The sequence below is a fragment of the Helianthus annuus genome, chromosome 8, assembly GCF_002127325.2.
Source record: "Helianthus annuus cultivar XRQ/B chromosome 8, HanXRQr2.0-SUNRISE, whole genome shotgun sequence".
Taxonomy (NCBI): Eukaryota; Viridiplantae; Streptophyta; class Magnoliopsida; order Asterales; family Asteraceae; genus Helianthus; species Helianthus annuus.
Genome location: NC_035440.2, coordinates 26154612 through 26219620, shown reverse-complemented (window position 1 = coordinate 26219620; position 65009 = coordinate 26154612). Strand labels below are relative to the sequence as shown.

Sequence of the window (65009 nt, the reverse complement as noted above, 5' to 3'; positions counted from 1 at the left end):
ATCATCAGTTGACAAAGCCATGGTTAAGGCAGCGTGTGCACGATGGTCGCGTTGGATTAGGGCTTTGTCTTCATCAGTGAAGGTTATGGGGCCGTTGTTATTGATTATCACATCTCCTTGAACCACCGTTGGAACGTGGGGTCCAGCGATGACAGAAAGCCATAGATTGTAGTCAGTGAATTCGAAGAATGACTTGATTCGATTCTTCCAAGTACCGAAATCTTCTGCTCCTTTCAACTTTGGTGGTCTTGTGGTGGTTCCGGTCTCAAGTTCAGCTTGAGCAATTGGACTTAGTTGATTCAACAACATTTTGACTTGTTTTTGACTTGAGAAAGCTGATCAGAGGCTAAATTCGCTGACGGACAGATGATGAACGAATTCACCGGTGAAGTATCTAAATTCGCCGGAAATCTGACTGAAATTTATGGACCGAGGCAATTTCGCCGACAAGCTTCGCTGAACAAATGTCTTCGCCGGTACGGGGAGAAGTCCTGCACGAGCGAAGAAAGCTAATTCCGCTGATAAAATAAACAAACACATTAGTTTAGCTTATTTCTACGGACACCGTGATAAAAACGTTGTGGTTCTTTATCACTATTCTCGAAGTCGCCTTCGACAAATTCGCTACAGGGACAATGACACTATTTCGCCAGAAATTAGCAATTTCGCTCGAGTTTTAATCGGCGAAATTGATAATTATGCGATATTCAAATATTGTTCGCTGTGTTCAAAAATAACTTCGCTGTATTCAAACTAAGTTCGGTACCTTAAAAATTATCTACGCTGACCAGAGGGTTTATCACGAACGAAAACCCTCTAATCACCCAAAAACGACTCAAAAACCATGTTTCTTTGCATCAAAATGTCCAAAATGACTCCCTAATCACTGATTAACAACAACCTATCGGTTAAACACATCAAATTAATCCATTTTAAGTCCAAAAATTTGAAAAACCTTGAAAATTTTGAAAAACCTTCAAAACTTTGAAAATTTTTAATAAAAACACATCAACCAAGAGCACTGTAGGTCCCTCGGAGGTTGAGGTTAAACCTTATCCTTGTTATGTTTAACACACTAGCAAGTGCGGAATCCAAGCTAGAATGCAAACCGGTAGTTTATATGAGAACACAAGCTACAAAGAGAAAGGTAGACACACGAGATATCAAAGTTTTCTCTTGTATTTCAGTGGACACGGTTACAGCCCTTGACCAAACTGAAAATACGCTCTCTACAAGACTAAGTTCACTCACATACTAAAGTGAACACCTTACATGAGTATATATACCCATCACAGATCGTCTGGTCGAAGGATCAAATAGACTGATCGAAAGATCATCCATCGATCTGAAACCTATCGAAGGATCCACATATACCTCGAAGGATGATATCCTTCGAGGTCCATCTACATCCATCGAAGGCTTATCTTTCGAGCTCATCGAAGGATCTAAACAATCCTTCGATGACTCATCCTTCGACACAAACATGTTACAACTATGAGCTAACTGTTTGGCCAAGTCAAACCAGGAGGATGGTTGACTTGGTCAAACTTACATCAAACACATATATTAACAAACCTAAGACGTAATCAAGACTAACAAAAGACATCGTTTTATATCATGACAAAATACAGACAAAGTACAGACACAAGTGCACCAACAAACTCCCCCTTGGCTGTAGCTTTGTCTCGATCTTCGTGTCTTCAAGTCTCTGACGTCCTTTCAACCGTTAGTGATGCGTTGACCATGCACTTCCCGCATTCACAAGTAGGTTGAAGCAATATAAAGCCATCTTCTGAAACTTCATTACTTGTGCACGATCCCTAACCAAGTAGTTGATCTCGTTATCCTTAAGAATAATAATATCCGACCTGGACATGTTAGTAATCCACATCGGATCTATCATTCGAAAGTTCTCCTGACTGTCTTGGAATAAGATCACCGCTTCTCCAGTATCTGCATCATAAACCCAGCAACAAAAGTTACCCAGAAAATCTGTCCTCATCTTCAACAACGGTATTTTCTTCATCAACTTCGGAGGATCATAGACCAATCGATAACGAGCGGTATTTGTATCTGGATCAAGCGTAAACCTGATCTGCTCGTATCGAGGGAATTGTGGCCTATATAGCGGATCCTTCCAACCAATTCTTCGTTCCAACCTGATCTTCTTGGCGAACAGATTCACCATTTTGTCTTCGACTTGATTAATAACCCTCAGCTGAGCCAAAACTGCAACATCATAATAAGGAAGTGAAAGAATGCTGAGAAGAGACCTGAAGTACTGAAGGCCGCATTCTCGCTTCACAACCATGCAGTGAAGCTCCTTGATGAACATCCAGCTGATAATACGACCCCGAGCCTGATTCCTTTCCAGATTCATGTAGTTGGCCTGATCCAACGGAGGGAGCGGAGGAGGATTCCTAGCTAGGAAATCCGCTCGCCATTCATTCACGGTCTTTTCACGGCTTTCTTGAGCTGTAGGAGAATCTGAAGAAGGGTTAGTAAATTCTGCTGTCTTTGCCGCCACAAACTCATCATCAAGCGCATTAAACTCCGCATTATCTTGACCAACATAAACAGGACGTTCCGGATCCGAACCGATGAAGATTTCTTCAATCGTAGAGAAATCGGTTTCGTCCGGAACTAACGGAGTAGCATCGATCGTCTTCAAATCAACTTCAGCCAATTCCTTCAGAGCTAATATACGTTCATTAGACATCTCTGTAACGTGTTCTCCCTCTTCTAATAGTTCACCCGTGACTGGATGATATTGTTGAACAATTGAGGATTCAGGGAGATCGGTAAATGCTTCCGGTTCAAGACTAACATGTTCAAATCCTGCTGAAGCTTCCAACGTTTCAGTCTGCTCAGACGGACCAGTAGTAGCTGTTGGAGGAGCAGTAGGAGCAGCTTGAGACGTACCAAACCCACCTGCAGCACCGGATGCAGTTGCACCGGAACCTGAGGCATCTGGTTGATCAGGATTTGCTGCATCATCGTCTTTGTCATCGCCACGTTTTGAGGGAACGATGCCTAATGCTTTGCACCTTTCATTCCAAAGCGTAACTACTTTGTGATCCATTTTCTTGAAATTTGCTTGAACAGGCTTGAAGGCTTCTATTAATCGATCATCACGATTTTTATAGCGATCCGACAGCTCTTCATGCTTCTGCCTTAACACTTTTGCCTCATGCTCTAACACATTGCTATGCCCTTTCATTATCTCAACTTCCCTATCACGAGCCCTATTTGCTTCTTTCAGCCTTTCAATCTCTAGAGCCTGTTCTTTTATCTTAAGATTCTGAGCATCAACAATTGAGACTAGCTTGTTGTGTGCCTTCACATCCTGTGTTCGCTGTTCACGATACTCTTCAATCTTTCTAGTATGCCGACCGACTAAGTTACCCAATTCACTGACTTGTTCGACCAGGAAGTGAATTCTCTTAGCTTCAGACAAACCAGACAATGTTTCTGCTAGAGTCGGCCATGAAGGCTCAGGTCCTAAGGAGCCAGACTGACCAGATGGACCGGAAGTACCTGTTGGATCAGTAATAATAAGAGGAGGACATGCGTGTGTACCTGAGACAGGGGTTGCAGGCGGCTGTTGATCAACAGTCGCCGTGCGTGTCCCAGAAGACGTCTGCCGAGAAGATACCAGCGCCAGCATCTCTGATGTAGTTAATTGATCACTGACAGGTGGTAGCTGATGCTCTGGAGGTGTTGAATGCTGGATCGAATCAGGTATAGGGACATCACCAGCAGTTTCACCCATTGACCCTGATCCGTCCTTTGATTTCTTTGAAGTACGAGTACCCTGTTTTCCTGCTTTCCTCTTCTTTCTAACCAAACCAGGAGCAGCAGGAATATAATCATCATCTTTGTCAGATTCTGCGGCACTAACCGGTTTCTCTATACGTTCAAGACCACGAAAATTCCCGCGCTGATCATAAACCTTTCGCATCCCTGGTGGAGGAGGATTATCATCCTCAGAAGACGAATCATCATTACCAGAACCTCCTTCATCATCAGAAGACGAACTGCTTTCATCCACCAACCTCCTCGGCTCGTCCGCCTTACCTTTACCTTTGTCGGATTCGACGAACACTCCTTGAACTTCTTCCGCAACAACATTCACATCAATTTCAACATGTGTTGCAGCACTGAAACTGCCAGCAGACTTCTTGCTCGATGCTTTAACTCCGTTGTAACACCTTGAAAATTTCGTCCAATAATGCATTGACACGTGTCATAGACTTCCGATATGCGAAAACATAACTTTAGAGGGACTAAAGTTGACAAACAGTGAAAACTATGGAACATAAGGGTCCAAAGTGTCAACAATGGATAAATAGACTCTATAATAACCCTACGTGGTGTTTATAACCTTAAACGGATAGATCATGGATCATACGAAGCGGAAAATGCACGAAAGTGAGGAATTACAAACTATAGGGACTAAAAGTGTCAACATGTTGAATTTATACCTCTGAGTGATCTTTTGGCAGCCCTGAAGCTTTGTAGTGCTAGAATATACTCACTAGAATATGTGGTAAAAATTTCATGAAGTTTCGTTATCGTATGAGAAAGTTATGGCCAAAACCGTACTTGAGGGGTTAAAAGCGTCAACGTCGAATTTCATGGCTTTTCGGGTGAGCGCAAAGTTAACCGAGGACTTTACCATGTTGGTAAATGTCCCAAGGTTCCTAAAAACCAAGTTTAAGGGTTTACGAGTCAAGATAAGCAGCAAAAACCTCGCGTGCGAAGAACAGGGACCAAAACTGCAACATTTAACAAAAGTTTGGGAGCTGCAGACCCCAGGCGGCCCGCCTGGGCTGCCTTACGCGGGCCGCGACCCATGCCCAGATGCAGAAACTCGCGAACAGCCTGATTTGGGTCCGAATTTTGAGTTGTATACAGCTTGCACCACCTCCAAAATGCACCAATCGAATCCCATGCATGTATGGACACCTGTAGCACTCTCCAAACATCTGAAACACCATTTAATCTGATCAAAAGCTTCATTTTTGAGGTCTTGAGTTAGAGAACAAGAACACCACAACTTTCAAAAACTCACGAGACAACTCCAGGGGCTTTCTGATCGGCAAGGCAACTTCAAAGTGCTATCTAAGCTTCATTAGGACTCTTGTAAGCATCCATAACTTCCTCTAATTCGTTCTAGCATAGATTATTAGCCAAAAGTCAATCCATAGTAATTATAGTTTGACTTTTCGATTAAACGAAAATGGCTCAGTCATTTCTCAAATTGAAACTACCTACAAGTTGGTATCTATGTGGGAAACAAACCCTCAAAAGGGTATTCTCTGATTCCCACTCTAAGTATGCTATTTGTCGAGTCAAAGTTGTTCTTAAAAAGTCAACAGAACTTGTTTTTGCAAAATATAGCATAAATGGTAATGTAGATGACATGCAATCAGTTTGATCATCAAAAATAACTTTATAATGAATGTAAGAATATGTTTTACCATGATCAACTCGACAATCTTTAGTATAAGCCCGGATTGGAACCGAAAGTCTTACAAAACGACTTTTTCTTGACTCTCGATTCGGATCCGTGCATGCATGTTTGAGATCTGCATTAGAGCTTATTTTTGACCATTTATATTTACGTGTAACTCTCTGGAAATTTACAAATTGATTCCATGCTTAACCGATTCATATGCATGTTTCCGATTATGCTTAAAGTTGACTATTTTGCCCTTTTTGTTATAAAACGTGATTTTTGGAAAAGTGAAAGAGTAGAAATCTTTATTACTGATTTATAAACTTGCACCGAAAATTTGATATCAGTTGGAGGTCCAGATTTCGAGTTATGGCCGATATCGTAAAACTAAAGCTTTTTGTTAAATAAACGGCGCATTTAGCGAATAACCTATTTAAGGCCACGTTTTGATATAAAACTTTTTACCCACTGATGTTATATAATATTTTGGGATTTTTGAAGATTTTTATTTAATTTTTGGCTGATCGTATCATAGGTCTCTAAGTTTGATTCGGTTAATACCGGTTTTGACCTTTTAAGCCATAAAATGAGTTTTATGCATCCTTTTGACCCCAAACCTTTTTCTACTGATTTTATTTGTTAAATAAATTATTTTGAGCATTCTGGAAATATAAAAATCTCAGCTTTCTTTTGAAAACCCGGAAACGGCTCTAAATCGCCTTTCTAAGCGTTTTAACGCATAGTATGCGTTATACCCATATTAAACATATAAGGATTATACCTACTGATGTATTTAGCATATTTTTATAAAATAACAGTAAGTATAAGTTTTTGAACTCAGATTTCCGGTTTTGACATTTTTAGCCCTTGTGAAATTACCAAAATACCCCTAAGGTGCATAGTTTGATTTTAAATGATAAGTTTTGTATATGGGTCATACCCTACTGTTATAATATGTCAAATTAAGTATATTTACTGTATAAATCAGACCGGTAACTCAGATTTCCAATTTAACCCTTTTATAATCTTTTAAATGACCAAAATGCCCTTATAAGGCATAAATTGAGTTTAAATTCATTCGGGGCATAATGGAACATAACTTGCTGATATTATATCATATTTAAAGCATATTATCTCAGGGAACTTGCATTGACTCGTTTGGCTACCCGTAACGCTCTTTTAGCGCTCGGTTCGGTTTATGTAACTAGTTTGCATAAATTGACCGAAACGGGTCAAACGTTATCATTTTTGTCTCAAAATCCAGAATGTATTTAGTATACACATACTATACAAGTACTCAAACTTGTCGGGTCTAAATCACATTCTATCCGGTCTTCGCTTAATCGTGCGCTTGAACCGTATCGTACTTAAAACTAACCGGTCAAGCTTAGGCTTAAATAAAAGACCCGTTAGGAATCTAATAGGTTATTATAAACCTTTGTTCCAGAATAGGAGGCCCAGTAAAAGCTACCCTCACTTGCCAATTGTGATTCATACTTACTCAGATAAATACTTTTAACTTATTTTCCATATACGGGCTTGGGTTACGGTATATAGAATACCGCTTGATCGAGCGTACAAATCTTGCACCCTTGGGTGTTCAATTGAATAATTTGATCGGCTCGTTTAAACAGTCTTGTTTTACTTAAAGCCTTTGGGGGGTTAATGACCATGTCCCGGATATCCTTGGCATCATCTTACGAGATGGCCACGACCAGAGCACGAGGTGTAGGCGTACACCTGTCAGTGTATAACTCTTTAATGTGGTGTGTCTATTGATTTTTAAACCAGACAAGATCCGGGCTACTGAACGCACGAGTAACATGTAATTCGTTCACAAGATTATATTGCATAATTATCCCAAGTTATAAAAATATTTTATGCCATGTGCATTTAAATCAATTTTCAATCATTTTTAAAATGAGTCAGTTAATTTGTATTTACCAGTGTAAACTGACGTATTTTCCCAAAAGGTTAAGTGCAGGTACTACACGTACTAGGCTGGCTGTCTCCTAGAGCGTCCACAATAGTCTCGCAAGCTCGGACGGCATTAAAACTGTTGAACAATTATCTTATTTTATTTGATCCGCCTGTGGATCCGTTTCAACTACTCGTGATATTTAATATTACATTTTATTTAAAGTTGAAATGAATCTATTTCTGCTTCCGCTGTGCATTATTATATTGTGTTGTTTGTCTATGATGATGCCAACTACGTCACCATACCCTCCACCGGGCCCACCGGTGACACGTGGAAATTGGGGGTGTGACAGGTTGGTATCAGAGCCAACTCTGAGTGAATTAAACACTAGCCTTGTGTTTAATCTCAGTTACACAATTGCACATTCCTCGATTTTCGAGTCTAGACAAAGAACTTAGGAAATGTTCAAATTCCTTTTATTATTTTTTTTTCTCTTTTCTAACTTTGTCTTATATATATATTTTGTTGTGCCACTTGTTTGATTCTTGACAGGTTCAAGATGCCGCCACGTGTAAGAGGAAGGGGACGAGGAGCATTCGCAACCTCTCATGACCATGAAGCTGGACCGTCGCATAGGCGAACCCCTTCAGGACCCCAAAACACTAATACCCGAGATCTTTGGAGATCGTTCGCTGAACCCGCCAGGCACTCAGCATCACTGAGTACCTCACTTTCCCTACCACACTCTTTTGGGCCTCATTCTGAAAATGATCCCCACAACTCTCACCAATCCTACATTCCTCTTCACCAGTCACCTTTTGATTACCCAGCACCTGCCTATCAGGGCCTGTACAACCCTGATGATTACTTGGGAGAACCAGTGGGTCATAACCCACTTGGACCTGAAGACCACTTCCCGGGTGACAACGAGATGGAGGTCGATGAGGATACCGATCCTTCCATGCCACCGTCCGGTACACCGAACCACCCCATCGAGATATCTGATGGGTCACCGTTTTTGGGATCACCTTACAATGGTCCCGACAGTTACGAGGAGAGATTCAAGCAGCACGACTGGGTTTATACCCCTAGTTACCATAACTCTCCCATGCACCAGTCCTACCACAGCTCTCCCGTGCACTCCCAGCATCACTCCCAGCAGCAGCTTCAGCAGCAGCCTAAGCAGCAGGATCCTTCAGAGGGTTTCTGGCGCGACGTGGTCACTCCGCCGCCGCCACCACCCCCGGTTTGCCTCCTCCGCCTCAGAGGCGAAGGGGAAGGAACGCCCGGATGTCCACACGAGGAGGGATACGCATCGGCACCCCTCCGCATTCTGGTAGCAGCCGATATTCGCCTCTTCACGAGGAGCCAGAGATGGGAGAATCTTCGCATCCCGTCTCAGAAGTTACTTCTGCGCCTATTGCGCCACTGCCACCGCAGAACTTTGGAGAGCCAATCCAGGCTTATGCTAGCGCAGCACCGTTCAATCCCTTCGAGCCGACTTTTCCCCCAGGTTATGACTATACAGGGGATCCCTACTGGATAGCTTCGGGCTACAACCCTCTCAATCAGGAGGGTGCTTTTGGAGGTCCCTGGGCTACGGGACAATCGACTTTTGGATACTTATCGCATGGATACCAGCAGCCGCAGCCTCCTCAACCACCGCAGTATCAGCCACCGCCGCCGGCGCCGATGATGTCGCCACCGCAAGTTCAAGAAATCCTTCAGGGGATAAACGATGTGCGACGTGAATTGCGACATGAAATGCGGGAAGATCGCCGACATAACCGCGGAATGTTTAAGAAGATGGTTGATTTGATCAAGGGTAAAGGCAAGAAGGATTATTAAATCCTTTGTTTGTTAGCTTATGTACTCATGTCCCTACGAGGACATTTATTCTGTACTCTGCCTCTGCGTGGGCCTATTTCTCTTGTTCTACCCCTGCGTGGGTATGTTGTTTCTGTTTAACCCCTGCGTGGGTTTGTCTGTTTGTTATTTGGTTTAGCCCCTGCGTGGGCATGTTATTTGAGTAAAAGTCCTGTTTAGGGCAAAGTTGTACTAGTCTACTTTTATTTAAAAATGGTTAATTTAAGTTTTTCATTTTATCTATATGCATGAACATAATATACAAATAAATGAAAAATATCAATTATTATTTTAATTTACCATTTTAATAAGAATCTTAAGAAGGTAAAACCTAGCTTGAATGTCTTATTAAAAGGCCTGGCCAATATGGTAAAACCTGGTTAAAAGATTCAAATCTCTGTTAACATCTGTAAACATGTTAACATTCTTGGCTAGCTTGATCTGTAAAATCACACATGTCACCCTTTTTAATAAATTGTCCAAAATTATATTGTACACATGTCTGATTATGACTTGATGCCTACGGGTTATGACTAATGTCATATAAAACAAAAGGCAGCCGTGGTTTATAAACTCCCTGCCAAGCAAAGGATTATTTAATTATACAATTCTAATCCTATAAAAAAATTCTAAATTTAAAATTTAGAAGTTTGTCCAAGTGACTAGGCCTATTGTGCCAATATATATATTTCATTCTATGATAAAGTTGATAATAAAAAGTGCTGAATGAATTAAGTAAATTAACTAATATGGCTTTTATTACCATGGTTAATAAATCGTCAAGAATGATAATACTGTTAGGTTTCTAAATAGACCTTGTCCTTACTTTTATGTAGCTCCTAAAGCTACATGGCCAAGTCGGAAGAAACAAACAGTCATTCTGAGGAAAACCCGGATAATACTAAGATTCATGTAACTGGTGCGGAACTACAAGCACTGGTAGAAAATGCTGTTGCCAAGGCCATGGATAGGCAATTCAGGGAATCGAGCGGGACCCGAAGTAGGACCCGAACTGTACCACGTTCCAAATCCAAGAATCATTCAGAGGCTCATAGCAAGCCGCCCTCTAAGAATGATGTATCTAAGAAAAAGGAGCTAAAGAAGGATGATGAGGATAATCACTCCTCCAACCACAGCAGTATCCCGAAACAGGAGATCAAGCAGAAGCATGAAACGCACAGCAAGTCCTGTACGTATAAATATTTCGTCTCATGCAAACCCAGAGATTTTACTGGGGAGAAAGGAGCGGTCGACTGTATGACCTGGTTAGATGAGATGGATACGGTTGTAGATATCAGCGGGTGTGCTGATCGGGATGTGGTGAAATACGTGTCCCAATCATTCAAGGGGGATGCACTGGCGTGGTGGAAATCTCTCTTGCAAGCTGCCGGTAAGGCCACACTTTACAGTATGTCATGGGATCAGTTTGTAGCCCTGATCAAAGAAAATTTCTGCCCACAACATGAGGTGGAAAGGATCGAATCAGATTTCGTATCCTTAGTGATGAAAAACCTCGACTGCCAGGCATACCTTACCACTTTCAACACTCTATCTCGACTAGTGCCATACCTGGTAACCCCAGAGCCGAGAAGGATCGCCCGTTTTATTGGGGGTTTGGCACCAGAGATCAAGGCGAGCGTTAAGGCATCGAGGCCTACAACGTTCAGATCAGTAGCTGATCTATCTCTCTCTCTCACCCAAGATGTAGTCAGGTTGAGAGCTCTTAAGAACTCGGAGGAGAATAAGAGGAAACGTGAGGATGACACCTCACGAAGATCGGAGAAAAGACACCGAGGGAACAACGACCACAGGAAAGGGTCGGGATCTAAGAGAGATTGGCAACCATCAGGGGATAAGCCCCGATGCAAGACCTGCAAGAAACACCATTTTGGGAAGTGTCGTTTAGAATCAAAATCCCAGTCTCACGCAAAACAATGTGGAATCTGCAAATCCACGGACCATAAAGCCTTGGAATGCAAGAAGCTAAAGGATGCAACTTGTTATGGTTGCAATGAGAAAGGGCACATCCGACCTAATTGCCCAAAGAACGCTAAGAAAGCAGATGATGGAAAGAAGACCAATGCAAGAGTCTTCAAGATGGACGCTAAGGAAGCAGTCCAAAATGACAACGTCATTACAGGTACTTTTCTTGTAAATGATGTTTTTGCTAGAGTACTATTTGATTCAGGAGCCGATAAGTCATTTGTAGATGATAAGTTCTGTAAGTTGTTAAACCTACCTGTTAAAACCTTAAATGTGAAGTATGAGGTGGAATTAGCCGATGGAACCATAGAAACCGCCTCAACTGTTTTAGATGGATGTGTTATATCCATTAGGAATCATTCTTTCCCATTATCCTTGCTTCCCTTTAAGCTAGCCGGATTCGATATAGTGATAGGCATGGATTGGTTATCGCATAACCAAGCCCAGATTCTGTGCAACAGAAAGCAAGTGGTAGTTAGAACTCCGTCTGGTGAGCCACTCACTATCCAAGGAGATACCCAGCATGGATTGCCTGAGCAAGTGTCCATGCTCAAGGCATCCAGATGTCTGCAGAAAGGTTGTGTCATTTATATGGCACAAGTTACTATTGATGAGCCAAAGCCAAAGATCGAAGACATCCCTGTCATCTCAGAATACCCTGAAGTATTTCCTGAAGAACTCCCCGGTTTGCCACCGGATAGGCAAGTGGAGTTTCGAATAGACATCATTCCAGGTGCAGCGCCAGTAGCAAGAGCACCATATAGGTTGGCACCAACGGAGATGAAGGAGTTGAGGAAGCAATTGGATGATCTGTTAGCTAAGGGTTTTATTAGACCTAGCTCGTCTCCTTGGGGAGCGCCAATCTTGTTCGTTAAAAAGAAGGATGGATCGATGCGTCTGTGCATCGATTACCGAGAGCTTAATAAAGTCACTATTAAGAATAGATATCCATTACCCAGGATCGACGATCTGTTCGATCAGTTGCAAGGAGCAAGCTACTTTTCAAAGATCGACTTGAGGTCAGGCTATCATCAGTTGAAGGTCAAGGATGAAGATGTGCACAAGACAGCGTTTAGGACTCGTTATGGACATTACGAGTTCCTAGTGATGCCTTTTGGGCTCACTAACGCACCAGCCGCATTCATGGATCTCATGAATCGTGTCTGCAAGCCTTATCTAGATAAATTCGTTATCGTCTTTATCGACGACATCCTTATCTACTCGAAGAACCAAGCTGACCACGAGAAACACCTTCGTTGTATTCTCAAACTTCTACATCATGAGAAGCTCTATGCCAAATTTTCAAAGTGCGAATTTTGGCTTCGGGAAGTCCAATTCCTTGGACATGTGGTAAGCGAGCGTGGTATCCAAGTAGATCCCGCTAAGGTAGAAGCAGTTATGAATTGGCAGGAGCCAAAGACTCCTACCGAAATTCGCAGTTTCCTAGGATTAGCAGGATACTATAGGCGATTCATCGAGAACTTTTCGAGGATTGCTGCGCCCCTAACTTCGTTAACTCGTAAGAAGATTAAGTTTGATTGGGGCCCTAAGCAGCAGGAATCCTTTGACATTTTGAAGAAGAAGTTGAGCAATGCACCAGTGCTAACATTGCCTGATGGTATAGAAGAATTCGTGGTGTATTGCGATGCGTCACACACTGGTATGGGATGTGTACTCATGCAGAGAGGCAAGGTCATTGCCTACACTTCACGACAGCTAAAGGTGCACGAGAAGAACTACACCACCCACGACTTGGAATTGGGTGCCGTTGTATTTGCATTGAAACTGTGGAGACACTACTTGTACGGAACCAAGTGCGTGATTTATTCGGACCACAAGAGCCTTCAACATTTGTTCAATCAGAAGGAATTGAACATGCGACAAAGACGATGGATGGAAACCTTAAATGATTATGACTGTGAGATAAGATACCATCCAGGCAAGGCAAATGTAGTTGCCGACGCCTTAAGCAGAAAAGAAAGAATGAAACCGATCAGAATCAATGCCAAGCGCATTGAAATAAGGAATAATTTGAACGAAAGGGTGTTGGCTGCACAGAAGGAAGCTGTGTTGGAAGCTAACTATCCTGAAGAGAAGTTAGGAGTAACTGAGGAGCAGTTATCCTACGACAAAGATGGAATGCTAAGACTAAACGGACGAATATGGGTTCCAGTTTATGGAGGACTTCGGGATGTTATCCTCCAGGAAGCCCACAGCTCTAAATATTCCGTTCATCCTGGAGCTGATAAGATGTACCAGGATCTAAAGGCAAACTACTGGTGGATTGGTTTGAAAAAGTCCATAGCAGAGCATGTAGCTAAATGTTTGACTTGTGCGCAAGTCAAAGCTGAGCATCAGAAGCCGTCAGGTTTGCTTCAACAACCTGAGATTCCCGCATGGAAATGGGAAATGGTGACAATGGATTTCATCACCAAGTTACCAAAGACGAGAAAAGGAAATGATACTATATGGGTCATAGTAGATAGACTGACAAAGTCAGCTCATTTTCTACCCATCAAGGAGACGTATAGCTCCGATATGTTAGCCCAATTATACGTTGATAAGATTGTAGCGCTGCATGGAATACCTGTATCTATTATCTCCGATAGAGATACTAGATATACGTCGCATTTTTGGAAGAGTTTCCAACAATCATTGGGCACTCGTTTGAATTTTAGTACGGCTTATCATCCTCAGACAGATGGTCAGAGTGAGCGTACTATTCAAACTTTGGAAGACATGCTGCGTGCATGTGCGATCGACTTGGGTGGTAGTTGGGATAAGAACCTACCACTGATCGAATTCTCCTACAACAATAGCTACCATTCCAGCATAAAAGCTGCGCCTTTTGAGGCCTTATACGGTAGAAAGTGTAGATCGCTCATCTGTTGGGCAGAAGTTGGAGATGTCCAACTATCAGGACCAGAAATCGTCTTTGAGACGACGGAAAAGATCGTTCAGATTCACGATCGTTTGAAAGCTGCCAGGGATAGGCAGAAGAGTTATGCGGATCCTAAGCGCAAAGATTTTCACTTCGATGTAGGTGATAAAGTGTTGCTTAAAGTATCACCCTGGAAGGGGGTGATGCGATTTGGTAAGAAAGGCAAGCTAAGCCCGAGATATATAGGACCTTTCGAGATTGTCGAACGTGTTGGGTCGGTTGCTTATAAGTTAAACTTGCCTGAAGAACTTAGCGCTATACATAATGTGTTCCAAATCTGTAATCTGAAGAAGTGTTTCGCTGACGAATCACTGGTCATACCGAATACAGACATACACATTGATGAAAGCTTGAAGTTTGTGGAAAGACCGTTGTCGATTGAGGATCGACAGGTTAAGAAGCTCCGAAGAAAGTACATACCTATTGTTAAGGTCAAGTGGGATGCTCGTAGAGGTCCCGAATACACGTGGGAAGTGGAATCCACGATGAAGGAAAAATACCCTCATTTGTTTCAGTAAATCTCGAGGTCGAGATTTCTTTTAAGGGGGTGAGGATGTAACACCTCGAAAATTTCGTCCAATAATGCATTGACACGTGTCATAGACTTCCGATATGCGAAAACATAACTTTAGAGGGACTAAAGTTGACAAACAGTGAAAACTATGGAACGTAAGGGTCCAAAGTGTCAACAATGGATAAATAGACTCTATAATAACCCTACGTGGTGTTTATAACCTTAAACGGATAGATCATGGATCATACGAAGCGGAAAATGCACGAAAGTGAGGAATTACAAACTATAGGGACTAAAAGTGTCAACATGTTGAATTTATACCTCTGAGTGATCTTTTGGCAGCCCCGAAGCTTTGTAATGCTAGAATATACTCACTAGAATATGTGGTAAAAATTTCATGAAGTTTCGTTATCGTATGAGAAAGTTATGGCCAAAACCGTACTTGAGGGGTTAAAAGCGTCAACGTCGAATTTCATGGCTTTTCGGGTGAGCGCAAAGTTAACCGAGGACTTTACCATGTTGGTAAATGTCCCAAGGTTCCTAAAAACCAAGTTTGAGGGTTTACGTGCGAAGAACAGGGACCAAAACTGCAACATTTAACAAAAGTTTGGGAGCTGCAGACCCCAGGCGGCCCGCCTGGGCTGCCTTACGCGGGCCGTGACCCATGCCCAGATGCAGAAACTCGTGAACAGCCTGATTTGGGTCCGAATTTTGAGTTGTATACAGCTTGAACCACCTCCAAAATGCACCAATCGAATCCCATGCATGTATGGACACCTGTAGCACTCTCCAAACATCTGAAACACCATTTAATCTGATCAAAAGCTTCATTTTTGAGGTCTTGAGTTAGAGAACAAGAACACCACAACTTTCAAAAACTCACGAGACAACTCCAGGGGCTTTCTGATCGGCAAGGCAACTTCAAAGTGCTATCTAAGCTTCATTAGGACTCTTGTAAGCATCCATAACTTCCTCTAATTCGTTCTAGCATAGATTATTAGCCAAAAGTCAATCCATAGTAATTATAGTTTGACTTTTCGATTAAACGAAAATGGCTCAGTCATTTCTCAAATTGAAACTACCTACAAGTTGGTATCTATGTGGGAAACAAACCCTCAAAAGGGTATTCTCTGATTCCCACTCTAAGTATGCTATTTGTCGAGTCAAAGTTGTTCTTAAAAAGTCAACAGAACTTGTTTTTGCAAAATATAGCATAAATGGTAATGTAAATGACATGCAATCAGTTTGATCATCAAAAATAACTTTATAATGAATGTAAGAATATGTTTTACCATGATCAACTCGACAATCTTTAGTATAAGCCCGGATTGGAACCGAAAGTCTTACAAAACGACTTTTTCTTGACTCTCGATTCGGATCCGTGCATGCATGTTTGAGATCTGCATTAGAGCTTATTTTTGACCATTTATATTTACGTGTAACTCTCTGGAAATTTACAAATTGATTCCATGCTTAACCGATTCATATGCATGTTTCCGATTATGCTTAAAGTTGACTATTTTGCCCTTTTTGTTATAAAACGTGATTTTTGGAAAAGTGAAAGAGTAGAAATCTTTATTACTGATTTATAAACTTGCACCGAAAATTTGATATCAGTTGGAGGTCCAGATTTCGAGTTATGGCCGATATCGTAAAACTAAAGCTTTTTGTTAAATAAACGGCGCATTTAGCGAATAACCTATTTAAGGCCACGTTTTGATATAAAACTTTTTACCCACTGATGTTATATAATATTTTGGGATTTTTGAAGATTTTTATTTAATTTTTGGCTGATCGTATCATAGGTCTCTAAGTTTGATTCGGTTAATACCGGTTTTGACCTTTTAAGCCATAAAATGAGTTTTATGCATCCTTTTGACCCCAAACCTTTTTCTACTGATTTTATTTGTTAAATAAATTATTTTGAGCATTCTGGAAATATAAAAATCTCAGCTTTCTTTTGAAAACCCGGAAACAGCTCTAAATCGCCTTTCTAAGCGTTTTAACGCATAGTATGCGTTATACCCATATTAAACATATAAGGATTATACCTACTGATGTATTTAGCATATTTTTATAAAATAACAGTAACTATAAGTTTTTGAACTCAGATTTCCGGTTTTGACATTTTTAGCCCTTGTGAAATTACCAAAATACCCCTAAGGTGCATAGTTTGATTTTAAATGATAAGTTTTGTATATGGGTCATACCCTACTGTTATAATGTGTCAAATTAAGTATATTTACTGTATAAATCAGACCGGTAACTCAGATTTCCAATTTAACCCTTTTATAATCTTTTAAATGACCAAAATGCCCTTATAAGGCATAAATTGAGTTTAAATTCATTCGGGGCATAATGCAACATAACTTGCTGATATTATATCATATTTAAAGCATATTATCTCAGGGAACTTGCATATGACTCGTTTGGCTATCCGTAACGCTCTTTTAGCGCTCGGTTCGGTTTATGTAACTAGTTTGCATAAATTGACCGAAACGGGTCAAACGTTATCATTTATGTCTCAAAATCCAGAATGTATTTAGTATACCCATACTATACAAGTACTCAAACTTGTCGGGTCTAAATCACATTCTATCCGGTCTTCGCTTAATCGTGCGCTTGAACCGTATCGTCCTTAAAACTAACCGGTCAAGCTTAGGCTTAAATAAAAGACCCGTTAGGAATCTAATAGGTTATTATAAACCTTTGTTCCAGAATAGGAGGCCCAGTAAAAGCTACCCTCACTTGCCAATTGTGATTCATACTTACTCAGGTAAATACTTTTAACTTATTTTCCCTATACGAGCTTGGGTTACGGTATATAGAATACCGCTTGATCGAGCGTACAAATCTTGCACCCTTGGGTGTTCAATTGAATAATTTGATCGGCTCGTTTAAACAGTCTTGTTTTACTTAAAGCCTTTGGGGGGTTAATGACCATGTCCCGGATATCCTTGGCATCATCTTACGAGATGGCCACGACCAGAGCACGAGGTGTAGGCGTACACCGGTCAGTGTATAACTCTTTAATGTGGTGTGTCTATTGATTTTTAACCCGGACAAGATCCGGGCTACTGAACGCACGAGTAACATGTAATTCGTTCACAAGATTATATTGCATAATTATCCCAAGTTATAAAAATATTTTATGCCATGTGCATTTAAATCAATTTTCAATCATTTTTAAAATGAGTCAGTTAATTTGTATTTACCAGTGTAAACTGACGTATTTTCCCAAAAGGTTAAGTGCAGGTACTACACGTACTAGGCTGGCTGTCTCCTAGAGCGTCCACAATAGTCTCGCAAGCTCGGACGACAATAAAACTGTTGAACAATTATCTTATTTTATTTGATCCGCCTGTGGATCCGTTTCAACTACTCGTGATATTTAATATTACATTTTATTTAAAGTTGAAATGAATCTATTTCTGCTTCCGCTGTGCATTATTATATTGTGTTGTTTGTCTATGATGATGCCAACTACGTCACCATACCCTCCACCGGGCCCACCGGTGACACGTGGAAATTGGGGGTGTGACATCCGTGCTTAGCCTCGAGTTGTGTGTTAGCCAACGCAATTAACCTGGGCTCTTCGTCATCAGAATCACTTGCATCTCGACGCCACTTGTGGTTCTGTGGTGCCTCGTAGGCCAGATCATCGAGGTGACCAATAAGCTTTCTGACTGGATTGGATTCCTTATACTTAGACATAGACTTGAAGATCAGCAATGTACGCTCGTTCATCGGATTAACTGGTAGAACATCTGCCTCAACCTTGGGAAGATTCGGAATCTGATCATCCATCATCATTTGCAAGAATCTTGGATATAACCAAAACTTGGTTGACGTCCGTTGATTTGCTGACGGAAGTGGCCTGCGGGCATTCTCTTTCAGATTGTCAAAGATGTAACGTGATATGTTGAACGGCTTGTTCAGAATTAAAGCCGTAAACAATCCCGTCAATTCAATAGGCGACAAATCGTATCCAGACCGTTTGTTGCTCAGACAGTGAATAAGAATATGCAATAAAAACTTGTATCGTAACGGCATGAACCCTTTGTTTATCTGATTTGCTAGCACATTATCGTGTAACGTAGCCTCATCAATAAACCACGCTGACACTGTAAATTAATAGAAGTCGAATCTTCTGGTTGATCTCCCAATTGCAAACGCGCTCTGATGGTGTTCTCGGTGATCACCACGGGTTTCTCAGTAACGAATCCTCTAATCACTTCTTGGTTATTCACTGTCTCAACCACAGCAGAATTCCAGAATTCCTTGATCTGGGACTGGTAAGCGGTGTGTTGTGTAGTAATGGCATTGTTGATTCGTGCCCGATGGAGATACTCCATTATCCCCTTGTATTCCGGACTAACTTTGTCTACCGGTTGCAGATACGCGGCCATGTTGTGTCTTGGCTCGGACATAGATTCAACTTCAGACTTTTCTTTCTTAGTTGGTTTTGCCCGTTCCTTCTTCTCTTTCGGTGCCATTTCTGTTCATGAAAACAAGGACACGTAATGAGAAAACTGTCAAACAGTCAACAAGGATTTCACACTTAGAAAAATTTCAATTTCTTGAAAAATTTCCAAGTGTTGTTTCCTCGAAGGATTCCATTTAGACATCGAAGGATTGACACTTGACTCGAAGGATGACAATTTGATCGAAAGATGTTATTTTCCTCGAAAGATGAAAGGCCTTATCGAAGGATCAACTTACGAAAGATCAATAATTTTTGAAAGATATCTTGGTCAATCGAAGGATCTGATCAATCGAAGGATGATGTTTGGTTGATCATGGATCCTTCGAAAAGCTTAGTATCCTTCGAGTCTCAGTTCGAAGGATATTTTGCAGTCCATCTTTCGAGGTTAAGGAACCTCATCTTTCGTGATCGAAGGATGTTTTCCGGTGGCACTGTTCATCGGCGTGTTTTCCGGTGATTGTTTTAAGTATGTTTTAAGTGTGTTTCATACCATTCAAAAACATCAACATCAAAACCAATCAAAAACATCAACATCCTAGTGTCAAATACATTACATCTGATGTCCGATTTAAAACAAAACCCCAAAACAGAACTATGGTAAACCCACACCCAAAACCCTTGACATCAGGAACTACCATCCCATCATTTTCATAAGTATGATCAGATGAGGTGTTCATGTTGTTGTTTGTTAAGGTATTAGGATTATCCTACCGTGATTGTTGTTGTAATCCTGATAGCCTAACTTTTGTATCGATTTTGGCAGAGTTTTGGTAGGATCAGAGGTTTTTTGAAATGTGAACTGTTATGTTGAAATGAAGAAGAAGACCCCTTTTATACTCTGACCTCGAAAAGCAAACCACCTCGAAGGATCATTATCCTTTCGAAAGATGAAAAGGTGCTCCGAAAGATGAGATTTTGGGTCGAAGGATCCAGATCTGGATCGAAAGATGCCAGATATTTGTGGGAACCCTCAACAACCTCGAAAGACGATCCTCGAAGGATATCTTTCGACCTGATCCATCTTTCGAAAAATCTGATCAGCTCGAAGGATCCAATTGGTCAAAACCTTCGTTGACCAATTTATATTTCGACCATCAAGATTGACTTTCATTGACCATCTGATCTTTCGAGGGCCATTGCTTCCTCGAAGGATCAGATTTTCACCAACACTTGGATTTTGGGAATTTGCAATTCAAACCCTTCAAATTCTTAAAAGTTTTCAGAAACGACCGTTTTGAAAAATTGCCCGTTATAAAGTTCTGCAAAGGTCAGTTTTATGAAGTATCTCGGCTTGCCAGGTATCGGATCGAGCACCAACATCGGTTAATCAAAAATAAGATTAAATTGAAAATCTTTTTGGTTTTTGATAAAGTAAAAGACAACAATTTTAATATCATTTGAATGTTATCAAACGACATCACCGCTAATGTCGTGCTGATATGCACCAATCGACAAAACTGTTTAAAATAAGACAATAAAAGTTAAGCAGTAAAGTTAAGCAGTAAATAAATATGTACAAACACAACAATATTTTTGCGAGTTTCTGGCGAAGAGAATCATATCAGTTTGCGGTCTTTTGTCAAAACACATTTCCTTTTAATATTCTTTTACAGATGTGGATAAGTATTCTACCACAATTACCGATATTGTTATCCACTTAAACTCAGCGATCAAGTGTAATCATAATACATTGAGATACATTTAAGGTATGATTTATACTTACCGACCGGTGTTCATCCACTCACGACACATTCCCGTATCAAGGTATGCACGAGAGTTCATCTTACTGGCGAGTATACCATTTATCATCCGTTTTTAATGTATATAAAATGTGAACAAGTCACTTATTTGAGTTTGAAAACCAAGCCCTATGTGATGAAATCACTTATTGATGAGGAACTTGATTTTCATATGCATGAGGGCACAGGAGCAAGTCCGTGAACAGGTCAGTACTTCCGTACAGCAGAGAGACGAACTTGACTCCCGGATAAATGTGATATTTTATCACTTATTTGTTTGGACATGTGATTGTTTATCACTTATTGAGGTCGAATGCAGTATGTACACGTATGTATGGTATCATGGAAGAACTAGACTTTGTCTTTTATAGAAACAACCATGATACCCAGATGATAAACAGCATAAACCCCGAATATCTCAGAACCTCGGCAATCTATCAAACGAAATTTCGGTACCAAGACCATATGCCAATGAGCGGTTCCCACGCGGTTTTCAGTTCGTTATGTTTATATCTCCTGCATACTTTAAAATGATCGTGAGTCTACCGGTACATCATTAGTAGAGCTACTTATCATTTTCTTTTCTTTTGATTTCTAGAAACATGTTTCGACCGACCTCTGATGTAATATCATTTTCTCTTATATTACCAAGAAACTCATTTTTGTTTTTCTATTCTTTTTGTGTTTTTCTGAATTTTCTCCCCCTTAAATGCAGAAAGTAAATAAAGTAAAGACATATTTTTGTATTTTTGCGGTTTTTCAATGTTTTTGTATTTTCCTTGAAACTTTCTCCCCCTAAAATTCAAAAATAAAATAAAGTAAAAACATATTTTTGGATTTTTGGTTTTAGAAAAATATTTACAAAAACGATTTCCCGATGTCGGTCACTCTTGCTTCACCTTTATGTCGTTTACCAAAAGTAAATAATCGAATCTTGATTTATCAAATGCTTTGGTAAAAAGGTCGGCACGTTGGTGATCGGTATGAATGTGAACCACATCGATAAGTCTCTTTTCAAAGCAATCACGTATGAAGTGATATTTAATATCGATGTGCTTCGTTTTTGAGTGCTGTACAGGATTTCTAGTGATCTGTAAAGCAACTTCATTATCAACATAAATAGGAGTAGTTAGGAATTCAAAACCGTAGTCCCGCATCTGTTGTTGGATCCATAGAACCTGGGAGCAGCAACTAGACGCAGCAATGTATTCCGCTTCACATGTAGACGTAGCCACACATGTCTGCTTCTTGCACTGCCAAGTGACTAGGCGATTGCCTAAGAACTGACATCCTGCTGTAGTTGATTTGCCATCTTTCTTGCAGCCGCCGAAATCAGAATCACTGTAAGCCTTGAGATCGAAGTTATCATCCTTAGGGTACCATAAACCAGTGTCAGGGCAACCCTTCAGATAACGAAAAATCCTTTTGACAGCAGCATAGTGAGAGACCTTCGGATTCGCTTGGTATCTGGCGAGAAGGCACGTTGGATACATAATGTCGGGTCTTGATGCGGTGAGATACATTAAAGATCCAATCATAGCATGATAAAGTGAAGAGTCCACAGCTTCCCCTTTTTCATCCGGAGTAATCCCGTGATTCTGCGGAAGAGGAGTAGAAATTGGCTTCGAATCGGACATCTGGAACCGGCTCAAGATGTCTCCGACGTACTTGGTTTGATGGATAAAAATTCCAGATTCGGACTGATTAACTTGCAAACCCAAGAAGAACGTCATTTCACCCATCGCACTCATCTCGAATCGATCTTGCATCACCTTCTCAAATTCCTTGCATAACTTATCATCGGTAGAACCAAAGATAATGTCATCGACGTATACCTGTACCAACAGAAGATCTTCACCTTTTTCTTTGATGAAGAGGGTACAATCGATCAAACCCCGTCTAAACCCGTTGTTCAGCAGGTAGGTAGACAGTGTCTCATACCAGGCTCGAGGTGCTTGATGAAGACCATATAGCGCCTTGTTAAGTAGTAAAACTCTGTCAGGATGTAATGGATCTTCAAACCCCGGTGGTTGCTCGACATATACTTCCTCTTCGACTACTCCGTGAAGAAATGCACTTTTAACATCCATCTGGTACACCTTGAATTTCTTGAAGGATGCGTAGGCTAGAAAGATTCTAATAGCCTCCAGACGTGCAACAGGTGCATACACTTCATTGTAGTCAATACCTTCTATCTGACTGAAGCCTTGAACAACTAACCTTGCTTTGTTTCGGACAACAATCCCACGGTCGTCCTTCTTGCACTTAAACACCCAACGAGTTCCGATCTTCTTGTAGTGGTCGGGCCTATCAACCAATTTCCATACGCCCAACTTCTCGAACTGCTGAAGTTCTTCTTGCATGGCTTCCACCCAGGAATCGTCTTTCAATGCCTCCTTTCAAGATCTAGGCTCTTCTTGGCTAACATAGCAGGCGAAAGACCAATCATTTTGTTGTCCCGATTCTCGTATCTCAGCATACAAGCCAGCATTTTCGTTATTTCTGATTTGATTCCTTGTTCTTACACCACTGAGAACATCACCTATAATATTCTGCTGAGGATGAATGTTATGAATTCGGGTTTCAGGAACTAGAGGAATTTCAACATTGGTCCTCAAGTTATTGATATTTAAATTCCCGATATCATTCTGAAGCTGTTGAGTTGTAGAAGATGATGCATTTTCTTCTTGGACAATTTGCGCAGACACTGGATCCGTTGCTTTTGAAGTACTTTGAACCGGACCCCGTGCTTCACCATCATTTGCATCAACATACTCCTCATCTTCCGATGACAAATTGTAGTCGACAGCATCATTAAACACCTCATTTGAAACGAGATTGTTGACAGAAGAAGATGCTTGTGAGTCAACAATGATTGGGCGAACTAACTGAGAGCCAGTCGCATTCTCGCTTTCAGACAACATTTGAGCAATTGCATTGTCATCATCAAATGTCGGCAGATTGAATGAGTCGAAAAGACCATCATAATCGAACATCCATGGATCTCCAAAAGGCTTCGGTGGATTAGAATATCTTTGAACTTTTACTTCACCCCACTCTTCAATCTTCTTGGTAGTCAGGTTCCATACTCGCAGATTAGGAGTAGCATACCCAAGGAAGTAACCTTCGATAGCTTTGGCACCAAACTTCCCGTCAGGCTCAATCATGGTACATGGTGCACCAAAAGGTTCTAGATATTCCAAGTCAGGAGTCTTCTTGTGTAGGAGTTCGAAGCACGTTTTGCCATGTCTTTTCACTGTGAGAACCCTGTTTAACGTGTAGCAAGCCGAGGCAACAGCTTCAGTCCAGAATCGAACTGGAAGCTGAGACTCAACCAACATGGTTCTAGCAGTCTCAATTAAGGTTCTGTTCTTTCTTTCAGCGACTCCGTTTTGTTGTGGCGTGTACCGAGAGCTGTATTCATGAAGGATTCCTTTTGCAGTGCAAAATTCATCCATAACCCTGTTTTTGAACTCGGTTCCGTTGTCGCTTCGAATTCGCCTCACCTTAAGATTATAAAGATTTTCCAACAAGGTGATCAAGTTCTTTAGAATTTCTGGAGTCTCGCTCTTGTGGACCATGAAAGCAACCCATGAAAATCTTGAATAGTCATCAGTGACTACCAAGCAGAAAACCTCCCCGTGCACACTCTTGTGTTTGATTGGGCCGAAAAGGTCCATATGCAGACGTTCGAGTGGCATGTTTACAGTGTTAACCTTCTTCAATGGATGTGATTTCTTGATCTGCTTCCCTTTCTGACACGGCACACAGACATCTTGAAGTTGAAAATTCTTCACATTGACACCTCTCACCAGATTGTTTTTGACAAGGTGATTCATTTTTCTGAGGTGAATATGACCCATCCGTCTGTGCCAAGAGATCGTCTCCTTTTCAGTGGCTTTTGAAATAAAGCAAGTAACTTGTTTGGACTTAGTTATTGCTTGGCTCATATCGAGGACATACAAATCATTAACTCTTGGTGCTGATAAGAGAATCCATTCTTTGGGAATCTTGAATCCTGGCTTCAGCACATAACAACTGGCATCATCAAAATGCACGGTGAACTTCTTGTCGCAGATCTGAGAAACACTCAGGAGATTGTGATCCAACTGTTGCACATAATTGATTTTGTCGAAACTCACAACTCCATTTGAGATCATTCCCTCGCCGGTGATATACCCTCCTTTGTCTCCAGCAAACGCGACATATCCTCCTCTTATACTTCGCACATCGAAAAGAAGACGATAGTCGCCCGTCATGTGCCTGGAAGCCCCACTATCAACAATCCAATGACTATTAATAGTTCCTCCTAGAGCCGCCTGCACATGCAACTAACTTATCAGTTTGAGAGGGGGACCCAAGCCTTTGTGGACTTGGGTCGTCCTTGATCATCAAGGAAGGTGATTTCAATTACTTGATGATTAGGAAAAAGAACCTGTGGTGCTCCCCCTGATTGAATTACCTGCTTTTGCTTCCAAGCTGTTTGTCTTTTACCAGTATTTGAATTTATTGTTTTAGCATTTACTGGTTTTACAGTTTCAGGTTTTGCTTGTACAGGTTTTTCTTCTTTGACCTCTGATTTTAAGGCCTTTTTAATTACCTTTTGATTCTTTTGCTTTAACTTCTTTTCCCTTTCTTTCAAGATACGTGGGTCTTGTTTCGGGGAAACTGGTCGTTTTTGGTAATTGATTTCTTGGGGAGCACTCGTTTTTGACTTCAGCTTTTGCACGTGTGGGCAATATCTTACAATATGCCCAACTGTGCCACATTCAAAACATGTTCTCCGCTCTACAGACTTCGGAGAAACATGTTGATGACCAGACGGAGAACCAGACAATGAACTTTGTGATCTAGACGTGCTTGGACCTAAATCACATCCGTTGGTGTGTTGGGTATAATTATTCTGATCATTTCGTTTTAAAATTCTAACTTGTTTTACAAAATCAACGTTAGATTTATCCTGAAATGTTTCAAGTTTGTCTGAACCCGTGGATCCAACAAAGTTCATTTTCGTTTCTCGTTTCTTAACAGGAGCTCTTTTGTTTTGCACCTTTTGTTGTTGAACCTTAGGTTGCTCAACCTTTGATTGTTGAATTTTAGGTTGTGCAGCCTTAGGTTGAGTAGCCTTAGACTGTTCAACTTTAGGTTGTTGAACCTTTGGTTGTTCAGTCTTAGGCTGCTGAACTTTAGGTGCTTGAACATTCTTGTTCTGAGCCTTCTTTCCTTGTACCTTACCCTTTCCGGAGTTGACTTGTTGTTTTCGCTCAATTGGTAGTTTTTGGTTTCCGTATTGTTTTCTAATTTGTTCACATGGAATTGGATCACATTGAGTGACGGTAACTTTGCCACTTTTGTTCCCCAAAAACTTATCAGTGCATCCTTCAAAAATTTGCTCAATTAAGTCTTGATTTACATTTTTAATTGGAAAATCTTTGTTAGAGTAGATTTTGCTATCTCCTTTGAGCGTGTACAACAAATTATTCCCTTCAAGGCTAGATACAAGGGACTCCATTGCTTTTGACATTTCAGTCTTACTCGGTTTCACTGGTGGATCACACAGGATGTGATTCTCGATTGGAATATCTGTTGTAACCGAGTTAGACTGTTGTTTCACAATTTCTTCAGATTCATCGTCCGAAGAATCAGCATCCTCAACAATGGGAGGACTCTGTTCCTTAACACACGATGAATCTGTCACATTTTCAGATTCTGATTGACCCGAGGATGATGTACCAGTTGTGAACCCGAGGCCTGCTGCAAAGTCATCTAGACTGAGTGGCATAGTAGGTTCAAAACGGGGCATATCCTCGTCATCAGGCAATTTGGAGTAATTGTGATTCATTGGGGGAGGACATGATTTGAATCCAATACATTTTGCATCCCCCTTTTTCTTTTGAACGTCAATGATGTGATCCAATACATAGCGGGAATTGGAATAGCTTTCCAGTTTCTGTTTAATTATCTCACATTCACATCGAGCTGTTGCTAACTCTACCATTTGCTTTTCAATTGTGTCAATAAGATTATTGTTAGCATGTTGTTTTCGCAAAACAGCCTTTTGTAATTCTGAAACATCATGTCTTAATGACGCAATTGTTGCTTTACATTCCTTTTCATTTCTGGTTAAAAACAAGTTAGCTTCGGTTGCTTTAGAAAGATCTACAATCAATTCTTGATTGTGTTTGTGTGTGATTTCAAACTGACTTTCCTTTTCAGCATATTTTAAACACTTTGCACATTCAATAGGAACAGAAATAGAGTCAGAATTAGTATCACATACCTGAGAAGTCTGATCTTCTACGTGAGCTATAAAGGCTGTATGAAAAGAAAAAGATCCATCTTCAGAGAAGAACTGAGCAAGCTTCTCGGAAGTTCCAGCAGATTTCTGGCAGAGAATAGATCTCCTCTTGCATAATGCTTCAGCTTCAGCCAAAAGCTCATCAACCTTCAAATCTAAAGCATCACTTGATAAATCACCAACATCAAGTGATTCCCCATCCATGCTCCCACTATAACCCGAACTATCTTCATCTTCTGAAGATTCACCAGCAGACACGGGTTCTACTACCTTCTCAATCACTTTAGCATAACATGCTGTTCCACCATTTCCTCCTTCTCCAAGCTGAAGGTTCCAGTTGCAGATTTCATCAGCTTGAACAACCAATCCTCTGTGGGGATTAGTGTTTGTGGATCCAGATGCATTTCCTCCAACAGGAACTATTGATCTGACAGAATTGTTGTTTAGTTGCTGTTGTGGCTGTCCTTGATTCCTGAAGGGATTCTGATTTCCTTGCTTAGGTGGTTTCTGACACTCCCTCTTGAAGTGACCCTTTTCACCACAATTGAAGCAAGTGACAGCATTCTTATCAAAACCATACTTGGTGTTGTTGTTGCTTTCCAAGTTGGTTCTTCCCGTCCTTTCCATAAACTCCTTTGCTCTTCGAATTGCACTAGCAAGAGCCCATTTGATATTCATCATTTCAAACTCTTCTCTATCCACTTGCTGATAATCTTCATTGGTTAGATTGATATTCCCAATCTGACCTGCGACCAATCCACAATAAGCACTAACCAAGGTGTTCAACATCTCCATATGCTCCTTGGCTATTTCGACACTGACTTTGGAAAAGTTGGAAGTGTCTAATCTGACTGTGTTCGGATTGGAAGTGGCTTGAAAGTTTGAAGAGCTTCCATAAAACCCTTGCTGTTGCAGTTGTTGCTGCTGAGCTCTGCTTGGGTCTAAGAAAGGCGGTGGTGTGAATTGCTGAGCTGTCGGTTGCACATACTGTTGTTGAGAAGAAGAATCTGGTCTTGAATACATCATCGTGTATGCTGAAGGATCAAACTGATTTGTTGTGGAAGGTCCGGTGTTTGAGATGAAAGCTGTTTGAAGCTTCGCGTGTTGAGAGGCTGGTTTTTCTCCACTGATACCTCCTGCAATCCCAATCCCAATCCCATAGTACATCTATGGATTTTGAGGAGTTAGTGTTCTTTTTGCCTTAAGCTTTTCTTCTACATCCTTGTTTTCCAATTTTTGAATTAACTCATAAACGGTGATTGTGTCTAGAACACCATTTTCTTTGAGAATTTCAAGAAAACTGCTCCACTTTGATGGTAAGCTATCAGCGGATCTCTTCACCATTTCTTGTGGAGTGGCAGTGACTCTAAAAGCAAACATCTCGCTCAACAAGTGATGGAACCTTGTAGATAACTCTGCCAAAGTCTCATTCTCCATACACGTGAATCCTTCAAACTCTTTCTTCAGTAATTCTTGCTTGATCTTTCTAGATTGAGCATTTCCTTCACATCGTAACGTGAGCATATCCCACAAGCTTTTAGTAGTCGTGCAGTAAACAAACTGGTGGTAAATGTCTCTGTGAAGAGCTTGTGTGAGAATCATGAATGCTTTCTTTTCTAACTCAAATTTGTTCTTATCTTCATCAGACATAGTGCTGTAAGTTTGTGGATTAGATCCTGCAACTTCCAAATCATTTTCAAATGCAGTGAAGAAGCACATCCATAGATCTTGACCTTGCCCCTGAACATAACTTCTCAGCCTTTCTTTCCACCATCCCCAATCATTGAGGTGATTTAGCTTTGGCGGTTTTGTGCTTGTACCAGTTTCACTGTCGTTCTGCATCATTGCTTGAATGCTGCTGCTTTGATTTGTGACTAATGCCCATTGATTTGCAGTTATCATTGCAGCTTGAGGTGGAGCAATAGCCTGCATCCATGCAGTTTTGTTGAAATCTGACGCAGATTGCGTAGCTGATGATTGCGTAGCTGATGATTGTGGAGTCAAAGTTGTTTGAGTCCACGCGGTTGGATCCCACTGACCGTTTGTTCCCATTTTATAAAAATTAATATATTAATTGAACGAAAACCCTCTAATCACTGACCAGAGGGTTTATCACGAACGAAAACCCTCTAATCACCCAAAAACGACTCAAAAACCATGTTTCTTTGCATCAAAATGTCCAAAATGACTCCCTAATCACTGATTAACAACAACCTATCGGTTAAACACATCAAATTAATCCATTTTAAGTCCAAAAATTTGAAAAACCTTGAAAATTTTGAAAAACCTTCAAAACTTTGAAAATTTTTAATAAAAACACATCAACCAAGAGCACTGTAGGTCCCTCGGAGGTTGAGGTTAAACCTTATCCTTGTTATGTTTAACACACTAGCAAGTGCGGAATCCAAGCTAGAATGCAAACCGGTAGTTTATATGAGAACACAAGCTACAAAGAGAAAGGTAGACACACGAGATATCAAAGTTTTCTCTTGTATTTCAGTGGACACGGTTACAGCCCTTGACCAAACTGAAAATACGCTCTCTACAAGACTAAGTTCACTCACATACTAAAGTGAACACCTTACATGAGTATATATACCCATCACAGATCGTCTGGTCGAAGGATCAAATAGACTGATCGAAAGATCATCCATCGATCTGAAACCTATCGAAGGATCCACATATACCTCGAAGGATGATATCCTTCGAGGTCCATCTACATCCATCGAAGGCTTATCTTTCGAGCTCATCGAAGGATCTAAACAATCCTTCGATGACTCATCCTTCGACACAAACATGTTACAACTATGAGCTAACTGTTTGGCCAAGTCAAACCAGGAGGATGGTTGACTTGGTCAAACTTACATCAAACACATATATTAACAAACCTAAGACGTAATCAAGACTAACAAAAGACATCGTTTTATATCATGACAAAATACAGACAAAGTACATACACAAGTGCACCAACAAGCACTAAGGCTCTGATACCAAATTGTAGATCCCAATATCAATCCGGATCACAGTGGTTGATTGTTTTAGTCCAAAACACCTATTGATTAGGTGTTTGTACTATGAAAAAGTTAAGAGGAATCAAGAATGAAGATGAAGCTAGTGGTATGATGAATACAACAAGTGTTGTATTGAATCAAAAAAATGAAATAAACAATAAAGCACCTTGGAAATCTGATTAAGCACAATGAGTAGAGATTGAAATGTAAACAACACTAATATTCACCAAGTGTGGCCAAAAGCTTGGCTAGGGCAACAATACAAGGCATTATATAGGATCTGACTTGCCAGCATAATTATAATTATGCTGGCATCTTAACTACACTAGGTCAGATTTGCCACTATCATATAATTACAAAATAAGTCCCTAGACTTCAAATAAGCTACAAACTATAACAAAACTAATCAAGTGTAAGTATCAACGATCTCATAAGCTCCAACAGTGTCAGGTTACATTAATTTATTTTAAACTTTGATAAGATGTGGAAAATATCTATAACCACATGGATTTTTTATTAAAAAAACAAAAAAAAAAATCACATTTTAATTCTAAAACTTACAATTTAATCAGTTTTTACTTTGAATTTTTTTTTTTGTTTTTTTGAAGCATAAACTTATATTTATTTATATACTATTAATTTGCAACAAGTGAGTGCATTAGTAAGTTGTAAGTTGTGCATTAAGGGTTTGTCTTGCAAGGTGTTATTGTACATTTATATTGTTTGGTTGTAAATTGTGCTTAAGTGCTTGTATCTTAATCAAATAATGGTTTCATTATCTACCAAATTCAATTTGTTTTGTATGCATGTATAATTGTAAATTGGGCTTAAATGGTTGTACCCTAATCAAATAAGGTTTCATTATCTTACCATATTCAATCAGTTTGATCCATTCAAAGTTGTATTGTTTTATTTGTAAATTATTACTATTTATAATAATCTAATTAATAGCAAAAATCTTGTATAAATATAATTTGCAACATATTGATGCAATGGTTGTTGCAATGTATGCATTATGGTTTGTATAGTGGTAATGATATATATTATATATAGATTACGATTAACCTGTCAAACAGGAAAAAATAGACGCGAGTTCATTGTAACGCGCGAGTCCTATATCAACTTAGTTATTTTATTCTGTGTTTTACGTTTCGGTTTAATTTCTTCGCATTAACACGCCGCAACTTCAGTATCAGCGGTCGCTGGTAGTAGTGTGGAATTAGTGCTCGCCCCACCGCAACGCGGGGGTGCTTAATACTAGTTCAAAATAATTAGATTTTGAACTGAATTCGGTTTTTACTATAATTGGTAGGAGTGTGTATGGTTTGATTCGGTTCGGTGAAATGTCGGTTTTCGGTTTCTGTTTTTACAATGGTTTGGTTCGGTTTTTCGGTTATTTCGTTTTTATTTTTTGGATAAACTTCAAATTCATTCCAATAATCAGGGCAAATTATATAAGGATAGCTGGTAGACGAGCAAGAAACTGCGCCACCATCCCCTTCTGAATAGAAAACCGTAAGTATGTAAGATTCAAAAATAAAAAAGTATAATTTAAAAGTTAAGAATCTTTTTTATATGTTTACATTTAAGTTATTATACTTAACCTTTTTAACTAATAATATTCACGTAAACCTAACATTTTAATATAGTTTTATGTTTCTTCAAAGTTTTTATCAGGGTATTTTCTTTTATAATACTTTGAAGATTATTAAATTTTGTTATTTATTGTAGGCAATAGATAAATCATATCAATTGTAAATAAACATGTTAATATTTTTATTATAAATACCTAATATTCAACAATAAAATTAACAATTTCTAATAGTATGGGTTAAACACTTAAACAACTTAAACTACATTAAAAAAATATATGTTTTTTCGTTTCGGTTCGGTTTTTTTTCGGTTATTGAAAATGGTTATCTGGAAACCGAACCGAAATTTTCGGTGATTAAAAATCCGAAAACTAAACCGCCGATTTTTGTTTTGGTTCGGTTATTTCGGTTTTCTGCTCACCCTTAATAATTGGATTTGGACCGAATTCGGTTTTCACTATTTCGAATCGGGTTAATGATCATATTGTATTCAGATTTTGGTTTTTGAATCAAAGTTCAAAATCTTGATTTTTGAAACCAACCCTACCGGAATATTTGAATTCGTATTACATATATTTTATTTATTTTATATATAAGATACTAGATTGAGGACATGTGTATTACATATATTGAATAAATATATTTTTTTAAATATTAATCTTAAATAACATGCATATTGTTCTTAAAATTTATAATTCATTAGAAGTTGACACGTGATATCGAATATTTAATATGAGAAAGAGACGAAATGTATAGATAAAATGATTATTTCTTAAGAGTTTTGAAAGTTTTGCAATTATTGAAAGTTCTGAAATAAACTCAACCCTTTATTATAAAAGATTACATATTATAGATTGTTACCCTTTATTATAAAAGATTACATATTATAAATTGTTAGAGTAATAACATAAACTATTTTGTTATAGGTTATTATTTATGTATTTTTTTATTATTTGTATCCACACTTATATTTTTACTTTAAAAGTCTAAAATGTTGGTAGAAGCCGGGAATTAGTATAATTTAATTTAAATAATCCCTATTATAAAGTAAAGACATGATAAATATAAATGGATAACAAAAAAGTAAAAAAAAAATAAAAAGATAAAATTCATAGATTAAAATAATATTTTTTATCTGAATTTTATAGGCAAATATTATCTATATCTTATTATAATTTAATTTAATTTAATTAATCCCTATTATAAAGTAAAGAATGGATAAATATAAATATGAAAAACAAAAGGATAAAAGATAAAAAAAAATAAAATTCATAGATTAAAATAATATATTTTTTATTTGAGTCTTATTTACGTACATTAAGCATTTGATTGTAAAATATTATATAGAGTACATGTACACCTATAAACTAGGAAAGTAAATATACAATTGATTACAATAATATTGCGCAATCAAATGCTTAATATACGTAAATCAGTTGAGTGATTTACGGTACGCTATTATTATCTATATCTATTTATTTAAACAGGAAAAAACAATTGTGATCACCTCATAAAACGTCATGTGTCCTATAAACGGTTTGCTTTATTTTGTAGTATATATAGATATAGATATAGATACTATATTATTTGTATTGTATATTGTTGCAATTTTTTTATAAGTTTGGTTTGAATTCAGATTCTAAAGTCCATATTCAAGTTGAGTTGAATGGAGTTTTTCCCTTATCACTCACAACTGAACTAATTTGGATGAAGATATTTTGTAAAGGCTATGGAGTAGCCAACTAAATAAGAGAAATGAGGAGATATATATATATAACCATGGTCCACATGATCCAAATAATGATAGGACACTAAAAGTTTTCAACATAGCATACCACAAAACTGTTGGACTTTAATTGTCTAAGTCTTGTTGATTAAGTTCGAAAGAGAAGATACGGGTAGTGTAATTAGTTTAAAGTATGATAATGTTTAAATTAGAAGTTGTGTTATAGTATAAGGGTTAGTTGTGTCAAGAATCAAAGATAAAAACCTACAAGTGAAGAAGTGCGTACAGAAGGGGTGTGTCGATCAGAATTGGGCGCCAAACATCAGACATCTTCAAAAGGCACGTTGTTTTGTGAAGAGACACAACCGTTCGCGAGGAGACGCGATGGTTCAAGACGCAACTCTTCAGTATGTATAAATAGGATTGGGGTTTTAGTTTGTATCTTGTACCTTGAAATCAATCAGATTCAATTGTTCAGTTTCAATACAATTGCATATTAGGGTTTATCCCTTTCTTCTTGTTCGATTGTTATTTGGTTCTTGATTGATGGGTTGAATTCATGGTCTGCTATAGATATAGATATTATATTATTTGTATTGTACACTGTTGTTAAAAGCGATTGTCTGGTCCGCCTAGGCGACCTACACGACCTGGGCGGCCAAACTGCGCTTTTGTCTCCTAGATAAAAAAAAGCAACGTGTTTTTTTAAGAACCCTATCTTTTAAAAACAAGATTATATTTACAACTAATTTAAAATCTTTTAGAATCATATCTCAACAATTCTGTACATATTTTTAAAAGATATTTTGAATTTCAAAAAGTTAGGAGATATATTATCTTTATATTCAATATTCATTCATCTTCTCTATATAACAATTAAGACGTATCCACATCACTCAGTTATGCTTTTTTTGCTGGCAAAAAATATTAAAGGTATGTGTATCGATTCCGTTAAAGTATTTTTGCCGGCAATTGCTGTGGATGACGACTCCGACTCCAATGATTTTTAAAGTTGAAGAACATTTGGTTTTCAATTTTATTTACTTTTTGAAATTTGAACTTTATTGTTTTCAAGTCTTTAACAGTTTTGGTTTTGGGATATTTTGCTGATTCATAATTATGTTGGTTTTATTTTTAAGGTTTATGATATTTGAAAACTTTTGGAATTTGAGGATTTGGTTTTTTTTCGGTTCATAACTTTTTTTTTAATGTTTTTATTTGATTGCGCGTTTTTTTCTAAGACCCTCGCTTTTTTTTTGCGCTTCTCGCCTAGGCGACAGGCGAGCCCTATGCGCCTAGAGTGCGCCTAGCGCTTTTGATAACTATGGTATTGTATATTGTTGCAATTTTTTTTCTAAGTTTTGTTTGAATTCAGATTCTAAAGTCCATATTCAAGTTGAATGGAGTTTTTCCCTTGTCACTCACAACTGAACTAATTTGGATGAAGATATTTTGTAAAGGTTATGGAGTAGCCAACTAAATGAGAGAAACGAGGAGATATATATAACCATGGTCCACATGATCCAAATAATGATAGGACACTAAAATTTTTCAACATAGCATACCACACAACTCCAGAAACAATATCTAAATCAAATGATTATGAAGCCATAAACAAACCCCTATTGATGGCCTATGCTAAACGTTTTGTGATAGAGTTATCAGCTCCAACATAATACTAATCATGATCGGTTAAGGCTTCTATTTTCAGTTGTTGTTGGTTGGGACCAATGATGCCATTCTTCTTTTATCGACCTCTGTGGGTACCTTAACATCTGTCACGAGTCTAAAAACCGTAAGAAGCTTGATCAACTCCCATGTGAGGTCCAATTGCCACCATTCGAGTCCATGTCGAGCTGATTTTGGAAAAGCATGGTGATTGTTATGCCAACCCTCTCCCAAACATAGCATCGACACCCACCTATAGATTCAACAAGTTAATCACAATTCATACAATGTTGCAACACGTACATACTACATATATACAAGTTAGGTTTTTACTTACATACCAACTATTCGTGGAAGTATCGGGGGTGTTCCAAGCCCTTTCACCCCAACTATGGTTAACAGAGTTTTGAATGTAAGTCGTCAAGTGTGACACCATTATTCGCATGCCCTATTTCACTAAATGGAGGAATCATATAATAATGAAAGAAAGTTGTTGTAAGAAGAGTGTGACACTTCATGTCTTAATGCACAACAATTTTGGACGGGTTTGCATCATTTTTAATAATGGTTTGTTTGAAAATCAATTTAAACCCGTCCATAAACATTTTACATATATAAATGTGTTGTTTTCTCTTTATTACTACTCTTTACAATAATGAACTATGTGTGTGTTAAACACTTACCATTCCCCAAGCCAAGTAAGGAAAGCCCCCATAAAGGTATAACAATGTTGCAAGTGCCGTGGGGTGCCAAAAGTATGTGTCATGAAGAAACCGATAGAAACCTTGTGCTTCTAGCTCCGAAACATTTGATACTTCTCCACACTAATATTCATGTCAAGTAAAACGTCACTTACGGTTTTGATAATCTTGGTCTCATACGCAATTATATAATACTAGGGTTAGGTTTTTCTCGCATGTTGGAACAAGTCTCTATTTTCGTTGCGTTCAGATCCAAGTCTCCAACATGCTTTGTGAAACTAACCATTTTCATAGTCATTGGAGTTCGCCTTTTTAGATTAAAAAAACATAATTGTTAAAAAAGTGTCGATACACATTATTCATTCAATGTCCTAAAATAAAAAGGTGCAGTTTGTTATTTAATGTGTGATATGTTTAGTTTGGTTCTATTGTGTGCAGAATATAAAGTTCAGGGTTTATTGTAGAAGGTTCGAGGGTGCTATGTGAAACATTAAGGGCTGCGATTGTCTTCTGGTAATATGTGGGGGTCTAAGTGCAAACTAAAGTCTTCAAAGATGTAAAAAGAAGCACTTGACTGATTATTCAATCATTCTCCCCAAAAAGTTGTTCGAACACTTTGTTATCTTCTCTGTATTTCCAGTTAGAGTTTGTTAGAGATTGCTGGTGTTCTTGTTTCGATTTCTCAGTCGTATCACTGAGAAATAGTTGTATTTATGTTATCAGTTGATGATCATCATGTGTTATTGTTGTACTTTGTATTGATTTAGATCTCACTGTTGTGAGATCTAGGGTTTCTGGGGGGTAATTTCTTTTGGGTTGGTTAATAAGATTTTCGTCACGTTTTTTTGTCACTATTTTCTTGTGTTGATTGTTGATTTTCAGTAGTTATTCATAGATCTATATCATTTTTATATGGTATCAGAGCTTGATAGCTCTTGTTTTTTTATTTCTTGGGTTATCCGCTGCATATTATCTGATAGATTGTTTTGTTATTGTTAGGGTTTCGTTCTCGGAAACTGTGTTGGTGGCTGATCTTCTCATATCTGTTGTTTCTGGTGGTGTACTTGTTATTGCCAGACGAAACCCTAAATCAAGGGTTATTGACTTCAGTTTTCTTCTCGGATCTGACTTCTGCGTTAGTCTCTAGAACCTTGAAGTTTCAGGGCAAACTAACCTGAAGTGGTATTATTGGTATTCTGTATCAGATTTGTGGTTCTTGAAAACCGCAGATCTAATATTTGTTGAAGATATTTGCACCCGCTGTAAGATTGTTCCTATCTTCTCTCTTTTCCTTTCCTGTTGTTGATTAGTTGAAGTCGGGGTAGTGAGGACCGACACTTCTTATTGATTGTTATTGATTGATTCATGTTCTTTATCTGTGGTATTTGTTCTGTGGTAATTGTTCGTTTTGTATTTTCTGTTCGTTGTGTCTTGGTTGTGTTTTTTTTTTAATTTTTTAGGTGTTGTAGTGGCTCCTGAGTAAAGGCTTGTCCGGGCACCTTTGAGTGACGAACCCGGAATCTGGTCCCTGACTCAGCTTCGCCATTGTTTGTTTGTCTTATGTTGTCTCTTCCTTTGTGTTATCTGTTGTTCTGCTATTTGATTTGTGTATTGTTTGTGCATTGTTATCATGGGTGATGGTGAAGGTACTTCGCAGACCTTAATTAGTAAACTGGATATAGGTGATCCTCTGTATTTGCATCCGAGTGATTCTAGTTCATTGACCATAGTAGGAATAAAACTTAAAGGTACAGAAGACTACCGGGTTTGGTCTAGTGCAATGAAATTAGCTTTAGAAGCTAAAAATAAATTTAGTTTTATAGATGGTAAATGTAAAAAATCTACAGATAATCCTTTTCTAAGTAGTCAATTGGATAGATGCAATTCGGTTGTGCTGACTTGGTTACTAAATTCTGTTTCTAAGGAGTTATATTTAGGACAAGTGTTTTCTAAACTTGTATCTGAGGTTTGGTTAGATTTGAAAGAAACTTATGATAAGGTAGACGGTTCTGTGGTTTATGATTTGTATAAAAATCTAATTGTATCTCTCAAAATGGGAGCTCTGTCTCTGAATATTATCATAAACTAAATACCATGTAGAAACAGTTTGATGCTATGGTTCAGTTACCCATATGTTCTTGTAATGCTGCAAAAGATTATAATGATTTTTCAACTCTTATTAAGCTAATGCAGTTTCTTATGGGCTTGGATGATGTATATCAGCCTATAAGTACAAATTTATTAACAAGAGAACCGTTACCCTCTATCAAAGTTGCTTTCTCAATTGTGTCTAGGGAGGAGTCTCATAGGAATACTAGTAAATAGTTATAAAAGTCAAAGTGTTTCATTTGTTTCTAAGTCCAACCAGCAGTATGATTCAAAGAAAAAATCATTTAGAGGACCTAACCCTAATCTTAAATGCACTAATTGCAACATGGTAGGTCATACGGTTGACAAATGTTATGAATTAATAGGATATCCTCCAGGTTTAAAAAAAAGGGTTGGTTAGGTTGGGAAGAACGTGTCCTCTAACAATAAATCAAACTTGTCTTCTGGTTCTTCTATATCTCCTTTTTCTTCTGAGCAGATCGCAAAACTCTTAAGTCTTGTGGGTGAGAAAACTGGGTCTCAGAGTTCCAATATGGGGGGTAAGTCTAATTGTGTGTATGATGTTAATGGTGGTTTTATTTGCTGTTCCAGTAGTATAAAATTTGGTTTTGATTATAACTGGATTGTTGATTCGGGGGCGAATCAACACATGGTTAATACTGACAAAGATATGTTTAATAGTATTGATGTTTCTGAGTTTGATTTGAAAGTGTGTCATCCTAATGAGACTAGTGCCAAAGTGTCTAAAATTGGTAATATTAAGTTAGCTGATGGGGTGATTTTAAATGATGTTTTCTTTGTTCCTGATTATGGAGTTAATTTGTTGTCTGTTTTCAAGTTGTCAAAAGATAATCAGATCACTGTTGTTTTTAATGAGAATACCTGTTCGTTACAGGATTCGAAGTCAAAGAATGTCCTGGTGACTGGTAACCAGGACAATGGTCTGTATTTTGATACTAAAAGTGGTAATTCTGCTAATTTCTGTTTTAATAGCTTGAATAATAGTAATCTTTGGCACAGTAGGTTAGGACGCCCTGCAAACCAAGTTCTAACTGTTTTAAAAGATGTCTTAGGTGTTAATAAAGTTGTTAATCATCCGTATGATATTTGTCATAGGTCTAAACAAGTTAGAGAACCTTTTCAATAAGTGATCATAAAACTAAATGTGTTGGAGAGTTGGTTCACCTAGATGTATGGGGTCCGTATAAGGTCACAAGTAGAGATGGTTATAAGTATTTCTTAACTGTGATTGATGACTACTCAAGGTCTGTTTGGTGTTATTTGTTGAAAAAAAAGTCAGAAGTATTTGAAAATATCAAAATTTTTTATGAGTTAGTGTTAACTCAGTTTGATAGAAGGATAAAGATGTTTCGAAGTGATAACAGAACTGAGTTTGTTAACAACCAAATGAATGTCTTTTGTAAAAATAAGGGTATAATCCATCAAACTACTTGTGCTTATATGCCACAGCAAAACGACATTGTAGAAAGAAAACACAGGCATCCCTTAAATATTGCTAGGGCTCTTATGTTTCAGGGTGGTCTACCTCTTCGTTTTTGGTCTGATTGTGTCTTGACTACTGTATATGTGATTAACAGGTTGCCTTCATCAGTGCTGTTAGGTAAAAGTCCATATGAGTTGATGTTCAACTTTAAACCCTATTTAATGCATATTAGGAACTTTGGTTGTTTATGTTTCAGTACTATCTTAGATGATTATGATAAGTTCTCATTTTGTGCTGAAAAGTGTGTGTTAATTGGTTATTCTAACGTTAAAAAAGGTTATAGGTTGTGGAGTTTGGATAAAAAAGGGGAGTTTTACTCTAGGGATGTAAAGTTTTTTGAAACTGTTTTTCCTTTTAAATCTGAACAAGTGAATAACCAAGAAAAAACTGTGTTTAATGATCTGAATCATTTAAATTTTTTTTGATAGTATTGACATGTCTTCATCCATTGTTCCTATCACTCCCGATGATGAAGAGGGGAATACTGATTCTCACGAGGTATCTTGTGATGATCAGCAGCCAGTCCCTTCTACATCTACCACCACTAGTAGTGTTGATGAAATTCAACATATTGAGTCTAGGGTTGAGGATAGTAGTAGAGGTGGATCTGGCGTGGCAGAGGACACATGAACCTCAAATGTTGAGAATGTCCCATCTGAGGGAAATAATCAATCTGTTAGATGGTCTTCTAGGGTTACATTTTTTCCTAAAAGGTTTGATGAATTTGTTTTAAATAGTACAACTAAGTATGGAATACAAAAGTATGTGAGTTATGCTTGTTTGTCTTTTGAAAATAAATGTTTTGTGTCTAATTTGAACAAGTTCGTCGAACCTCGTAGTTTTAATGAGGCTGTTACTAAACCTAAGTGGGTAGAAGCTATGAATCAAGAGATGGAGGCTTTACTTAGGAATAAAACTTGGGATGTTGTTGATTTACCTGTAGGTAGAAAACCAATAGGTTGCAAATGGATTTATAAAATAAAGTATAAATCCAATGGTGAGATAGAAAGATACAAAGCTCGTTTGGTTGCCAAGGGGTATAATCAACGAGAAGGTATAGATTTTGGTGAGACGTTTTCACCAGTCGTGAAAATGGTGACTGTTCACTGTGTTTTAAGTCTAGATGTCCAAAATGATTGGACTTTGTTCCAATTAGACGTGAATAACGCTTTCTATCTCAGAGGATGTTTACATGACTCTTCCTGAGGGTTATTATAATAAAAATGAAAATAAAGTATGTAAACTTGTTAAATCGTTATATGGCTTAAAACAAGCCCCTAGAAAGTGGAATGAAAAGCTTACAAAAGTGTTACTAAGTGTCGGTTTTATTCAAAGTGTTTGTGACCATTCTTTGTTTACATATTCAAGAGACAAAGTATTCATTGTATTATTAGTATATGTAGACGATATTATTATCACAGGGAACAATAAACTGAAATTGATAAAGTAAAAACCTTACTTAGTAATACGTTTCAAATTAAGGACTTAGGCATATTAAAGTATTTTTAGGTTTAGAAGTTATATATGATAAATCTGGAATTTGTTTAAACCAAAGAAAATACTGTCTTGAATTGTTAAGTGAACTTGGGTACTTAGCTTGTAAACATGTTTACACTCCTATTGAATTGAGTCAAGTAGTGAATGCTAGAACAAGTACTTGTGAAGAGAAACTAAAAGATGTTACTAGTTATCAAAATTAATAGGGAGTGAATGCTAGAACAAGTACTTGTGAAGAGAAACTAAATGATGTTACTAGTTATCAAAAATTAATAGGAAAACTGATTTACTTGTCTTTGACCCATCCTGATATCAGTTATGCGGTCCAATATTTGAGTCAGTTTATGCATTCTCCACTGGAAGTTCATCTTAAAATTGCTTTGAGATTGTTAAGGTATTTGAAGTCTAGCCTAGGTAAAGGTCTTATGTTCAACAAGGGTTGTGGTACTGAATTAACATGTTATGTTGATTCGGATTGGGCTAAGTGCTTAGTGACCAGAAAATCGGTCACTGGGTTCTGTGTATTTCTTGGTAAAAATCTGGTGTGTTGGAAAAGTAAGAAACAGAGTACTGTTTCGAGGTCCACAAGGGGAAGCTGAATACAGGGTAATGTGTTCAGCAACCTGTGAACTAGTCTAGATTGTTAATATGTTGAAAGAATTAAGAGTGAATTGCACACTTCCAGTTAAGTTGTTTTGTGATAGTACAACAGCTATTGCGATAGCTACTAATCCAGTTTTTCACGAAAGAACTAAACATTTCGAGATTGATCTGTATTTTCTGAGGGAAAAAGTGTCGATTGGTTTTATCACAACAGAAAAGATCGACTCAGAAAGTCAACTGGCTGATATTCTTACAAAAGGTTTGAGTATAAGTCAACATGAATATTTGTGTGAAAAATTGGGGTTGGTTGATTTGTTTAGGAAAAATGAATAAAGGGGGGATGTTAAAAAAGTGTCGATACAGTGTCCTAAAATATAAAGGTACAGTTTGTTATTTAATGTGTGATATGTTTAGTTTGGTTTGGTTCTATTGTGTGCAGAATATAAAGTTCAGGGTTTATTGTAAAAGGTTCGAGGGTGCTATGTGAAACATTAAGGGCTGCGATTGTCTTCTGGTAATCTGTGGGGGTCTAAGTGCAAATTGAAGTCTTCGAAGATATAAAAAGAAGCACTTGACTGATTATTCAATCATTCTCCCCAAAAAGTTGTTCGAACACTTTGTTATCTTCTCTGTATTTCCAGTTAGAGTTTGTTAGAGATTGATTGATCATCAGTTGATGATCATCAGGTGTTATTGTTGTACTTTGTATTGATTTAGATATCACTGTTGTGAGATCTAGGGTTTCTGGGGTGGAATTTCTTTTGGGTTGGTTAATAAGATTTTCGTCATGTTTTTTGTCGCTATTTTCTTGTGTTGATTGTTGATTTTCCGTAGTTATTCATAGATCTGTATCACTTTTACAATAATGAATATTAGTTTAACTACCTTGGTAGCAACATAGTCGTTGTATAGGAACCAACCAAGGTAACTTAACCATACACCTTGGGTAGGACTATTAGGGTCCATTTGTGTATCTGCATGCTTGTGATGGAGCTTGTGTGTCCTTACCCATACAATTGGATCTCTCTATAAACACAAACACTTGTTAATGTATATCCAAATAATCAAATCATTTCTATAAAACCAAAATCATAATATAAAATAAAATTAATTACCTGGAGTGCATGAGCACCACAATAAGCAAAGAAATACTCAATTAACTTAGGGACCTTAAAACCGCGGTGTGTAAGTAGTCTATGATAACCTAGGGTCACACCAAAACCGCTCAAGAAAGACAACACCACTGAAACCCGAAATGCGTCCGGGTCATACACAAAGGGTGCACAGGCACCCAACAAAAGCATTCCCATGAACCAACAAAGGTTAGTCTCTTTTAACCTGTAAAAAAGAGACTAGAATTATTATATCTTAAAGCTAGCTATAGTTGCAATGTATAACCAATAAACATATTTTGGGCTTGTGTGCTAAACACAAATAAATCCTAACAATAAATTGTTAATAATTATAAAACATAACCAGTAGCATTTCGGGAACCAAAACTCTCCCTCCTTCTCCGACTCCATGATCATGTCTGTGGTTGGTCCGGCTGTTCCACGTGTTCTTTTGTTGAAGGTACTTGACCAGGGGTGGATCCTGGGGTTTTTGAAACTAGAAAAAATTAGTGGAAACCTTGTATGAATTGAAAAAAAAAAAATAGTGAGAATTCGTGAAAATTTACCAAAATGAACCAATTGAAAAAGATTTCTGGATCTGCTAGTTTACTTGACGTTAGTTACGAATCAGGGTTATGTGTGTGTATATATATAGAAAACTTCAGTATTCCTCCAGAATGGTGTTTTAAGTCTAGTGGAGATAAGGTGGTGAAGCAAGTGGCCACTGGTGGTCAGGCATGGCGTGATGCTTATGTGGTTGTGGTTGTGAGTTGCAAAGCAATTATAGAGTGATATTGTAATATTGTAATTTCTATTTTCTTTGGATTTTGAGTGGTAATAAATTAAAAGTTCCGTTGGCTATTAAAGCACGTGTTGATTATTTTTAGTAAGTGAGAGAATGAAAAAAAATTAATTATAGAATCCGAATATAATTTTATTTTTACATTTTAAAGCACGTGTTGATTATTGTTTTTTTATTGATGGGTGTACCACACACATGAGAACTTTATCAAATATTTTTATAAAACTTTAAACATTACTTTAAAGTTTTATAGACAATATTTCGTTTGGAAAAAAATTATCTTAAACAAAAAAACCAAAAATTTATTAATAAAGTAAATCTAATACTTAATAAAATAATAAATTTGCAAACTAACAAAAAGAATAAAAAATACATAACTCGATTATTTTTAGAAATATGTTTTTGAAAGATTAAAAAAAGGGTGTGCCTATTGGCACACTAAAGTGTCTATTGGCACACCAAACCCTAGCAAAATTAAGGTTTATCTACGCAGCGTATTGGTCAATACGCAGCGTATAGGGTTAACCCTCTACGCTGCGTATTGACCAATACGCTGCGTAGATAAACCATGGATCTCAGTGCCTGATAACCAATCATTGCACAGAAAACAAGGGTCATATACGCTGCGTATAGGTCTATACGCAACGTATATAAACCATTAGATTTTTTTGGGTTATTTTGGTAGGTTTGAGGGATCATTTTTTCACAAAGTTTAAATACGTTGCGTATTAACCTCTAAGCAGTGTATATAAAGGTCTGAAAATGTCTTTTATACCCTTGTGTTGAGGCTATACGAAGCCAAATATAAGGGTAGTTGTGTCATTTTTGTCTCATACGCTGCGTAGGGATCTGTACGCAGCGTATACAAAGCTCCATTTTTGTATTTTTTTTATTGTGTATTCCTTTGTTTATTTATAAAAAAAGAAAATTATTTATAAAAAACAATATTATTGATAAATAATACAAATATAAATTATAAAAATAAAAAATAATACAAATATTATGAATTATAAAAATTAAAAAGAAAATTATTTATAAAAAACAATATTATTGGTAAATAATACAAATATAAATTATAAAAATTTAAAATAATACAAATATTATGAATTATAAAAATTAAAAAAGAAAATTATTTATAAAAAAATATTATTGGTAAATAATACAAATATATTGTTTTGTTATCGTTTAAATTAAATTATCATATTCCTTTGTTTATTTATAAAAAAAGAAAATTATTTATAAAAAAACAATATTATTGGTAAATAATACAAATATATTATATTGTTATCGTTTAAATTAAATTATCATATCGTATTGCATCGTATCGTATCGTTTCGTATTGCATCGTATCGTATCGTATAGTGTATAATATAAGTCTTGTATAGAGGCCTCTAAGGGTGTTATTGTATAGTATAGTATCGTATCGTATAGTGTATAATATAAGTCTCGTATAGAGGCCTATACTACCCCTATACGATACGATATCACACTTATAGGCTTATACGAGGTCAATACGTGACCTATACGACGCTATACGATACGATATCACACTTATAGGCTTATACGAGGTCAATACGTGACCTATACGACGCTGTACGATACGATATCACACTTATAGGCTTATACGAAGTCAATACGTGACCTATACTACGTTATACGATACGATATCACACTTATAGGCTTATACGAGGTCAATACGTGACCTATACTACGTTATATGAAACGATATGACACTTATAGGCTTATACGAGGTCAATACGTGACCTATACGCCGCTATACGATACGATATCACACTTATCGAGGCACCCTATTTGAGATTTTTTTTTTTTACTATGGTAGATCTTTGAAGATCTTCTTCAAGCTCTTCTTGTTCTTTTTCATATTCGCTATTCGAATTGGGAGCTTCGTTACATGTTGGGTCAAGGTATGGTAGGTTATGGTAGTGGTGTTTAGGCCGCGATGTACGTAAGGGTCACAATAATTGGTTCTTGTTGGGTATTGAAGGCTTTAATCACACAGAGGAAACTACGTATAGAGAATGTGTTTATAAAACCCTAATTTCATTCATGCTAAAACTTACATTATATAGAATAAAACAAATACCCACTAACTAATAATTAGGGCCACTAACCCATTAACCCCACTAACTTAATCTTGCTAAACACTTCAACATAAAAAAACACATGACTAATTAAAAATACTTGACCCATAAAAAACATATTTCTATCGACCCGACTTGACCCGTCAAGATTAATCCGACAGTTCTTCCGGTGACAAAGTGATAGGACCCGATACTACTTGGGTTCATCATGCAAATAAAATGTACTCGATTAGTTTTAGCACGAACCTTCGGCCTATACGGTGTTTTCTTTGTAGCTAACCCTTTTTTGCTTGAACCCTCTTATCTCTGTGTTTGTTTTCTTTTTTTTAAGCAGGAGAAGAGATGTATGAAAAATTTAAAAGAATCATATAAGTTAACATAGTGTAAGAGAAATGGTGGTTACTTAAATTTATTTATTTTATAAATCTAACAGTCACGAGTTTGACCGTTGCCAACGATCATATTGCCTCATCTCGTCCTGGTTCGTGGGCCCATGAAACAACTACCAAGCCGTGATCACTTGGTTTGCCGCGGTGTTATAATGTACCCACCGAACCTGTGATCCCATCTAGGGAGTGCCTCGTCCCCCTAATCAGATTGATACTTATTTTTTAAAAATAACCCGTTTTGACCAAATCTCGTTTTTGTCAAAAACTCATTTTGCTAGTACCAGACCCAGCCACTTAACAATGGATAGGTTTTTGTTTTATTTTACGTTATAATTATCATTATCATCAGAATCTAAATTATAAGCAATTTTTTTTTTAAAAATATTATAGAATAAACAATATGGTTGAATTAACCTTTTAATTCTCTTCATTTGGGTATATGCAGATCGTTTGTATGACCTATATAAAAACTTCTTCCATGAACACTATCCAAGAAAAAAAAAAAAAAACTTAAAAAATAGATCATATTGACTATATACCACTCCTCATTTCAAACCGGCTCGTCATCATAGAGAAACATCAAGTTTCTCTCCATCGAAGCTCGACATGGACCAACCCGTTCTTCGAATCTATGAGATGAAACTTATGGTTAATCCGTCCATTGTACACTACATCTGCAAGGTTAACATCCACATGCCCTAGTGATTCCTGCACACGTTTGAAACCATGCATCCATGCATGAACCCAATGTACTTTATTAACCATTTTATTATGTATGAAAATATTGAAGAAAATAAAGAAGTAAAACCTTGTGGTGGAAACTCATGCGTGATCTCCGGCTCATGATTTTGATGTGTATCTTGTCTTGTATAGGAGGTTCCTCGAGCATGAACTGAAATTCTTCGTTCCACTTGGGATCACGAGTTCTTTTAATTCTCTGTCGAAAAAGTTGACAATTGCGATTCATGAGGTCAATGAACCGATGTGCATCTTCCGAATTGATACGGGCTCTTTATATTTTCAAAATAAAATATATTTTTTAATGGTATTTAAGTGTATACGACTTCCATACACTAGAAATATATCAAGAAACCCATATCAAATATATATAGATATATATTAATAATTTAATATCAATAAGTTTGACCGGAAAGGGTCAAAATCTGACCTTTGTTTTCTTTGTCTCTCCTCTAAATATTACCATGGCATAGGGATTATTATGATGCTCCCCCTCGACATCCTCGGCTCCTTGTATAGTCACCAAAAGTACACCAGCCCCGGGCCCACTTGGGGATTCGCCACCGGACCCCATGCCATTCTCTCTCTTTACAGGCGTAAGGGGTCCACTAAACACCTCGCTATCCTCCTTAAATGGCGCGTAAGTCAACTCCAACATAATATGTCCTCTTTGTTGCTTCTTATGAGGATCGGATATGTTGGTGTTCTTTAGCAAATCGAGTGTTAGTTCCATTGTCTTGTTGGGTGTTAACAGTTTCAACGGCACCACTTGCATCCCCAATCGGTCATGACTCCCAACCTAAAGAAGAGAAAAAGTTAAACAAAGAACAAGTATTGCATCTATATCCAAGGGTATTTTGGTCATTTACCTTGTCCCAGTCATAGACATTAACTTGAAGAGTTTGAGCTAGAGGATCCTTAACTACAAGCTTAAAGGTCTCATTCCACACGGGATTTAAGGTCTTTTTCTTGATTGTTGTTTTCTTTGAGGGTAATATTTCTCCACTTAATTTTAGTTTAACGTATGGATCCGATAATCCCAATATGTCCATTTTCAGGAGTTTTGTGGCCCGTACAACCTTCACGTGCAATACCCCAACAGGCTTCTTCACAATGCCACTGACAAGAACATAAGATAAAAAAAAATTAACATGATAAATAGTGCGTAAAAAGAAGTTTACATACAATTCGTAGCCCGTAGGCCCCACTAAGTAAACGTCCACGATGTTTGTGTCCAAAGCGACATCTTTATAATATACATTACTATTAGAACACAACATTTCATTTACCCGAAAGATTTCTAGTAAAACTTTACCTATTTACCGATTGTCATCAACGATTTAGGTCTACAAGATTAATTATTTGTCTTTCTTTAAGAGCTACATCAAGAAGTCACTTACAGTGAAGAATCAAGAATGGGTATTTGAAGAGTTTGTGGCCAAAGGTAAAGCTTTGCAACTTCTTTTTTGATAATATCCTGCAAAACCAATGAAGAATTCAATTTCCTTACATAAATTTGTAACTAAAAAAGGCATAACCTTTTGATAACCCGGATATATAAAATTTGTGTCAAAGACTTCAACCCTAACCCGGACACTTATAATCGTGTAACTTGAACATGACTTGTTTAAGAGTAAATTACAAAACTCGTCCTTTATGTATGTCACTTATTGCAAACTGCGTCCTTTGTCTTCAATAATTACAGCAAACGTACTCGATGTTTGCAAACCCTTGCAAGTTATGTCCTTTAGCCCCTAACTCAGTTAATTTTTGTGGTTAAATCTGACTAAATGGACCCCACATGAGGGTATTTTTGTGGTTAAATCTGACCAAATGGACACCACATGAGAGTAAAATGACCAAAATACCCTCATGTGGGGTCCATTTGTTCAGAATTGACCACAAAAAATTAACTAGGTTAGGGCTAAAGGACATAACTTGCAAGAGTTTGCAAACATCGAGTACGTTTTCTGTAATTATCGAAGACAAAGGACACAGTTTGCAATAACTGACATACATAAAGGACGATTTTTGTAATTTACTCCTTGTTTAACCCATTTATCTAAAGAAGTCAAATTACGGTTGACGGGTTGTATATGATTTGTAATCGTGTTGTTAAACATGTTGGCGGCTCGATGTGTAATGCATGGTTAGGTATAATTTATAACAACCCAAAACCTGATTATTTCCGTGTCGTGTTTCTAGTCACGACAAAAAATCGTCACCTCTAAAAAATACGAACCTGCACTAGTCGATAAAGGCCAGGGATGGACATAACATCGCCACCTAGCACCTTCAGCCCAAAGTCGACATGAGGCTGAAAAACATTTTAACAACAAAATACTATAAGCACATGAGTTGTATATCCACCAAAACACAATTATTAAAAAAAAACAAAACAACCAAAAGAGTTGTACCTTCTCCATCAAAGATACAACAACATTGGAAAAACACGGAAACGTCGAGACAAGAGGCTTCAATATCACCCTTGGAACAACAAACACTTGTAAATCCACCAGCTGATGAGCAACAACAAATTCACAATCAAACATATCATATAACATCATTAACTTTACAGGGGCATCGTTGTCATCATAGCGTCCGTCTTACCTGAATCTTGATACGCAAATACGATATTTTTACAGCTATGACTACATTTGGATTTCCAGCCCATTTAATCGCCGGTTCCATCACTAGTTGGTTCTCATCAGTCTCACAGACTTTTACGCCTGCCAATCATTAGTACAAGAAACACTACTTAGATAAGATTAAAAATATAAAATGACCAAAATACCCAAGCAACGTACACTAACCTTGAAATGTAGGAGGGAGGGACCCGAGACTTAACCTCTCAAATGTGATTGCTTCTATCGGTCGGTGCCCATGTCCAACATAATCAGCAAATATCGGTTCGGTTGTCTGCCTTATCGCAGCACAAATTGCCTGCAAAATGAATAGTGTCAACCGTTTTCGCCCCAAAATAGTAGAAGTAAAAAAAATTGATGATTTTTTCGGTTTCTTACAATGTACCTTGTCGAGATAAGGCCACATATTTGCGACAAATTTGTTTAGCCAGTCAACCTGTATTAATATGAGTAATGTAAGTTAAAGAACTAATAAAGATATATAGAAAATGTGGTTTTATTAAAATGCTGTGAAGGATATACGTACGCGATCATAATCAGGATTCTTCAACCATAGAGGAATTTCGGGTATTAATTCTTGTAGACTCGTTGGATCGAGCTCAGAAATTGGCTTTACAACCGGATCCTGAAATAGCGTATATATGAATTAGCATTCGATTAAAGGAATTGGTCACATTATAAAAAAAAAAAAATTTCTATTTAGCCAATATATGAAGTTATGAACCATAACAAGCATATAGAAGCTTGTTATTATCAAAACATCAACAAAACAAGAATGCTGGCTTGGAATAAGTGAATAACAGCTAATAAGAACATTTTTCAACAAGAAAATCAAATGTTATTTCTAAAAATAGACTCTCTTTAAATTATATATTAAACTAGAAGTTGTAGTACCGGTAATGGTTGCATAATAAATTAGGGGCGACATGAGACGTCACAAAAATATTTTGGTTTAAACATTTAAATAAATGGGTTGTGTTCATGTTGACCTGTTTTATTAAACAGGATGACCAGTAACACATTTGATTAAACAACAAACTCACCCACCCGTTTACGACTTCTCTAACCCAGTTACTACAGCCCTCCAAACCGTTTACAACGGTTAACCCATTTGACTCATTAGATAAATGAGTTACATGGGTTTATGTTCGAGTTACACAATTGGTTTGCACAAATTTGAGTGTGTCCATAGTATGGTTGATGTCTTTGACACAGTGTATATATAAGGGCCTTGTTAGGGTTCAACAATTCAACCTGCCAAACCCGACAAGATTGACACCCCTGTTGTAGATAGGTAGCCGATAAATCAAGAATTAATATATTAAAGGAATTTTAAATGACTATAAGACAAGTATATAAGAAAAATTAATTAAATAAAATCCAAAAGTAATAAAACAAAAACTATTATAAAAAATCAAAAAGCATAAAATTCAACAAAAAACCATGAAAGAAGATAAAGAAACTGGAATAAAGGTGAGAGCTTTACATAAAATAAAGCTTAAAAACATCCTAAAAAGCCCAGGGGATTTGAAGGCATCATTCAATATTTTTTCTTCACATGTCATGTGTACCATTATGATATTATCAAAATAAAAAAAAATAAAAATAAAAAATAAGAAGGCAATAAAGCAATCACAAGTATCAACAAAAGGCCATAAAGAAAAAAATAAGGTATTAAACAGCAAAATGTGCCAATAAAAATTACAAAATATTCCTGTAAGACTCTCCCAAAATTAGAAATTTTAATCAAAATAGAACTACCTAAACCAGTAGTGTTTGATCAAACAATAAGTCTTTAAATTGAAGATTATCAAAAAGAAAAGAAAATCCCTAAAAACTACTACTAATCTGTCACCATTATTAAAAACAAATTATTCCAACCTTCAAGAAATTTCAACAAAAAAAATCAAAATGGAATCAAAGGTGAAAATTCACATAATTCAAATTCAAAAAAAATTATTAAAAAATTATTAATTTTTCTCATAAGTGCATGGCTTCCTCGATCAAGAACGTATCACGAGAACCCAGAAATCTTGCACAAAACCAAATGTACCAATTTCACATTTAATAAAATAAAAATTTTAACTAAAAAAACCCAAAAAACTACTACAAAATTTGTCACCATTAACTAAAATTATATTTATTCTAAGCTTCAATAAATTTCAAAACCCAAAAAACTACTACAAAATTTGTCACCATTAACTAAAATTATATTTATTCTAAGCTTCAATAAATTTCATCAAAATAAGATGAAAAATGGAACCAAAGTTATAAATATTACACAAATCAAAGGATTTAAATATAAATTTGCAGGTTGATCATAAATGCATGGCAGCCATAATCAAGAACCCAATCAGAAAAGGATCATAAAAGTGGAAATCTCCAAATCAAAACGATTAAAAATTAATCTTGGTATCAATCAAGATTTGAAATTATGCAAATTGAAGGTTAAAGATTACCTCAAATGGTTGAATTTCAGGGTCTGAATAGATGAAGAAGTAGAACCCAAGACACATACCAATTATAAACCCGATTCCAAGACCAACAGACCCCAACAAAATGCTAAGAAACGCCATATTCAGAAACCCTGTTGAAAAACAGAGTATCTGAACAAAAACAGAGTGATTTAGAGTCTTAATGAATAAGAAAGTTTATTCGAAGCGGCGATAAAACCTGACTAAATTCACTCTTGGGGAAAATGACGAGAGAGACCTCCAACTGGCAAGGTTTTCTTCTACTAAACGGAAATTTGACACGCGTTGAGGTGAGGCATAAGGGTCAATTGGTCAAAATTTTCAAATGAATTGACTTGGTTGGGAATGTGATGTATCACGTATGTTATAGTGGTACACTATGTGTTAGTGGGCTTTTCAATATCGGTGTGGAGGTGGGGTGAGGGATCAGCTAGGTATGGGTGAGCAGAAAACCGAAATAACTGAACCGTAACTGAAATAATCAAAAAATCCGGACAGAAAAAACCAAACCGAAACAAAAACCGACGGTTTGGTTTTCGGATTTTTAATAACCGAAAATTTCGGTTCGGTTTTCGGATAATCATTTTTAATAACCGAAAATAACCGAACCGATAAGTTTTAATAGTATACCAGATCTATATATTTTTATGTTTAAGTATTTACCCATGCTACTAAGAATTATTATTTTTATTCTTGTTTGTTAAATCTTTATAACAAGAACATAATCATGTTTATTTATCATTAAAATTATCCATTGTTTACAAGAACTAACAAAGTTTAATATAAAAATTAAATGGTTTTTAAAGTATTATAAAAGAAAACGTTTCGATTCTTCAATGAAAGCCTTCATGAAAGCTGCAACAGGATAAAGGATATCCTCTCTTCTCGCTCTGTCTGCTTAATGCCTTCTATTGAATCGATTGGTACCATTTCTTCTTTTAACAAAAACTTTGGAGAAACATTAAAATAGATTAGAAGGTTAGGTTGGATCTTCAGTGGAGAAAAAAAGTTCACTGGGTTGCCTGGGAGAGGGTCGCCTCCCCAAAGAAGATGGGAGGATTGGGGCTTCATAGTCTTAAAGATATTAATACGGCGTTGCTCTCGAAGTGGGGATGGAGGTACAAAACCGAGAGGGATAATCTTTGGGTGGGGGTGATAAGTGCTATTCATTCCGGTGGTTCTAATTGGGATTTTGTTCCGTTAAAAAAATCGCTCGGCGACGTTTGGTGCAATATTGTGGCAACTATCAAGCGCCCCATTTTGGATGGTTCTTCGATTTGTAACCTATTCAAAGGAGTGGTGGGCAGAGGCGATAACATCATGCTTTAACCAACTGGGGTAGCCCAGTTGGCCACCGACACCCACCTCTTCCCAGAGGTACCGGGTTCGAGTCTTGGGAGTGGCATATGTCGCCCATGGTAAGAACTCGGCATGGGGAAGTCACCGCGGAGCTAGCTTGGTCGGGTAGCGGCTCCCGGAGTGAGATCACTCCGGCAGTTGGGAGGACCGTGCAATATCCCCCCCCCCCACATTATGCTTTGGTTGGATCCCTGGTTATGTGATCTTCCTTTGAAATTGAAGTTTCCTTCTCTGTTCCAGTTGGAGTTGGTTAAGCAATGCAGTGTTCGTAACAGGTTAGAGGGGATGGCTTGTGGCTTTGGCGACATGATCCGGTCACTACGTCAGAAAGAACAGAATGGAACTCTCTCATCTCGGCGTTGGATGCGGTTAATCTTTCTATTGGTGCCGACAAGTGGCTTTGGGTGGGTAATGGGTCGGAGTGTTTCTCTGTCAAGGCTGTTAAGAAGATCATTGATTTGAAGAATGACTATAGTAGTCGGTACGTGATGGATTGGTGCAAGTGGGTTCCGCTTAAATGCAACATTTTGGTTTGGCGCGCAGAAATGGATAGAATCCCGACTGTGGAGGCGCTAGTTAGGAGGGGAATGCCGATCTCCGACGGTGAGTGCAAGTATTGCGAGGTTGGTCCTGATTCGGTGGTTCATCTCTTCACAACTTATCCCTTGGCGTTGGGATTGTGGGAGAAAATTAGCTTGTGGTGTCGGGTCATGAATTTTTATGTCTTTTCTTTCCGAGACCTTTTAGAAATTCAAGAACAAGGTAGAAGAAGGGTGTCAGAAAGAAAGGCGTTGCATGGGATTACCATAGCTGCTTGTTGGTTCTTATGGAAGGCCAGAAATAATCTTAGGTTTAACGGAAAGAGGAGTAATGGCGAAGAGGTCTTTAGTGAAGTTAGGTCGGTTAGTTATTTTTGGTTCAAGCATAGGGCTAAAAATGGTTCGTTTGATTGGGGGGATTGGTGTAAATTTGTTAATATGTAATTGGTTTTGTTTGTTTGTTGCCGTCCCGGGTTTCGGGTTCGGTGTTTCTTAATGAAGTTCTCGTTTCAAAAAAAAAGTTTATGTGAATAATATTAATTTAAAAGACTAAATATATTAACTTAAATATAAAAATTTAAGAAAGATTCTTAAACTTTGAATTATGCTTTTAAGTTTTGAATCTTACATAATTTGTTTCAAAAACCGAAAAAACGAACTGAACCGTCACTAAAACCGAAATAACCGAAACCGAACGGTTTTTAAAAACCAAAAACCGAACTTTCGGTTACGGTTTTGGTTTTACCCAAAAACCAAACCGAACCTTGCACATCCTTACAGTTAGGCACCTCAATTTTTAGGTGTCAATAGGGGGCGCCGTGGATGGCTCGTTGGCACAGTGGCGAGCACTAACGACTTTTTTGTGGGTCCATTTTAATAAATACACGTTAAACAATGGCTCTAAATTAAAAAAAAAACTTTTACACTTTGAATTTTAACACTATGGGTATGTTTGGTATGGAGCTTTTAAGAGCTTTTAGGAGCTTCAAGCTTTAAACTTTTAAGAAAAAGCTTCTAATTAATAAAAAGTCTTGTTTGGTTGAAGGAGCTTCAAGCTTTTAGGTTAGGAGCTTGAAGCTTTTGGTTGAAAGCTACTACTAGTAGCGTTTAGAAGGAGCTACAAGCTTTTAGGGAAAAAATGACTAATTTAACCTCTAAAAATAATGAACTTTTTAATGCACAAGCTTTTTAAATTTTTTGTTATGTCCATTTTGGTCATTTTATACATTTTATTAAAAGCTACAGCTACTCTGCCAAACACTAAATCTATCTAAAAAGTTACAGCTACTAGCTTCCAGCTACAGCTACCATCTACCAGCTTCCAGCCAACAGCTAACAGCTTTCAGCCACCAGCCACTAGCTACTTTTGCCAAACATACCCTATATATATCCAATATCCTATCTTTTTTAACAAATCCATACCATTTCTAACCTCTTTTTCTCTACATTTTTTATACAACCTATCCAATTCACACAATGTTTGCAAACAACCAAACGTGTAGGACCTCAACAATCTGTTTTGAGGTAACTTTCAACACTATATATATCCTACCTTTTAACACTAGTTTGTAATCTTTTATTTGTTTTATTGAAATTATGTTTTTTTAATTTTAATTTAAATAAAAAAGGTATATAAATTAAAAAATACAAAATAAAAAACAAATAATTAGGTAATCATAATAGGGGATTTAAACCTTTGCGTGCAAGTTAAATGGAGAGACTTTAAAGCACCCGATGTGACATGGAGCATACGTGACGTTGATGTGGCGTGATAAATACCACACCACCCAGCCTTATACTAGTGGGATTTTCCCGGCTTCACGACGAGATTTTGTTCGGTATCCGTTCGGTTTAATACATTACAAGTAAAATACCGAAATGTGGTATAGCGATTGACATATGTTTTACATCATTCGAAAACCATCAAACGACTACCTTCTAGCGTTGTCAGTCGGCATAGGTTCTGTTTGCACGATATTAGTACGGTACCGACTCATGATGTAGTTTACAATACAAAAAAATTACTATGTTGCGAATACAATTATGTTTTAAATGAACTTTATACCGCAATGGCGAAAAGACCAAATATTTCTTTCGCTCAAATAGAACTTTTATCGAAAGGCACAATAAATTCGGTTCGTCACGACAAAGAACCAAAAAAATCCTTATAGGTGACCCGTTCGAATTGAACTTTTATCGAATCATAGATAAAATAAGCTCGTCGCAATTGTATATTACGAATTTTATAAAACGTGATATTGCATTACTAACGCGACACAACTTTGATAACATGTGTGTCAAATATAATTGTTTTGTTTTTTGTTCTTTACCATGACGAACTAAACAGATTCCAACCGAATAACATCAATACCGGTAAAACCATTGCTGGTTGTTACTGTTCATAATGTGTATATAGGGTCGGGATTTGGAGAAAACCGTAGAAAGTGTGAGAACAGTGAGAACGCTTATCGATCGTCCGATTAAAACAATCTATGGACTAGATTGGCGCGGTGGTGATGCGCGTGTGGTGTTATATGTTTTTATATATATTTTTTGCCCTTTTTACACGTTAGTCAAGTTTTAAATTTATAAAACACGATATTTTACTAACAACAAACACACATATGGGCAAGTGCACCCATCGTGAGCGTAGTACAGTGTTGGTAAGATACCGAGGTCGTCCAAGGACACAAGAGCTTTTGATACCGGTTTATCATCAACGTCTAATCAAATCAAAAGTTTAGAAAAAGGTTTTAAACTAGAAAATAAAAACTAAAAATGCTGAAAATAAAAATAAAAGTAAAAACAGATAGACAAGATGAATCACTTGGATCTGACTCGTGTTTAGTGTAACCTTTGATTATTTCTGCACTTTTGCACTTTTTAAGAGATTATCTTAGTTATTGTAGTAGGCCCCTCTTTTGAAGGTGACGTTACCCTCAACCCAGTAGTTTGAGTCAGCAAGGATACAATCCTAAAGGGTTGGATTATTGAAAGATAATTAAGTTATTAATGCGTAATGTGGTAGGCCCCTCTATTGAAGGTGACGTTACCCTCGGCTAAGTAGTCTGAGTCAGCAGGGATACAGTCCTAAGTAGCCGGATTAATGTTTTAATAGTAGCTTACATATGAGGGGATCAAAGAGTTTGGACCCCCGCCATCCAATACCAGTGGGTATTGAAGGAGGTCCTACAAAGTTTTAACCCAGGTCCTTGCAGGATCTATACACTGAACAAGGCAAGACTCTTACCAAACCAAACCAAACCATTCCCTTAACCCCCGACCAGGTAGCCAACATATCTCCATATAGACCGTGGAGATATGAATGGTGAAAATCTTTTATTTTATATAGACAGTAAAATAATGCCAAGACACCACGGACAAATGATAAGGAAGATTCACCTTCAACATAAGAAACTAGTTATTAAAGTCATTAATACATAACCAAATAAAAAGTGCGAAAAGATTAAAAATAAAAAGTATTACACTAGACACTTGTTTTCACCAAGTGATGTAAGAGACTTAGGTAAACATGGCCTTTGGTTGTCAAGAACTCTTACGATCAATCTTGGATCCCGAGACTACTCACACACTCTATGATAGATGATGGTGGTGGATGTGGGTTGTGATGGTGGTGGTGGGTGGGTGAAGTGTGAGAGAGGTGGTTTGCCAAGGGATGGTTTGCAAATGAGCCAAGCACCCCTATTTATAGTCTGCACAGAAGCCCAGACACGGCCCCGTGTCCATTGGGCACGGCCCCGTGTCCATCCATCTTCTCTTTCTTCATTAATTGTAGTTTGTCTGCATTAGTTGACCACGCCCCCGTGTCCGCTGGGCACGACCCCGTGTGTAGAAGCGTATCTGTACTTTCAAAATTTTCCTAGATTCTGCGAATCTTAGAGTTGACCACGGCCCCGTGTCCGCTGGACACGCCCCCGTGGTGGGTGATAGAAGCTTCTACAACTTTGTCTTTTCTGCAGACACTTGGGCACGCCCCCGTGCTCATTGAGCAGGGGGCGTGTTCAGCCTTCTGTTATCTTGTTTTTGCTTGGGAAGATGCTGTCGGGGGGTCGGGCATGCCACGTTTGTTCCTTTTCTTGTATTTATGTTAGATTTAGCTGCCTTTTTGCTTCTTTTGTTCATTTGAGCTCATTTAATCCTAAAAATACAAAAGGAAGACAAAAACACACTTTTTCCAACATTAGTACTAAAAAGGGGTTAGTTTTATGCCACATTTGATGTAATTTATATGTTGCATTTTGCGCACATCAGTGGCGTTTTCGTAAATAACATCAATTTTATTACGTGGACGCGCCGCCTCATTAAGGGTACAAGCGTATTTACACCTCTATACCAAAACGCCATACTATGAATAAAACGTCATTACGGACCAAAACACATCGCTATATAAACAAAAACATCCCAGACATAAAAACACACCCCCCAGAACCTGAAACACCATATTTTCTACTACATACCATTCAACTTACAAACGCCAAAAACCCCAAAACATCAAACACAACTACTCAAAAAACGCCATATTTTCTACTATATACCATTCATCTTAGAAAACGCCAAAACACTCAAACATCAAAGATTCCAAAAAAATCGACGGTTCTTTCAGATACACTATTTCCTCAGTAAAACGCCAAAAATGCCAAATATCGTTTCTTGTATATTCAAATATTGTTCTACGCCAAAGTTTCGGATAATGCATTCTTCCCTGAGGTGCTATGACTCAAATAACATTTTGCTGCATGAGATGGACAAATCATAAACAAAAAGATGATGGGGTCAGACTTATGTTCTTGATGAATATTTTAATGGTATGAAAAGACGAATGACACTAATGAGTTGTTTGAAGATACATATTAAAAAAAACTCATGTCATTTTGCCTTTCCAAACGGCCACAAAAACACAAGCATCGCTAAGCCAAACCACCAGCGAACATGATTCAATGAAGAAAGAGACTGATGACAGTGAAGATTTGGAAGATGAATTGTTTTTATTTTTATTTTTTTAATTTTCTTTTTCTGTTGTTTGCTATGTATTTTTCAACTTAGAATAAAAAGTACCTTATCTTAATAAAACGTCAAACAGTCATAATGCATATGAAAACGCCATAAATGGAGTAACAACGCCAAAAACTCCCAAAACTATAATGAAAGTAATTTGCAGAAATATTAACTAATAAAAGCTAAAAATGGGAAAAAAAACGCCAAAAACTACTTAAACCCATTCAAAAGCGCCAAACTTGGGAGATAGAAAGTCTATGACCCTAAAAATTCATAAAAAGCTGAACAAAAACAGTAAAAATACACAGTAACTGAAAAGACGGCTACTTTATTAACATAATTTATTATAAATAAAATCCCGCCTAAACTACGCGCCAAAAACATCCTATAAAGAGAGACTTCTTTGCACAAACAACTTATCACAAAACCAGAAACAAACGCCATATATCCTTGAAACCATTCACCTTAAAAACGCCAAAAAAATACTTAAAAACGCCACAGATGCAGAACCTCGATTCTGCTATATTGAGTATTGATCTCAATGAAGTTTCACTGAATGGATTCTTATCTGAGTTGGGTATCTCTATAATCTTTTGCTGTATGAGATGGACAAATATTCAAGATAAAGAGACTGATGATATGACATCATGTCACTTTGTTCTTATGGATATATTGATGGCATGAAGGGATCAATACATTAGAGCAGTCGTTGATCTCTAACATGTCATCAAACAAGTATATATCCACCCACCATAAAGGATGCCACAAAAAATAAGCATCTTCTAAAGACGGTCGTTATGTAGGGAAATAAGGATCTACATAAGGCATTCAAAAACAGGTTCAAAACGTCAAAAATGTTAAAGTAGAAGAGGCTGATAACAGAGAAGATTTGAATGAGAAATTAGATTATAATTTTTAATTTTTTTTCATTTTCTATTGTTTATTATGTAATTCTCTGTTGTTTATTATCTAATTCTCTACTATTTTTAAAAAATTGAGTATAAAACGCCAAGAACTACAAACACCAAAACGCCTGAAAGTTTGAAAACTGTGAGAACGAATGCTAGCAAAATACGAGGTTGCTATATAAAACGCCAAAAACGCAAACAAAGTATTACTGGAAAAATCAACACTAATTGACAGATTAAAATTGAAAGAAACAGTAAAATAAAGAGACGGTATCATTATTGCCAAAACATTATAGTTATATTAATGCCACTACATGGAAAATTGAAATTTATTTATCTTTTCAAAACGCTATAATTGCCTGTCACATTATAGGCATGTATCCTAAATGGCAAAACACTTGATCTAAAAAACAATATAAACGCCAAAACAATACTTAAAACACCAAAACATTTACTATGATTCTGATCTAAAACAATAAAAACGCCGCGTACTTATTAAACGCCAAAAAATGGAAAGATGAAGTGACATGCGTTAAAAAAGAGAAATATGAAAGGATAAAAAAGCCCCTCCGCCTTTCTCTAAGCGGCGTGACACGTGTTAGGCCAGGAAGCGTTCTCACCGTTCTCACACTTTTGAGCGTTTACTCCTGATCTCGTTTCTATATATATATATATATATATATATATATAGGATTCGGAGAAAACTCCTAAGAGTTGTAAGAACTTAGAAAACTTCGACTTCCCGTGCGAGTTTTGCCCCCAGTTTTTGCACACAACCTAGATTAAAATATCACAAATCCGGTTGTAAAAAAATTTCAAAGTTATGTTTTTCGGCTTCTTACATCTACTGTAAAAAGCTGCTGACATTCGCATGATATCAACTTTTTACAACATTTACGGTTGATATAAAAAAAAGACTAGATTTTTTTATTGGAAAATTTGTTTTTTTTAGAATTTTTGGTAAAAATCTTTTTAAAAAAACCTTTCGTAACACTAAGTTCTTTAAGTTTCTACAACTCATAGAAGTTTTTATTTGACCCTAACCAACCTTATCTATATATATGTGTCTATCTATCTGTGTCTATATAAAAGAAGTTCATATAAAGTTGAACCCATAATTGATTTGTGAAGATATTTTAATTACCCACGTTTGATTATTTAATAACTAAAATATATAAGAAAAACATCAAAATTATGTCGGTGTCAAATGTAATTATCCGAGACATGATACTTGAGATTTTGGCCAAATGACAACACTATATTAACGAGACTTAATTGATATAAATATGTTTTGGGAAGAAATGGGAAAATATACAATGTTTTGGATAAAACGATCGTGAGAAATTAATATTTTGAATTTTGGTTGGGACAAATTTATCGGGTCTCAAGAGTGTAAGTAGCGGTGAGGCTTACATTGCGTCGGGGACGGCGAAAATTTGTGCAACATTAGATATTAAATTGTTATCTAGTAGGTTATATATATTGATGCATTTGAGGAGGGCACATGGATGCATACATGGCGTTTTTAATCATTAAGTATAGAACACGTGGAATTGTTGATAGATTTATCAGGTTGACAACCCCGTCGTGACCGGTAGCTTCGGTCCACATATCGGCGAATTTTATTCTATAATTGTCTAGTATTGATTAGAACCTCAATCATAGTATATAGCTCGTAAAGTCTTGCAAACTTACGAAACTGAAAGAATGACAAATATTTAATATTGAAACCATAGGTGTAAATTTTCATCGGAGATTTTTCAAATAAACCATTCCGGATGAATCACCCTCGGATTTTACGAAGGAAATAAAATTAACTTTTTTAAACATATATGGATGTTTTAACATTTAAAAATCTATAATAAGAGAGTTTTTTCTTATACAAATTGTTACGACTTTGGATATGTGAACTCACCCTCCATTGTGTTGACACTTGATTTTTACGTGTTCTTAAGGTATATGAGTTCGGCTTCGAGGATTTTGTCATGTGGTTTGATGCGATTGTAAATAAATAATAATGTTTGGACACTTTTTAAAACTACTTTGGGACCGTGTGTACTAAGACCCATAAGGGTCAAACAACTATGCTTTGGTTGTGGTTTACGTTTGAAACTTTAAACTTTATGTTTTAAATAAGCTAAACAGTCCAAAATAAACAATGCATCGACCACTAAGACATTTATGGGTACCAACTACCGTCACCGCCACGTTTGTATTTCCACTACGACGTTTTTGGGGTGTGACAAATTGAAATGTTAAAAAAATAAATAAACATAAACACGGATTTAAATTTCTTTTTAAAAAGTTAGCGAATTCAATTTATTACTAAAAGATCAAATTGAATAATAAATAAAATTCTATTAAAAATAAAAGGTAAATACTTAAAAAGTATTAACTACTACTTATTTCTAAAAGACAAATAAAATACTATTAACAATAAATAAAAAATTATGAGCTACATGAGGACTTGATATTAAATACTTAAAAAGTATCAAGTGTTATTTATTTCTAAAAAACAAATTAAATAATAAATAAAATACTTTTAAAAATAAAATAAAAAATTATAAATTACTATTCATGAGAACTTAATAATATCATGTATAATATGAATATATTGCTAAGTATTTCTCATAAATTAAGTTTAGCTAATATGTAATATGATTATATTGCTAAGTATTTCTCATAAATTAAGTTTAGAAAATATAATTTTAATTTCTATCAATTATTGTTTCTGACACTCAAGTTTTCATTTCTAAACATAGAATCTTTATGATTTGTTTTTTTTTAAAGGTTGGATTCTATGATTTATAGAATAGGGCCAAAACCCTGAAAAGTAACAATACACAAGAAATCAAACGACAAGGACATAAACGCCGTAACCCAACCTACTTGATAAAGTCACGAACATTAAAATCCACCCGCCTATCCCACTCCAAAGTAACTACCTTGGATCTACACTTTAACCAAAGAAACGACTCGCTCTTTTTCTCATCAACCACCCTATTATCGGATATTTGAGACCCTTCAAATTCTTTCGCATTACGAGCCTTCCAAACGTGCCACATGGTAGCCTGAAATATCATATTTATGACTTGCTTCCACTCTTTGGAGCCTTTCAGCCCTTCGATGTAACTAAGTGTTTCTTTAGGAGATCCAAACACCATCATAGTCAGTAACTTCACCCAAGCAAGGACGTTCCACCAATTGATTTCGACAACGAGCAAGTACAAATCAAATGGTTAACTGATTCAACTTGGTCACTACACCTAGATCATACCGAACCACTAATCAAAAGACCGCGTTTAGCAAGCTCCTTTTTAATCAGAATCCTCCCCAGACCGACTCTCCATGTAAAGAGATTAACTTTTGGAGGAACCCAATGGTTCCAATACATCCATTTATCTTCTATCAATGTTGAGCACTTTAAAACTTGGCCCCGAACATCAGCACCAGAAAATTTCCTACTACCATTCGCTTTCAGACCCAATAATCACTTCCTTCTTGCATTTTAACACCGTTTAGAACCCTAAGCAATCCAGTCCACTGAGCCCATTCCGAGTCATTACCAGGAAATTCAATGAATTAAAATTTAAATTCCTAGTAATTAGGCGGAGTTGAAGAAAGTCGTCTCGGCAGCCTACCTTGGAGCGATTACTCGGACTTGGAAACCTTGTTTTACAACCATGAGTATATGTATAACAATTCAACCGGAAATCCAAGTTTATAAATTCTAGGGTATTAATGGAAGTCTATACAAGATTAAGCATGTAAAAAATGTGTCTATGTATTACGTTCATATGTTATTCTTACTTGCTTATAAGTTGAGTATAGTAAAAGTTATCCAACATCAAATCATGATCATTTTTTATTTATGTGCATAAACTAGCAAAACTACATACACTACAAGAAAGTTGAGCATTAGCGGCGACATGCCATATGTCGCTGCTAATGCTCGATCCGGAACGCGGTGTCCAACATTAAACCCCAACCGTCCATTTGTTATCTTGATCTAACTGCTAGGGTGAAACAGACTCAATAGCGGCGACGTGCGTCTCCCCTATTACGTTTACACAGACATACCAGCTAAAAGCGGGATTTCCCACTTTTCCCCCATTTTCCCACCAAACTCTTCATCACTCTCACGGGTTTACCCTTAAATCGGCCAATCTTCATCAATTTCACCAAGATCTACTCCAAATCGGTTAGTATTATTTGTGTAAGTTGATTTTGTTATACATTTTGTTAATTTCTTGATTTTGGGTGTATGTATGTGTGTATGCTAGAGAATTCCGGTCACCCACCACGTCTCCTCCACAACCACGAGTAGAATCATCATTTTGACAGTTAGTTTTATATTTATTTTTGTTCAAAGATGAGAAATTGTGTAATTTTGGGTTTATGTAGGTATGCAAATTTGTATGTGAGGATGTATGTTGTATGTAAATGTGTATATGTTAGTAGATGTATGTGAAAGTGCATAATTTATGTATACTTGGTGAAAATGTGTGTATTTAAGTCTATGTATGTGTGTATGCAGGTGTATGTTAGTATCTACATGTGTATGTTAGCTTGTAAGTATATATAAATTCTATGTATTTGGTGAAAATGTGTGTATATTAGTATGCATGTGTGTATGTTAGCTTATAAGTATGTCTAAATTATGTGATTTGCTTGGAATGTGTGTATGTTAGCTTGGAATTTGTGGGTTTTGAATATTTTGGCGTTTATAAATTGAATGGTGTTTAGTAAAATATGGCATTTGGTTTTGGTGTGTTCAATGGAAGGTCCGAGACGTTGTTTATATAGGATGTTCTTTTGGCGCGTATTTTTGGTGGGATTTTATAATAATAAATGCTAGTAATGAATCTTTCGTCGTTTCAGTTATTGTTTGTTCAGCTTTATTTGGATTAATGCATTTATAACTCGTCCGCATAAGGGCTAACCCATCAACCCGATATGATTATCACTCCTAGTCAGTGTTGTAAAACTCGGCCGACTCGGATTTGGAATTGGGAATTGGGGGGTCCTCTACAGTGATTTTGCCAAGTCGGTAATCAGGAATCAGACTCAGTCAAACTCGGGTATGACTCGGTTAGACTCAATCAAACGTGAGGGGTATCGAGAGGAATCGACTAGAATCGTCAACTCATTCAAAGTTTGAATCGGGCTGACTCAGCAGAATTAGTCAAAATCCGTTAAGGGCACGACTTGGTCAAGCTTGGACATTACCTCATTTAGGAATCAATTTAAAAGTGAATTATATTGAAAAGTTTACTTTTATTTATAGATTACATATGAATCACAA

The 65009-nt window shown here is 37.1% G+C and overlaps 3 protein-coding genes across 7 annotated transcripts; 1 reads left to right on the top strand and 2 right to left on the bottom strand.

The window, feature by feature from the left end:
* Positions 1-35019: 35019 nt before the first annotated feature.
* LOC110872461 (palmitoyl-monogalactosyldiacylglycerol delta-7 desaturase, chloroplastic) lies at positions 35020-43503 on the bottom strand. Of its 3 annotated transcripts, none has more exons than XM_022121260.2 (7): positions 43299-43501; positions 43097-43228; positions 42736-42958; positions 42506-42646; positions 35890-36030; positions 35548-35654; positions 35020-35459 (listed from the first exon to the last, which is right to left on the bottom strand). In XM_022121260.2, the coding sequence occupies exons 2-7, from the start codon at positions 43147-43149 to the stop codon at positions 35246-35248; spliced, it is 879 nt and encodes a 292-aa protein (XP_021976952.1). In that variant the 5' UTR covers positions 43150-43228; positions 43299-43501; the 3' UTR covers positions 35020-35245. The 3 variants fall into 3 exon arrangements, with proteins under 3 accessions (XP_021976952.1, XP_021976951.1, XP_021976954.1); XM_022121259.2 differs by having other exon boundaries at positions 43097-43213; XM_022121262.2 differs by having other exon boundaries at positions 35366-35459; positions 35544-35654; positions 43097-43213; positions 43299-43503.
* Positions 43504-46426: 2923 nt separating this feature from the next.
* LOC110872460 (synaptotagmin-3) lies at positions 46427-52186 on the bottom strand. 3 transcript variants are annotated; one of them, XM_022121257.2, is made up of 13 exons: positions 52082-52186; positions 51868-52014; positions 49935-50033; positions 49794-49844; positions 49577-49706; positions 49374-49492; positions 49181-49282; positions 49006-49080; positions 48164-48240; positions 47633-47882; positions 47194-47562; positions 46834-46962; positions 46427-46733 (listed from the first exon to the last, which is right to left on the bottom strand). In XM_022121257.2, the coding sequence occupies exons 2-13, from the start codon at positions 51982-51984 to the stop codon at positions 46605-46607; spliced, it is 1647 nt and encodes a 548-aa protein (XP_021976949.1). In that variant the 5' UTR covers positions 51985-52014; positions 52082-52186; the 3' UTR covers positions 46427-46604. The 3 variants fall into 3 exon arrangements, with proteins under 3 accessions (XP_021976949.1, XP_035832427.1, XP_035832428.1); XM_035976534.1 differs by having other exon boundaries at positions 51868-51995; positions 52082-52183; XM_035976535.1 differs by lacking the exons at positions 51868-52014; positions 52082-52186 and adding an exon at positions 50456-50571.
* A 746-nt stretch (positions 52187-52932) lies between these two features.
* Positions 52933-62515, top strand: LOC118480930. Its single transcript, XM_035975935.1, has 3 exons — positions 52933-53181; positions 53517-54122; positions 62495-62515. The coding sequence occupies exons 1-3, from the start codon at positions 52933-52935 to the stop codon at positions 62513-62515; spliced, it is 876 nt and encodes a 291-aa protein (XP_035831828.1).
* The last annotated feature ends 2494 nt before the right edge of the window (positions 62516-65009 follow it).

Excerpts from the sequence above, each read along its gene's own strand:
- LOC110872460 (XM_022121257.2), bottom strand. The coding sequence starts at position 51,984 with ATGGCGTTTCTTAGCATTTTGTTGGGGTCTGTTGGTCTTGGAATCGGG. Across the intron at positions 47,883-48,163 it reads CCCATTCTTGATTCTTCACT|TGGCATTGTGAAGAAGCCTG; the intron begins GTAAGTGACTTC and ends TGTTCTTGTCAG. Across the intron at positions 46,963-47,193 it reads GAGAGACAAAGAAAACAAAG|AGAATTAAAAGAACTCGTGA; the intron begins GTCAGATTTTGA and ends CTTTTTCGACAG.
- LOC110872461 (XM_022121260.2), bottom strand. The coding sequence starts at position 43,149 with ATGATCATGGAGTCGGAGAAGGAGGGAGAGTTTTGGTTCCCGAAATGC. Across the intron at positions 42,647-42,735 it reads GTGGTGCTCATGCACTCCAG|AGAGATCCAATTGTATGGGT; the intron begins GTAATTAATTTT and ends TTGTGTTTATAG. Across the intron at positions 35,655-35,889 it reads CTTACTTGGCTTGGGGAATG|GGCATGCGAATAATGGTGTC; the intron begins GTAAGTGTTTAA and ends TTAGTGAAATAG.
- LOC118480930 (XM_035975935.1), top strand. The coding sequence starts at position 52,933 with ATGGGAGGATTGGGGCTTCATAGTCTTAAAGATATTAATACGGCGTTG. Across the intron at positions 53,182-53,516 it reads GTAACCTATTCAAAGGAGTG|GTTAGAGGGGATGGCTTGTG; the intron begins GTGGGCAGAGGC and ends TGTTCGTAACAG. Across the intron at positions 54,123-62,494 it reads AGAGGAGTAATGGCGAAGAG|GTTGGATTCTATGATTTATA; the intron begins GTCTTTAGTGAA and ends TTTTTTTTAAAG.